This window comes from Hyperolius riggenbachi, chromosome 10 (assembly GCF_040937935.1).
Source record: "Hyperolius riggenbachi isolate aHypRig1 chromosome 10, aHypRig1.pri, whole genome shotgun sequence".
NCBI lineage: Eukaryota > Metazoa > Chordata > Amphibia > Anura > Hyperoliidae > Hyperolius > Hyperolius riggenbachi.
This window is the reverse complement of record NC_090655.1, coordinates 103,151,503-103,223,591: the sequence shown is the minus strand read 5'-3', so window position 1 is coordinate 103,223,591 and position 72,089 is coordinate 103,151,503. Positions and strand designations below refer to the sequence as shown.

Below are 72,089 nucleotides of genomic sequence, written 5' to 3'. Positions count from 1 at the left end.
AACGAACATTTAGCAGCCGAAGCTGACCAAACAACATTAAACGTATGGAGACATTTAAAAACATTTTAGCAGCACTGACTGGAACGAGAGAAGCTTGCTTTTCTCTCTACGCTTTCCACTACGCTCGTGCAGTCCCTTAGAAAAACGCACAGAGGAAAAAAAACCTTCCGACCGAGAAAACCGGCAGAGTACAGTAGCCCTTCATCCACTTTCCCAGCTGTAGCTATAAACTGTTATACACTGAATTAAACCTTCCAAGCGACCCAGAGACGTGGGCTGTGCCTTCCTGTCTACCCAGCTCACCGAAGAAAAAAAACCTACAGCACGCAGCTAACAAATGCTGCTAAAGACACACAGCGTGAAACCTGAACTGTCTCTTCACCTCACTTTTCTCCCTTTCTTTAACAGCCTCTCCCTCTCTCCTCTATTACTCGAAAGCCGCCCCCCCTCCTCTTCTGTGGGGCGCTCTACGCTAGACTAAAACACCACTGGCCTCCCTCCCAGCTGTCCTCACTGAACTGCTAGCTGCTACCAGCATAACACAGGAAGATAACACACAGCTGGGAAAAAAACCACTGTTAACATATAACAGACCCCAAACACTGCTACAAAATCAACATGTAATACCAAACACTTGCATTAGAATTAAACAAGTGAAAACACTATACTTGCCAGTGACTTGAGACGTTCTCCCAAAATGACCGTTCGTTACAGCATTGGTCAAGTTTTGCTCGCGAAGTTCTGGACCCCCCTCGGGCTACTGATTCCTTCGTTCAGCAGATCGTCACCACTACGGCACTTGCACCCAAGCCGCCGCCCGGGACAGCCCACGATCTGGATTTTGGCGTTAGGCAGGTGTACAATCACACCTATATTATTCAGTCCACGAACCTTCGCCACTGTAAGTACTCGAACGTCATTCCGTGCGCCCGGCTTCCTCGCAGCCTGGCAGCACCACTTATCTCTTCTCGATAAGTTTCCAGCGAGCGTCTCAGCGTCTCCTCCGCTTGTTACTGTGGAAGTCCTGGAAAACTAGATAACAGACTGACATCTGGCCCGGTCCTTGCCTGCCTTTTCTGCTAGACAGCGCTGGGTTCACGGCACCATTGTTATAAATCACCTATTTGCTTCGACACCAGCAACGTCTTATAGTTGCGTCTCATGGACTGTGAGATAACTTGACTCTCAACACAGCAAGCAGGAGATAGACTTTCCTCAGGCTTCTTCAATGTTTACGGAGTTTATTCAGGAAACAGAAATACAGATAGATACAGTTCATCATATCCTAGCCACGCCAATCTTCATGTTGCGTTACAAGCTTCTTGATTGAACTTCCTGCTGAAGTCAATCAGGTACCTTCTTCCTAAACTACGTTACACTAGACTACCTATGTACAGCATACATTATATCAGATTACATATAGAATGAAAATACTTAGAGGTTCCAGTCAGCATTGAGAGCTAGTGTGAAAGTAAGAAGCAGAGTGAGCTCTGAGTGCCCACCTGGGTTTTTATACCGACTAGGAAAGAGTTAAATGTGACATCATCTTCGCCATCCCCTAGACTATTGGTTGAGCCCCCTCGTGGTGTCATAATACCCACCTACTCGATTAATATTCAATGTCACCTTTCCTTTACTTACTGGAATTTGGTGTTTAGTAAAATATGGCTGATGTTTATTGTTCTAGTGGTGTACATGCACAGGTCAGGGAGACCTGTGGCCTTGTCCATAGAACAGCTTCTTGGTATGTTCTAGTTCTGCTGACAGAACTGCAGATTTTCTCTCTAACAGAAAATCCCCTTAAAGGGCAGGTCTGCTCCCCAAGCCTTTTTTGACTAACTCAGTCCAAATAACTGAGGCCTACTTAAATTATAACAGGGGGCACCTATCTAACCTATATTGGGGCAGCTACCTAATCTAACCTATACTGAGGGGCAGCTACCTATCTAACCTATCCTGGGGGGCACCTACCTAATCTAACCTATACTGGGGGGCACCTACCTAATCTAACCTATACTGGGGGGCACCTACCTAATCTAACCTATACTGGGGCACCTACCTAATCTAACCTATAGTGGGGGGCAGCTACCTAATCTAACCTATACTGGGGGCAGCTACCTATCTAACATATACTGGGGGGGCACCTACCTATCTAACCTATCCTGTTGGGCACCTACCAGGGGCGTAACTAGACATCACTGGGCCCCCCTGCAAAACTTTGGATGGGGCCCTCCCGCGAAACTTTGGATGGGGCCCCCCACCACCCTCGCTTTCTGCACAGGAAAACTGAGGACCAATGAGTTTTCCCCATGCAGATAAAAACACTTAGACTTAAAGAGACCCTGAAGCGAAAAAAAAATTATGATATTATGATTTGTATGTGTAGTACAGCTAAGAAATAAAACATTAGGATCAGATACATCAGTCTAATTGTTTCCAGTACAGGAAGAGTTAAGAAACTCCAGTTGTTATCTCTATACAAAAAAGCCATTAAGCTCTACGACTTTCAAAGTCGTGGAGAGGGCTGTGTTCTGACTTTTATTATCTCAACTGTTATTGAACTATTTACTTTTTCTCTGCCAGAGGAGAGGTCATTAGTTCACAGACTGCTCTGAAAGAATCATTTTGAATGCTGAGTGTTGTGTAATCTGCACATATTAGAGAATGATGCAATGTTAGAAAAAACACTATATACCTGAAAATAAAAATATGAGAATATTTTCTTTGCTGCTAATCTCCTAGTAATTATTCATAGTACACAACCAATTCATTATATCATATATTTTTTTTCGCTTCTGTGTCTCTTTAACCACTTGCCGACCGCCCACAGCCCATGGGCGGCGGCAAAGTGGACGCCTAAAGGAGCGCAATACGCCTTCAGGCGGCGCGTCCTTTAGGCATGCCGGGGGAGCGATCGCGTCATTGATGACGCGCGCTTCCCCCGGCAACTGGCTCCGCCCACCCGCCGTAACATCCCGCCGGCCGTACGGAAGCGCCGGCGGGATGTTAACCCCGCGATCGCCGCATACAAAGTGTATAATACACTTTGTAATGTATACAAAGTGTATTATACAGGCTGCCTCCTGCCCTGGTGGTCCCAGTGTCCGAGGGACCACCAGGGCAGGCTGCAGCCACCCTAGTCTGCACCCAAACACACTGATCTGCCCCCCCCGCCCACTGATCGCCCACAGCACCCCTCAGACCCCCCCCTGCCCACCCCCCAGACCCCTGTTTGCACCCAATCACCCCCCTAATAACCCATCAATCACTCCCTGTCACTATCTGTCAACGCTATTTTTTTTTTATATCCCCCCCTGCCCCCTGCCCCCTCCTGATCACCCCCCCACCCCTCAGATTCTCCCCAGGACCCCCCCCAGACCCCCCCCCCTGTGTACTGTATGCATCTATCCCCCCTGATAACCTGTCAATCACCCGTCAATCACCCATCAATCACCCATCAATCACCCCCTGTCACTGCCACCCAACAATCAGCCCCTAACCTGCCCCTTGCGGGCAATCTGATCACCCACCCACACCAATAGATCGCCCGCAGATCCGACATCAGATCACCTCCCAAATCCATTGTTTACATCTATTCTCTCCTCTAAACACCCACTAATTACCCATCAATCACCCATCAATCACCCCCTATCACCACCTGTCACTTTTACCTATCAGATCAGACCCTAATCTGCCCCTTGCGGGCACCCAATCACCCGCCAACACGCTCAGATTGCCCTCTGACCCCCCCTTATCAATTCGCCAGTGCATTAATTACATCTGTTCTTCCCTGTAATAACCCACTGATCACCTGTCAATCACCTGCCAATCACCTATCACCCATCAATCACCCCCTGTCACTGCCACCCATCAATCAGCCCCTAACCTGCCCCTTGCGGGCAATCTGATCTCCCACCCACACCATTAGATCGCCCGCAAACCCGCCGTCAGATTACCTCCCAAATGTATTGTTTACATCTGTTATCTTCTCTAAACACCCACTAATTACCCATCAATCACCCATCAATCACCCCCTATCACCACCTGTCACTGTTACCTATCAGATCAGACCCTAAGCTGCCCCTTGCGGGCACCCAATCACCCGCCCACACGCTCAGATTGCCCTCAGACCCCCCCCCCCCCCCGTATCAATTCACCAGTGCATTAATTACATCTGTCCTTCCATGTAATAACCCACTGATCACCTGTCAATCACCTGCCAATCACCTATCACCCATCAATCACCCCCTGTCACTGCCACCCAACAATCAGCCCCTAACCTGCCCCTTGCGGGCAAACTGATCACCCACCCACACCAATAGATCGCCCGCAGATCCGACATCAGATCACCTCCCAAATCCATTGTTTACATCTATTCTCTCCTCTAAACACCCACTAATTACCCATCAATCACCCATCAATCACCCCCTATCACCACCTGTCACTTTTACCTATCAGATCAGACCCTAATCTGCCCCTTGCGGGCACCCAATCACCCGCCAACACGCTCAGATTGCCCTCTGACCCCCCCTTATCAATTCGCCAGTGCATTAATTACATCTGTTCTTCCCTGTAATAACCCACTGATCACCTGCCAATCACCTATCACCCATCAATCACCCCCTGTCACTGCCACCCATCAATCAGCCCCTAACCTGCCGCTTGCGGGCAATCTGATCTCCCACCCACACCATTAGATCGCCCGCAAACCCGCTGTCAGATTACCTCCCAAATGTATTGTTTACATCTGTTATCTTCTCTAAACACCCACTAATTACCCATCAATCACCCATCAATCACCCCCTATCACCACCTGTCACTGTTACCTATCAGATCAGACCCTAAGCTGCCCCTTGCGGGCACCCAATCACCCGCCCACACGCTCAGATTGCCCTCAGACCCCCCCCCCCCCTTATCAATTCACCAGTGCATTAATTACATCTGTCCTTCCATGTAATAACCCACTGATCACCTGTCAATCACCTGCCAATCACCTATCACCCATCAATCACCCCCTGTCACTGCCACCCAACAATCAGCCCCTAACCTGCCCCTTGCGGGCAAACTGATCACCCACCCACACCAATAGATCGCCCGCAGATCCGACATCAGATCACCACCCAAGCGCAGTGTTTCCATCTATTCTCTCCTCTAAACACTCACTAATTACCCATCAATCACCCATCAATCACCCCCTATCACCACCTGTCACTGTTACCCATCAGATCAGACCCTAATCTGCCCCTTGCGGGCACCCAATCACCCGCCTACACGCTCAGATTGCCCTCAGACCCCCCCTTATCAATTCGCCAGGGCATTATTTACATCTGTCCTTCCCTGTAATAACCCACTGATCACCTGTCAATCACCTGTCAATCACCCATCAATCACCCCCTGTCACTGCCACCCATCAATCACCCCCTGTCACTGCCACCCATCAATCAGCCCCTAACCTGCCCCTTGCGGGCAAACTGAACACCCACCCACACCAATAGATCGCCCGCAGATCCGACGTCCGATCACCTCCCAAGTGCAGTGTTCACATCTGTTCTCTACCCTAAACACCCACTAATTACCCATCAATCACCCCCTGTCACTGCTACCTATCAGATTAGACCCCTATCTGCCCCTAGGGCACTCAATCACCCGCCCACACCCTCAGAATGCCCTCAGACCCCAGCCCTGATCACCTCGCCAGTGCATTGCTTGCATCTATTCCCCCCTCTAATCACACCTTGAGACACCCATCAATCACCTCCTGTCACCCCCTAGCACACCTACCCATCAGATCAGGCCCTAATTTGCCCCGTGTGGGCTCCTGATCACTCGGCCAAACCCTCAGATCCCCCTCAGACCCCCTTCCGATCACCTCCCCAGTGCATTGATTGCATCTATTTTCCCCTCTAACCACCCCCTGAGACACCCATCAATCACCTCCTGTCACCCCCCTAGCACTCCTATCCATCAGATCAGGCCCAATACAACCTGTCATCTAAAAGGCCACCCTGCTTATGACCGGTTCCACAAAATTCGCCCCCTCATAGACCACCTGTCATCAAAATTTGCAGATGCTTATACCCCTGAACAGTCATTCTGAGACATTTGGTTTCCAGACTACTCACGGTTTTGGGCCCGTAAAATGCCAGGGCGGTATAGGAACCCCACAAGTGACCCCATTTTAGAAAAAAAGACACCCCAAGGTATTCTGTTAGGTGTATGACGAGTTCATAGAAGATTTTATTTTTTGTCAAAAGTTAGCGGAAATTGATTTTTTATTGGTTTTTTTTCACAAAGTGTCATTTTCCGCTAACTTGTGACAAAAAATAAAATCTTCTATGAACTCGCCATACACCTAACGGAATACCTTGAAGTCTCTTCTTTCTAAAATGGGGTCACTTGTGGGGTTCCTATACTGCCCTGGCATTTTAGGGGCCCTAAACCGCGAGGAGTAGTCTAGAAAACAAATGCCTCAAAATGACCCGTGAATAGGACGTTGGGCCCCTTAGCGCACCTAGGCTGCAAAAAAGTGTCACACATGTGGTACCGCCGTACTCAGGAAAAGTAGTATAATGTGTTTTGGGGTGTATTTTTACACATACCCATGCTGGGTGGGAGAAATTTCTATGTAAATGGTCAATTGTGTGTAAAACAAATCAAACAATTGTCATTTACAGAGATATTTCTCCCACTTAGCATGGGTATGTGTAAAAATACACCCCAAAACACATTATACTACTTCTCCTGAGTACGGCGGTACCACATGTGTGGCACTTTTTTACACCCTAAGTACGCTAAGGGGCCCAAAGTCCAATGAGTACCTTTAGGATTTCACAGGTCATTTTGCGACATTTGGTTTCAAGACTACTCCTCACGGTTTAGGGCCCCTAAAATGCCAGGGCAGTATAGTAACCCCACAAATGACCCCATTCTAGAAAGAAGACACCCAAAGGTATTCCGTTAGGAGTATGGTGAGTTCATAGAAGATTTTATTTTTTGTCAAAAGTTAGCGGAAAATTGATTTTTATTGTTTTTTTCACAAAGTGTCATTTTCCACTAACTTGTGACAAAAAATAAAATCTTCTATGAACTCACCATACTCCTAACAGAATACCTTGGGGTGTCTTCTTTCTAAAATGGGGTCATTTGTGGGGTTCCTATACTGAACTGGCATTTTAGGGGCCCTAAACCGTGAGGAGTAGTCTGGAAATCAAATTTCGCAAAATGACCTGTGAAATCCTAAAGGTACTCATTGGACTTTGGGCCCTTTAGCGCAGTTAGGGTGCAAAAAAGTGCCACACATGTGGTATTGCCATACTCGGGAGAAGTAGTACAATGTGTTTTGGGGTGTATTTTTACACATACCCATGCTGGGTGGGAGAAATACCTCTGTAAATGACAATCTTTTGATTTTTTTTACACACAATTGTCCATTTACAGAGTTATTTCTCCCACCCAGCATGGGTATGTGTAAAAATACACCCCAAAACACATTGTACTACTTCTCCCGAGTACGGCGATACCACATGTGTGGCACTTTTTTGCACCCTAACTGCGCTAAAGGGCCCAAAGTCCAATGAGTACCTTTAGGATTTCACAGGTCATTTTGCGGAATTTGATTTCCAGACTACTCCTCACGGTTTAGGGCCCCTAAAATGCCAGGGCAGTATAGGAACCCCACAAATGACCCCATTTTAGAAAGAAGACACCTCAAGGTATTCCGTTAGGAGTATGGTGAGTTCATAGAAGATTTTATTTTTTGTCACAAGTTAGTGGAAAATGACACTTTGTGAAAAAAACAATAAAAATCAATTTTCCGCAAACTTTTGACAAAAAATAAAATCTTCTATGAACTCACCATACTCCTAACGGAATACCTTGGGGTGTCTTCTTTCTAAAATGGGGTCATTTGTGGGGTTCCTATACTGCCCTGGCATTTTAGGGGCCCTAAACCGTGAGGAGTAGTCTGGAAATCAAATTCCGCAAAATGACTTGTGAAATCCTAAAGGTACTCATTGGACTTTGGGCCCTTTAGCGCAGTTAGGGTGCAAAAAAGTGCCACACATGTGGTATCGCCGTACTCGGGAGAAGTAGTACAATGTGTTTTGGGGTGTATTTTTACACATACCCATGCTGGGTGGGAGAAATAACTCTGTAAATGGACAATTGTGTGTAAAAAAAATTAACAAATTGTCATTTACAGAGATATTTCTCCCACCCAGCATGGGTATGTGTAAAAATACACCCCAAAACACATTCTACTACTTCTCTTGAGTACGGCAATACCACATGTGTGGCACTTTTTTGCAGCCTAACTGCGCTAAGGGGCCCAAAGTCCAATGAGCACTTTTAGGCTTTACAGGGGTGCTTACAAATTAGCACCCCCCAAAATGCGAGGACAGTAAACACACCCCACAAATGACCCCATTTTGGAAAGTAGACACTTCAAGGTATTCAGAGAGGGGCATGGTGAGTCCGTGGCAGATTTCATTTTTTTTTTGTCGCAAGTTAGAAGAAATGGATTCTTTTTTTTTTTCTTTTTTTTGTCACAAAGTGTCATTTTCCGCTTACTTGTGACAAAAAATAATATCTTCTATGAACTCACTATGCCTCTCAGTGAATACTTTGGGATGTCTTCTTTCCAAAATGGGGTCATTTGGGGGGTATTTATACTATCCTGGAATTCTAGCCCCTCATGAAACATGACAGGGGGTCAGAAAAGTCAGAGATGCTTGAAAATGGGAAAATTCACTTTTTGCACCATAGTTTGTAAACGCTATAACTTTTACCCAAACCAATAAATATACACTGAATGGGGTTTTTTTTATCAAAAACATGTTTGTCCACATTTTTCGCGCTGCATGTATACAGAAATTTTACTTTATTTGAAAATTGTCAGCACAGAAAGTTAAAAAAATCATTTTTTTGCCAAAATTCATGTCTTTTTTGATGAATATAGTAAAAAGTAAAAATCGCAGGAGCAATCAAATAGCACCAAAAGAAAGCTTTATTAGTGACAAGAAAAGGAGCCAAAATTCATTTAGGTGGTAGGTTGTATGAGCGAGCAATAAACCGTGAAAGCTGCAGTGGTCTGAGTGGAAAAAAAGTGCCTGGTCCTTAAGGGTTAGAAAGACTGTAGTCCTCAAGTGGTTAAAGGGGAACTGAAGAGAGAGGTATATGGAGGCTGCCATGTTTATTTCCTTTTAAGCAATACCAGTTGCCCGGCAGCCCTGCTGATCCTCTGCATCTAATACTATTAGCCATAGCCGCTGAACAAGCATGCAGCAGATCAGGTGTTTCAGACTTCAAAGTCAGATCTGACAAGACTAGCTGCCTGCTTGTTTACTGGTGTTATTCAGATACTACTGCAGAGAAAAAGACCAGCAGGGCTGCCAGGCAACTGGTATTGCTTAAAAGGAAATAAACATGGCAGTCTCCATATACCTCTCTCTTCAGCTCCCCTTTAAAGGAAATGTCTGGCAATCTATGCTACCCCAAGACCTACTTACCCAGGGCTTCCTCCTGCCCCTTACAGCCGACATGTCCCTCATTGCAGCTTTGCTCCCAGTACATACATACACACACAGCTGTATTATTTTACTACATGAGAGCACATGCTATATGGAGGAACAACAATGACATGCTGAACATAAGATATAGTATCAATGTAACTTTGACAAAACATTCAGAATGTCACTGATTGATACTGTTATTACGGGATCTTATGAGACAACAAGCTCTCAATGAGGCAGTGACAGTCAGACATCAATCTCCACTCCATTGCATTGTAAAAGTATTCAGAGGCCATAAAGTCATTAGCCAGTGTGATAAGAATCTAGGAATCATTTTGCTGAAAAGGGAAAGTCTACAAACAAAGGAGTCACATTTTGAAAAAAAGTTGTCTTTGTCAAGTCTTTAGAACTTTGCAGCAGTGAGTTTTACGAACCCTAGGGAGCAGGGACAGTGTACAAATTCCAAAGTGTGTGAGTCCTTATCTGTGTGGTGGACACATCCAGTCAATATAACAATAGTGTGAGAGCAGAATACAATTTTTTTTCTCCATGCCCTTAGCTGTCAGTCTCTCAAACTTTTCCCCCCACGGGCCCCCTGTGGCGTCTGGGCCCACCTGCGGAGGCATCCTTTGCAGGGTCTATTGTTACGCCCCTGGCACCTACCTATCTAACCTATACTGGGGGGCACCTACCTATCTAACCTATACTGGGGGGCACCTACCTAATCTAACCTATACTGAGGGGCAGCTACCTAATCTAACCTATACTGGGGGGCAGCTACCTAATCTAACCTATACTGAGGGGGCAGCTACCTAATCTAACCTATACTGAGGGGGCAGCTACCTAATCTAACCTATACTGAGGGGGCAGCTACCTAATCTAACCTATACTTGGGGGGCACCTACCTATCCTGGGGGGCACCTACCTATCTAACCTATCCTGGGGGTCCCTACCTAATCTAACCCATACTGAGGGGGCAGCTACCTAATCTAACCTATACTGAGGGGGCAGCTACCTAATCTAACCTATACTGAGGGGGAAGCTACCTAATCTAACCTATACTGGGGCAGCTACCTATCCTGGGGGGCACCTACCTAATCTAACCTATACTGGGGGGCACCTACCTAATCTAACCTATACTGGGGGGGGGGGCACCTACCTAATCTAACCTATACTGGGGGGCAGCTACCTAATCTAACCTATACTGGGGGGCAGCTACCTAATCTAACCTATACTGGGGGGGGCACTTACCTAATCTAACCTATACTGGGGGGGCAGCTACCTAATCTAACCTATACTGGGGGGCAGCTACCTAATCTAACCTATACTGGGGGGGCACTTACCTAATCTAACCTATACTGGGGGGGGGGCAGCTACCTAATCTAACCTATACTGGGGGGCAGCTACCTAATCTAACCTATACTGGGGGGGCAGCTACCTAATCTAACCTATACTGGGGGGGCACCTACCTATCTAACCTATACTGGGGGGGCACCTACCTATCTAAACTATCCTGGGGGGCACCTACCTATCTAACCTATACTGGGGGGAACCTACCTATCTAACCTATACTGGGGGGCACCTACCTATCTAACCTATACTAGGGGGGCACCTACCTAATCTAACCTATACTGAGGGGCAGCTACCTAATCTAACCTATACTGGGGGGCACCTACCTATCTAACCTATACTGGGGGGCAGCTACCTATCTAACCTTTACTGGGGGGCACCTACCTAACCTATACTGGGGGGCACCTACCTAATCTAACCTATACTGGGGGGCAGCTACCTAATCTAACCTATACTGAGGGGGCACCTACCTATCTAACCTATCCTGGGGGGCCCCTACCTAATCTAACCCATACTGAGGGGGCAGCTACCTAATCTAACCTATACTGAGGGGCCAGCTACCTAATCTAACCTATACTGAGGGGGAAGCTACCTAATCTAACCTATACTGGGGCAGCTACCTATCCTGGGGGGCACCTACCTAATCTAACCTCTACTGGGGGGCACCTACCTAATCTAACCTATACTTGGGGGCACCTACCTAATCTAACCTATACTGGGGGGGCACCTACCTAATCTAACCTATACTGGGGGGCAGCTACCTAATCTAACCTATACTGGGGGGCAGCTACCTAATCTAACCTATACTGGGGGGCAGCTACCTAATCTAACCTATACTGGGGGGGGGGCACTTACCTAATCTAACCTATACTGGGGGGGCAGCTACCTAATCTAACCTATACTGGGGGGCAGCTACCTAATCTAACCTATACTGGGGGGGAACCTACCTATCTAACCTATACTGGGGGGGCACCTACCTATCTAACCTATACTGGGGGGCACCTACCTATCTAACCTATACTAGGGGGGCGCCTACCTAATCTAACCTATACTGAGGGGCAGCTACCTAATCTAACCTATACTGGGGGGCACATACCTATCTAACCTATACTGGGGGGCAGCTACCTATCTAACCTTTACTGGGGGGCACCTACCTAACCTATACTGGGGGGCACCTACCTATCTAACCTATAGTGGGAGCATTAACTTATCTAACCTGTATTGGGGGCACCTACCTACTTAGCTAGCCTATACAGGTGACAACTATACTGGCTACCTATATTGGAGGCACCTACATAACTAACCTGTACTGGGGGCACCTACCTATCTAACTTATACCGGGGATGCCTGCCTATCTAACCTATACTGGGGGCAACTCTACTGGCTACCTGTACTGGAGGCACCTACCTGGCTAACCTATACCGGGGGCTACTATACTGGCTCACCTATGCCTGGCTACCTATACTGGGGGGACCTATTGCTGGCTACCTATACTGAGGTACCTATTCTGGGGGAATCTATACTGAGTGCAACTAGACCTGGCTAACCTATACTGCGGGCACCCATACCTTGCTTCGGGGAGGGGGGGGGCAATTTTTACACCCTCGCCCTGGGTGCATTTTAGCCTAGAAACTGCACTGTGTGGCGTGATGACGCTTCCTCTTTTCACCTCTGAATTAGCATCTTGTCATGTGACCTGCAAACTAGAGGTGTTAAGGGGATTAAAAAAATATATATAACACTAGTGACCTAAGCCCTTTTGAAAAGGGTCTCGAGGACCGTCACCAAGGCACACGCCGTGTGCGTGCACACACGCCTCGTCTCACACACACACACGCCGGCCCGCCCTACGGCCTGTCCCAACGGTTGTCAGTGCTTGACATGCACAGTAGCGCAAAAGCACTGACACACGGACAGATGCAGGAACACTTGTACTTCATATACTGTATATACTAGCAAACCTAGGCCCGTTTAAAAACGGGCTCTAGGTCTGTGTTTTCCCGCCACACGAGCGCCCGCCACGCATGTCTGTCGCACGAGCAACCGGCCACCCATTCACCCGCCGCACACCCAGCCGCCCGCTCGGCTCCCTGGCCATGCCCCCCCTCCTGTGAGGCTGGCTCCATGCTGCGCACATGCGCAGTAGCAAAAAGCACGGACCAGCTACACAGAGAAAGCACACGCAGGGACACAGGGGTTTTATTATAGAGGATAGATACTGTATTGCCTATTTAATAATTTCATGAGACAGAAGCTTTATCACTGGTGGTCCCTTGATTTCTCTGAATACAAAAGTAGGTAGATCAGCGCATCACCAGGCCGCCTCTGATTGGTATACTTACAGAGATGCGCCAAGGCCCCCATGAGACAACAAATGCACCTTGCACTAAAAACAGAAGCTGTGCATGTACATTAACATTAAATGCAAAACTATTAGATGGGAGCAGATAGCCGAAAAAAAATGTACAGTTTATGTTAACAGCGAACAATGGACAGCGCTACTTAAGACAGACTGCATTCAAATCACTACCAACACGAAGTGTGCAAGGACTACTTGTAGACAAAGGGCTCTATTCACAATAAGCAGTTCGGTAAAATCATTTTGGACTGTAAAATACCTCCTGCGGTTTTTTACACTTTTTTTTCCAAATTCACAAAAGTTTTCCCCCATAAAGCAGAAGTTTAGTAACAAACATGCCTCAATTCACTAAGCCCTGGTCTGTAAGTGTCACAGCAGGCAGGGAGATGTGTGTGTGACTTGGAGGTTTTCCGAACTGTGCATACAGTCATTCCTTTAGATGTGCTGCAGCCACCAGGGGGAGCTCTTCTATGTGCTAAAATACAAATATGCACATCTAAAGGGATGCAGGGATGCCAGCAGAATTATTATTATTTATTGTATTTATAAAGCGCCAACATATTACGCAGCGCTGGACATTAATTTAGGTTACAGACAATATTTAGGGGTGACAAACAGCAATATGACATTACAGGAATACAAGAAAACCAGATCACACAGCACAGTATGAGTACAAGGTAATGCTTAGTCAGTCACTGGAGGGGAGCATGGAGATTAGGCGAGTTAGGTTCCCTCAAATGCATAGCATGGGTGCACAGTAATGAAGGTGCATGATCAGGTAGGACACAAAAGGAGGAGGACCCTGCCCAAAGGCTTACAATCTAGAGGGAGAGGTAGGGACACGAGAGGTAGGAAACCAAAGCTCGGCTGTGAGTTTAGAGCAATTGTGAGGGGTGGTAGGCTAGAGTGAAAAGGTGAGTTTTGAGGGCCTTCTTGAAGGTGTTGAAGGAGGGGGCTGCCCTAATGGGTGGAGGTAGGGAGTTCCATAGTGTTGAAGCGGCTCTTGAGAAATCTTGGAGGCGTGCATGGGACTGGGTGATGCGGGGGACGGTCAGGCGAAGTTCATTGGAGGAGCGGAGTGAGCGGCTTGGTGTGTATCTCTGAGTAAGATCAGAAATGTTATGTAGGTTGGACAGGTTTTGTGGACGGATTTGTAGGTCAGACACAATATCTTGAATCTGATTCTGGACTGGATAGGAAGCCAGTGGAGGGATTCACAGAGGGGAGCCGCCCTGGTGGAGCGATGGGAGGAGTGGATAAATCTGGCTGCCGCATTCATGATGGACTGCAGTGGGGCTATTCGGGTCATAGGGAGACCAGACAGAAAGGCATTGCAGTAGTCGAGGCGGGAAATTATGAGAGCATGGATGAGGAGTTTGGTGGTGGCAGGGGTCAGGAAAGGGCGAATCTTACAGATGTTACGAAGGTGGAAGTTGCAGGACTTTGTGAGGTTTTGGATGTGGGGAGTGAAGCAGAGTGCAGAGTCCAGGGTGACACCCAGACAGCGGGCTTGAGAGGTAGGGCGAATGGTAGTGTGGTTAACAGTGACCTGCACATCTGGGAGGTCCAGGTATGACCGGGGTGGGAAGATCATAAATTCCGTTTTGTCTAGATTAAGTTTCAGGAACCTAGTGGACATCCAGGAGGAGATGGCAGATAGGCAGGAGGAGACCTTGTCCATGGTAGTGGTGGATATGTCAAAGGTGTGGAGGTAGATTTGGGTTTCAGGAACCTAGTGGACATCCAGGAGGAGATGGCAGATAGGCAGGAGGAGACCTTGTCCATGGTAGTGGTGGATATGTCAGGGGTGTGGAGGTAGATTTGGGTGTCATCTGCATACAGATGATAGTTAAAACCCATGGAGGAGATAACCTTGCCAATGGAGGATGTGTATAGGGAGAACAGTAGGGGGCCAAGGACCAAGCCTTGGGGGACTCCCATTGAGAGGTGGTTGGGGGTGGACGAGGACTCATTGAAGGAGGTCGTGAAGGAGCGGTTGGAGAGGAAGGATGAAAGCCAGGTCAGGGCGAGATCGTGAATGCCCATGGATTGGAGGGACTGGAGGAGTAGGGGATGATCTACTGTATCAAAAGCTGCTGAAAGGTCAAGGAGGAGGAGAATGGTGTATTTACCTTCAGCTTTAGCTAAGGCAAGGTCATTGACCACTTTGGTGAGAGCCGTTTCGATTGAGTGGGCAGGCTGAAATCCAGATTGCAGTGGGTCTAGTAGCGAGTTGGCATTGAGGTACTAGGTCAGGCATTTGTGAACTAGACGCTCAAGGAGTTTTGAGGCGAAGGGGAGGAGGGAGATTGGGCGGTAGTTGGAGGGTAGCGAGGGGTCGAGGGAGGGTTTCTTGAGCAGGGGCAGTACTGTGGCCTGCTTGAAGTCTGAGGGGAAGGTGCCTGTGGATAGGGAGAGGTTAAACAGGGTAGTGAGGACTGGGGCCAGATCCGTGAAGTGAGGCTGAAGTAGATCAGAAGGGATAGGGTCAAGGCGGGAGGTAGTGGTATGGGAAGTCTGCAGTAGGTGGTTGACTTCCTCAGTGGTTGTAGGAGTGAAGGAGGTGAGGGGAGGATAGGGTGGAGGAGGAGTTGGTTGTGAGCGGGTGGGAGGTGAAGATTGAAGATTGGATATTTCCTGACGGATGGAGACTATTTTGTTGGTGAAGTGGGTGGCTAAATCTGTGGCAGAGAGGGAGGAAACAGAAGGTGGGGGGGTGGGTTTAAGCAGGGAGTTGAAGGTGCCAAAAAGACGCCGGGGATTGGAAGCTTGTGCTCCGATGAGCTTGGTAAAGTATTCCTGCTTCGCATGAGCAAGGGCAGTGTGGAACTGCAGCAGGTTAGTCTTGTACTGTAAGAAATCCTGGTTTAGTAGAGTTTTCCTCCATTTTCGTTCCGTGGCACGTGTTTCCCTCTGGAGGTTGTGAGTATGGGTAGTGCGCCAGGGCTGGGGGTTAGGGGGTCGTTTGCAGCGGAATATTGGTGGAGCAGATTTCTCTAGGGCTGATGAGAGCATTTGGTGATACTGAGCTGCAGCAAGATTAGGACAGGTTAGGGTGGGGAGAGTGGAGGAGAGGCCATGGAGGGAGTCAGCAAGGACGCCAGGGTTGAGCTTGCGTAGGTCTCGCTGCAATCGACCAGGTGGGTGGGCGGGTAGTTTGGAGGTGACTTCGGTGAAGAGGTTGAAGGTGGGACAATAATGGGTGGAAATGGTGCGATGTCGAGGTCTGCAATGGTGGTGGATTTAGTGAATATAAGGTCGAGAGTGTGACGTGCAGTGTGAGTGGGGGCGTTGGTGTGTTGTACTAGGCCATGTGAGTTGGCTATGGTGAGTAGCCGGGTCACAACAGAGTTCTTGGGTTCATTGATGGATATATTGAAATCCCCGAGGATGATGGTGGGGAGGTCAGAGGAGAGAATATGTGGGAGCCAGTAGGCAAGGTTGTCGAGAAATTGTCATGTGGAGCCCGGAGGGCAGTATAAGACTGCAACAATGGCTGGGAGGGGATTGTAGAGGCGGATAGTGTGGGCCTCAAATGATGTGAATTGTAGGGAGGAAGGTGGAGTGAGAACACGGAATGTGCAGGATGGGGAGAGGAGCAGACTTACCCCTCCCCCTGGCCTGTTGACTGGTCTGGGGGTGTGACTGAGGTGAAGCCCCCCGTATGAGAGGGCAGCCTCTGCGGCAGAGTCAGAGGGGGTGAGCCATGTCTCAGTGAGTGCGTGGAAGGTGAGGGATTTGGAGAGGAAGAGGTCGTGGACCGATGTAAGTTTATTGCGGACGGATCTGGCATTCCAGAGACCGCAGGGTAGGGGGAGCATGTGTTTGTGAGTGGCATGGATGGAAATAAGGTTGGGGCGAGGATGGATGTTGAGGTTATTTGTGGACAGAGAGCTGTGAAGCAGGTCAGCAGGGGATGCTTGTCTGGCAGCAGGCTGTGGCCCAGGGTTAGGTGATATATCACCAGCAGCAAGTAAGAGTAGGAGGGAGAGAGTGAGCAAATGTGAATGGGATTTAAATGTTTGTGAGGTTTTTGAGCTGCTGGAGGGAGAGAGATTTCAGGAGAGCTAACAGTTCATGAGAAGCTGAGTAAGGTGAGGAAAGCAGAGCAGGTGAAATGAATATGGAGTATGGTACACTGGGAGGATGTATATTGCAATGCAACTTGTAGATGATTGCAGAATGGTCAGCTTCTTCTGCATTGATACACTGAAAGACCCACCAACACCCCTGTCGCATCCAATCAGCGTGAGAAGCTGTGTGGCTCTCCCTATTGGCTGCCTGGCTCTCCCCAAAGGCTGTCTGTGAGGGCCTGTTTCCACTATCGCGAATTCGCATGTGCATCCCCATGCATATTCGCATGGGCTAAACAAGTGGATGGAACTGTTTCCACTTGTCAAGATTTGAGCGTTTTTCTGTGCAGAAAAAATCTGCACGGCAGAGCCATCAGAATTCGCATACCGCTATGCGATTCGCATACAATGTATTTAATAGGAAATTCGCATGCGGTTTTGGTATGCGAATTTTCATGCAAATTTCGCATACGATTTCGCATAGAAACAATGGAAAAGCACACAGGCACTGCCATGGTTAAATTCGCATACATAGTCATCCATGCGAAATCGTATGCGAATTTGCATGAAAATTTGCATACAACTGCATGCGAAATTCGCATCTGCATGCAAATTTTTTCCGCGGCGATTCCCACCGCACAAGTGGAAACGGGCCCTGAAGTTACCGAACAGAGACAGCATGGGAAGAGACAGTCATTGGCTGCTGAGGGCTGGAGAAAATTACCGATCACTTTTGCCCAGTAAATGACATGCAGAAATCTTTGTCAATTGACATTTCCCGAGGTAATTACCGCACAAGTCGGTAATTTACCTCACTTGTCGGGAACAGTGATTTTCTGTGCAGTGATGGGTTTAGTGAATTGTAACTTGGAAAGGTGATCGGTAGAATCAGCTGTTTTGAGCATTACCGAATGGGCTCTATTCACAATACGCAGTTCAGTAAAATCATTTTGGACAGTAAAATACCTCATGCGGTATTTTATAAGTTTTTCTTCCAAATTCACAAATGTTTTTTCCCATGAGGCAGAAGTTCTGTAATTTACTGAACAAACATGCAATTCACTAAGCCCTGGTCTGTAAGTTTCACTTACCAGCCTTCTAGCAGAGCAGCAGGCAGGCAGGGAGCTGTGTGTGACTCGGAAGTTTTCCATCCTGTGCATACTGTTATGCCTTTAGATGTGCTGCAGTCACCAGGGGGAGAGCTTCTGTGTGCTACAAAACAAATATGCACATCTAAAGGGATGCAGGGATGTCCATAGAGTTGTCTGCTTTTTCTACTTTGATACACTTAGGGCTCAGCCCCACTATAAATGCTGGCTGAGCGCTGAAAGACCCACTGGCATCCCTGTTGAATCAAATCACAGTGAGAAGCAGGCTGTGTGGCGCTCTCTCTATTGGCTGCCTGGCTCTCCCCAAAGGCTGTCTTATCAAATCCACCGCACAGAGACAGCATGGGGAGAGCCAGTTATTGGCTGCTGTGAGCACACTTTTGTCCGGTAAATGACATGCAGAAATCTTTGGGCTCTATTCATAAAAATTTTGTGGCGAAAAAACTCCTGGAGGGAAAATACCGCAGCGGTATTTTAGACTTCTGGGTGGGCATTCATAAAAATGTTGGCAGCTGCGATGCAAGTGCGGAGATCTCCCGCTGAAGGCTGGCGGTAAGCTGTCGGAAGGCATGCGGAAACACTCAGGCAGAGTCCCTCCGTGCACTGCTCTCTCTGGGAGGTCTGTCCCATTCACTTGTATGTAATCCGCAGGCTTTGAGGAAGCGGTATTTCCCATCCACATACCGCTTTCTCTAATCGTTATGAATGGCCATTTTGTTACTTATTTCTAGATAAATCTAGAAAAACACTGCAGAAGGCGGAAATTTCTCGCTCTGCTGGGGGATTGTAGATTTTCATGCCAGAACAGCTTTTATGAATGCCCACTTTGCTAAATGGTCGGGAAAGTCCGCTGTTTTGAGCGGAAAACTTGCGGTAACGGTTTATGAATAGAGCCCACTGTGAATTGACATTTCTTGATATTTTTGGAGGTAATTTCCGCACAAGTCGGTAATTTACCTCACTAGTTAGAAACACTGATTTTCTGTGTGGAGATAGGTTGAGGGCTCGTTTCCACTATTGCGGTGCAGAATCGCCTGGATTCCACCGCTGTTGAAATTTCATGAATTAGCATGCGGATGCGAATTTTTGCGCGTTTTTTGCCGCAAATTCGCATGCGAATTCGCATAGGTGAGGGTATATGCGAAATTAACCATGTCACTGCCTGTTTGAATTACATTGCTACCTATGCGAATTCGCATGCGAATTCGCATGAAAATTCGCATACCATAGCCGCATGCGAATTTCCTATTAAATACATTAGCGGCGAATCGCATGCATTCCACTCGCAGGCGAATTCGTTGGCTCTTTTGAGCGTTTTTTTACCGCTGAAAAAAACGCACCTCAACAACGCTACAGTGGAAACAGGCCCATCCACTTGCATTACATGTGCGAATCTGCATGCGTTGGACGCATGCAGATTCGCGATAGTGGAAACGAGCCCTCAGTGAATTGTAACTAAGGCCTCTTTTCTACAAACTGTTTCTAGGCAGTGACATGCCTCTCACAATTGCTCACTGCTGCCTGGTAACTGCTTGTCACTGCCTGGTAACTGCTCGCTGCTGCCTGGCAACTGCTTGCTGAGCACACAGCTCAACAGTTCGTGGAAAAGAGGCCTTAGGAAGGTGATCGATAAAATCAGCTGTTTTCAGCATTAACGAATGCGGTAATGCTTTGTGAATGGAGCCCAAAGTACACACCCTGCATTCAAATGAGATGCACCTGACTACCACTTTCAGCTAGCTGCTCCCACCTAATAGCTTTGCATTTAAAGGACAACTGAAGTGAAAGAGATGTGGAGGCTGCCATATTTATTTCATTTTAAGCAATATCAGTTGCCTAGCTAGCCTGCTGATCCTTTGCCTCTAATACTTTTAGCCAGAGACCCTGGACAAGAATGCAGCAGGTCAGGTGTTTCTGACATTATTGTCAGATCTGACAAGAATAGCTGCATGCTGGTTTCTGGTTATTCAGGATACTACTGCAGCCAAATAGACCAGCAGGGCTGCTGGGCAACTGGTATTGTTTAAAAGGAAATAAATATTGCAGCCTCCGTATACCTCTTTCTTCAGTTCCCCTTTAATGTTAATGTACATGCACAGCTTCTGTTTTGGGTACAAGGTGTGTTTGTTGTCTCGAGGGGGGCGCATCTCAGTAAGGCCTCTTTTCCACGAACAGTTGATAGGCAGTGAAATGCCTCTCAACCTCTCACAACTGCTTGCTGCTGCCTGGCAACTGCTCACTACTGCTTGGGAACTGCTCACTGCTGCCTGGCAACTGCTTGGTGAACACACTGTTCAACTAGCCATGGAAAAGAGGCCTAAGGCCTCCTTTCCAAGAACTGTTGATAGGCAGTGAAATGCCTCTCAAACGCTCTCCACTGCTCACTGCTGCCTGGTAACTGCTTCTTGCTGCATGATAACTGCTTACTTCTGCCTGGTAACTGCTTGCCGTGTACACAGCTCAACAGTTCGTGGAAAGGAGGCCTCAGTATACCAATCAGAGGTGGCCTGGTGATGCGCTGATCTACTTTCTTTTGTATTTTGCATTTCACTTCATGTTGAACCCAGGTTATGCATGGTTTTAATTTAGTTAGAGCTTGGGCCCCTCCCAGCCAAGGATGACCTCATTGTGGTGGGAGGGTCGAGTACTTGATCATTTGCATGCAAGCTATTATGGAAACTTAGGCCTCTTTTCCACGAACTGTTGATAGGCAGTGAAATGCCTCTTGAACTCTCACAACTGCTCACTGCTGCCTGGAAACTGCTTGTTGCTGCCTGATAACTGCTCGCTGCTGCCTGGTAACTGCTTGCTGAGCACACAGCTCAACAGTCCGTGGAAAGGAGGCCTAACATCCTCCAGTTGTAGTCAGGTGCATCTCATTTGAATACAGGGTGTGTACTTTGTCTACAAATAGTCCTTGCACACCTTGTGCTGGTAGTCATTTGAATGCAGGCTGTCCTTTATTTTTCTGGTCTATTGGAGTGGCTAAGTGGTAAAATGCAGGTTTATTGTCCAACATGTAGACCATTTAAGTATGGTGACCAGACGTCCCGCTTTTGGGGTCCGCTGTCCCGGGCAGCATTGTGTCCCGGGAAACGTCCCGCTTTTTGCCACGGGTCGTCCCGGCTGCAGGACTCTGGTCACCATTGGACTAATTCTGGTAGGCGTGGCCACCCAGCAGCTCAACTTTGCCCCCAGCTTGTTCCACACTCGCCCTTCAATCCGCGCTATCCGGCCGCATCAGCCATGTCCCTCAGGCAGTGTGCTGCCTTTCACCATGCCTGCCAGCTCCGCCCCTAGAGTGCTGCCCTTCCCACCTTGTAATCGGAGTGGCCGCCTGCTACTCACCCTCCGGCCACCACGAGGAAAGCAGCTACATGAGAAGAAGAAAAGGGTGAAAGCTCCCTGTCAGTGTCTTCTCCTCACCTAGTGTCACCCTCCACCACCCAGTCCTTGGGTATCATTCATAAAGCATTTCCGCATGCGGAAATTCTGAAAACAGCCGACTTTACTGAGCACTGAGCAAAATCTTCATTCATAAAGGCTCTTTCCGCATGAAAAGCTGACATTCCCAGACAGAGCGATAAATCACCGCCTTGTCACAAAACAAAAAATGTCAATTCATAAATAATCCCGCAAGCGGTATGAGGACGGGAAATACCGCTCCCATGGATGTGGCGATAACCAAGTTAAGTTAATGGAGACACAGACCTCCCAGGCAGTTGCAGTAGAGCGGAACACGGAGAAATGTATCAACTCGGCAGCTTCCTGTGTCTCTGCAAGCCTACCGCCATCCTAGTTCTGGAAATCTCCGCAGTGCTATCGCACCTGAACACTTTTTTATGAATGACCACCCAGAAGTCTAAAATACCGGCATCTGTGTTTTCCCGCATTGATTCACCTTACTGACAGCACTTTTATGAATGATAGCCCTTGTCACCCTCCCCACCTATTGTCACCCTCCCCCACCCAGTCCTTGTCACCCACCCCACCTATTGTCACCCTCCCGCACCCCAGGGGAGGACTGGGACCTTTTGGCCTGGGGGGAAAACACAAACTAGAGGCCCGTTTTCATGGCAGCCCCAGCCCAAATGACATCACACACGTGCCCCACGTGCTATATGTCGGTAGTCATGTGGAAAATACTGCAAGGACACTCGAGGGACAGTGTGACAGGTAAAGTATAAATGCACTGGCTCCGGGGGGCACATAATACATTTTTAGTTACAACGGTTAGGGTTTCTATCACTTACACAAGTCCTGCAAGCAGCCCTTCTGGAGTCTAGGGACTGTCTGCAAGCAGCCCTTCTGGAGTCTAGGGACTGTCTGCAAGCAGCCCTTCTGGAGTCTAGGGACTGTCGAAAACTTTTCAACCTAGACAACATCTTATGTAGCTGTGCACATGCAGTTAACAATGGTGAGAGACCTGACAGGTTTTTTTCCCACGGACCCTGCAGGCAAGCCTCTGCTCTGTATCATGCTGTGTATACTTACTAGCTTGCCCGTCCTGCAATTGCTCTGTAATTGGGCATTTATTTCCCTTATTCAGCCTAGTGTTTCACATTGCCTTATACAAAAACCTGAATTCACCAGGCACAGTGCCAGCCCTAAATCATTAAATGAGAGGCAGCCTGGGGGGAAATCTCCCCCCCGTCCCCCCTGGCCAGTCCTCCCCTGCCGCACCCAGTCCTTGTCACCCTCCCCACCTAGTGTCACCCTCCCCCACCCAGTCCTTGTCACCCTCCTCACCTAGTGTACGCTGACCAGACGTCCCGCTTTACCCGGGACAGGTCCCGGATTCGGGGTCCCCTGTCCCAGGCTGCATGAGGTCCCGGGAAACGTCCTGCTTTTAGCTGCTAATTGACGCCGCGCCAGTTCATAGCCCGCCCCGCTCCAGCAGCCTGCATAGTGTTCCGGCAGGCAGAGCGGGGCTACAGGAAGATGGCGTCCGAAGCCCTATACCGGAGACTATTTGTGTCTCCAGTACAGGGCTTCAGGCGCCATCTTCCCATAGCCCTGCTCTGCCTGACTGTCAGCGCGGGAGATTGGAGGAGGATCGACCGGGGAGCTGCACGCCAGAGGCTGGGAGAGAAGACTTCTGTCAGGTGAGTAAATTCTTTTTTTTTTTTTTTTTTTGCTGTGTCCGAAATTGCGTTTATTTTCTGCTGAAATGTGTCCCAAATTGCGTTTATTTTCTGCTGAAATGTGTCCCAAATTGCATTTGTTTTCTGCTGAAATGTGTCCCAAATTGCATTTGTTTTCTGCTGAAATGTGTCCCAAATTGCGTTTATTTTCTGCTGAAATGTGTCCCAAATTGCGTTTATTTTCTGCTGAAATGTGTCCCAGCTATGATTAAGGAGCCATGTAGAGCTCCGATACGCGTGAGCCTTTGTCTGTGTTTTTGCTGATGTGTTCAATAAAGTCGGAGAGATCTCTTTACCCTACAACGCTGTAGCGGGACATCCCTTTCTTTGTTGCTGCTGTTGGATGCTCTGAGTCCCAGGCTCCCGTTGGTTGCATTGGTGGTTGCAGCGATCCATACCACTTTCTTGTGTCCCAAATTGCGTTTATTTTCTGCTGAAATGTGGCCCAAATTGCGTTTATTTTCCGCTGAAATGTGGCCCAAATTGCATTTTTCTGCTGAAATGTGGCCCAAATTGCGTTTGTTTTCTGCTGAAATGTGGCCCAAATTGCGTTTGTTTTCTGCTGAAATGTGGTCCACATTGCGTCTGTTTTCTGCTGAAATGTTGCCCACATTGCGTTTGTTTTCTGGTGTCTGGGGTAACTGTTGCTGCATTTATTATTTAATGGTCATAGTTGGCTATATTTGCGCGTACATTTGAATTCGGCGCTGGTAGACTTGGGCATAGGATCCAGCTGTTATATGCAGGGCCGGATTTGTACTTTCCAGTGCCCTAGGCCTGCTGTCATCCACCGCCCCCCGCCACCACCACCACTACCAAAAAACATTCTGACCAACACTGACTATCGATCATTGGTTTGAATGGGCTCATTTCAGTTGTGCTGCTCTGCCTCCCATTCAGCCAAGAATCAGAGGATGCTCTGCCTGCTCAATAATTCCTGCAATTTGTGCTCCTGCCCGAATGTGCACAGCAGCCAATAGTGTTCTGGGAATGCATACTTGAGAAATGACGCTGATATATGTACTTGTCAAGAATGCATAACACCTTACTGGCGTTGGTTGCTGTGCACATCTGGGCAGGAGCAGAAAACTTGCGCAAGTCGCAAGTGGCCAGGGCATGCGCTGCTTCTTTGTCCTCTGTGCGACTGGCTGCAGTCAGAGCCACAAACAGGTGACAGGGAGCGTGAGTGGCCAGAGCATGCGCTGCTTCTTTGTCCTCTGTGAGACTGGCTGCAGTCAGAGCCACAAACAGGTGACAGGGAGCGTGAGTGGCCAGAGCATGCACTGCTTCTTTGTCCTCTGTGCGACTGGCTGCAGTCATAGCCACAAACAGGTGACAGGACAGCTCAATGGAGAGAAACAGAGAACAGGTAAGTAGCAAACATCCTGTCAATACCCACTTTGGATGTTTGAATGTAATTAGAGCGGACCTGAACTCAGAACTTCCTCTCTGCTTCAAAAGATACACAATAATATAACCTTTAAAAAACATTTCTTTGTTACAGCTGATACAAATCCTGCAATAAATCGGCAGTGTCTACTTCCTGCTTTCATGGAAGCAGACATATTGTTAACATCCTGTGCTTTCAAATTAGCTTAGATGTTGTGGCAGTCAGGGGACACAGGAGAGATCAAATTACAACGTCAGATTAGACACAGATGAGGGGGAATTACACAGGCTCTCTAAAAAAATACAAGGTAAATTTTTCTATGTTTTCCTTCTGTCCTGTGCAAGAGTTCAGCTCCACTTTAAAGCATCTGAATGATATTTATTTATATTTGAAAAATCTATGTATCTCTTTTGAATGTTGAAAGTACATATGGTGGTTTGCTCTAACACATTGACAGTATACAGGAAAAAAGTCTTAAAAAGGCTTATTCACAGAAATATTACTTTTTTTCTCTTAAGCCAATAAATGGTATCATCCTCATTCAAAACTCTCTGCTTTCGCTGTGGCTAAAATGGTACAATGCTTTACTGCTACAGGAAAGGAGAAGGATGCCAAACTATACAGACTAGCATAGAGGTAGTAACAGCTCAGGTGACAGTGACAGTTTAGCAATGAAAGTAAAGCAAACAGCATTTTTATTCCTCTCATAGATGGTAGGAACAGAAAATGAGTCAGGAAAGAGTTAACTGAGACCACTGCTGGCTAGGAAGAAAAAAAAACCCTAAAGTCATAAATTTAAGTAGACTAGAGATAAGAAAGTGTAATTTACAGCTGCTGGGGTCAGTGTCACAACTATAAAGGAGAAAGTGAAGAAATTAGCAGGGTTCACTGATGTCTTTGAATGCCTGCATTAAAACTCAGCGGAACTTAGTTCTTTCTGCTTTGTAATGTAAATCCCTGGTATTTCTCACATCAACTTGTATGATCATGATAAGAGGAATTGATCATCAGATGAGGTGACAGCAGATGTTGATTGAGAGAGAGACTTGCTGGAATTGGGGAACTCTGGAATTCAGCTATTAGTGCAGAGCAGGGCGCTGGCTGGCTGCGCTGCGGGACCAGAAGAGGTGATTAATTTTGACATATGACCTCTTCTCTCTCCAAGTCATGCCGCCCTTCTTATCTTATCTGATTTTATCGCCCTAGGCCGTGACCTTTGTGGCCTTTCCAGAAATCCGGCCCTGGTTATATGGCTGGTCCTGCTTCTGCACAAGTCCGGGCCGTTTTAATTACTATTCCCCCTCCAGGCCGCCATGGATAGTGGGGGAATGAAATAATTCGGCTTCCAGCGATTGCTGGAGGCCGAATTATTGTGTTTTTTAAGCAACTTCAGAAGACGGAGCCGACCTTCCTCACTGAGCGCCGCTATAGACTGATTCCCATTATAGTGTATGGCGGCGCTGGCTGCGCCCAAAGCTAGCAGCGCTGAAAAGCACTGCTCCGATATTTGCTGCTTTGGGGTTATGGTTACGCTCCGCCCATACAAAGTCATGGCCATGCCCATTTTTTGGCAAAACACCTCCCCCCCCCAGCATCTTGCAAAGATTTTTATCTGATGTGACTGTGTAGGCATGGCTCTCCTACTACATGGAAGAGGGTAAAATTGGTCTGTGATCTTTCATTTTCCAAAGACTTTTATCTGATGTGTGTACACACCTTTACAAACAGATGCAAATTTTAACGCGTTTCCGCATTAAAATCTGCATGCAAACGCGTACGAATTTGCATCCGCATTTAAAAAAAATTTCCGCAGCAGAATCGCACCGCACTAGTGGAAACTGGCCCTCAGCCAATATTCTTCTGCTGACCGTTACTAAATGTTTGTATGATTCTTACACTTTGGGCTCTATTCTCAATCACTTCCCGCATGCGGTAAAGGACATGCGGGAAGTTACCGACCAAAATAACGGCAAGTTCACATTCACAAAATTTCCCACATGTTTTTTCCGCATGCGGAAAAAGTGCGGAGAAAATGCGGTAAATGTGCGGGATTCATGCGGAAAAAGTTCCGCAAAAGTTGGTATTTTCCGCAAAAGAAAATCTATTCACAAAACAGTTCAGGCGCATCATTTTGTTGTTATTTACCTTTTTTTATTACCTACAAGTATTAGGTGATATATTCTGCATCCCATTGATTTTAATGAAGTCTGGAGGCTTAAGGGCTGTGCTTGCTGGACTTTGATTTTTTTTTTCTTAACTATCTTTCATGCAACCTTTTTACCGCATGTTTACCGCACATTTAATGGCTGTTTACGCATGTTTTTTACCGCATGTGGAAAACATGCGGAAAATTTTAGTGAATGTGGAAAAAATGCGGAGTTTACCGCTGGCGGAAATTTTGCGGTAATTTTGCCTCTTTGTGAATAGAGCCCTTTCACAAAAAGGCATGCAGTAACAGATTTTTTTACCGCAAAATTACCGCCAGCGGTAATCTCCGCATTTTTTCTGCATTCACTAAAATTTTCGCATGTTTTCCGTATGCAGTAAAAAAGACGCGGAAACAGCCATTAAACGTGCAGTAAAAAGGTTGCATGAAAAATAGTTTAAAAAAAAATTTCAAAGTCCAGCAAGCACAGCACTTAAGCCTCCAGACGTCATTAAAATCAATGGGATGCGAAATATATCACCTACTACTTGTAGGTGATAAAAAATCGGTAATTAACCCTGAAATAATGCGTCTGAAATGTTTTATGAATGTGGATTTTTTGGCGGAAAATACTGACTTTTGCGGAACTTTTTCCGCATTACTACCCAGGGGCGGACTGGCCAGGAGGGAAGGGGGGCAATCTCCCCCCAGGCCCCCTTTCATTCAGTGATTTAGGGCCCATACAGTGTCTGGGGTATTCAGGTTTGTTGTTATAAGGCAATGTGAAACACTTTGCTAGCTGATAAAAGTTTAATTAGAGGGCAGGCAAGCTGGTAAATATACACAGCATGATGCAGTGCTTGCCTGGAGGGTCCGTGGGCAAACATCTGTCTTGTTTCTCCCAATTGTTCTAATGACTGCATGTGTGGACAAGGCTTTAAACAAGTTGAAAAGTTTTTGACAGTCCCTAGACTCCAGGAGGGCTGCTTTCTGACTTTTGTGTAAGAGACTGGCAGGGACAGGAGTCATATTATAGGCAAGTAGCCTCTGTGTGATGTGAGACTGCGATACAGCTCTGCTCTATCTCAGGCTATTCTCAGTCTCTCTCCACTCCTCCTCTCTCTGAGCTAGTGCACGCCAAAATCACAATAGCAATCGCTAGCAATTTGCAAGTGCGATTTTGTGAAGCGATTTTTCAGAGCGATTTTTGAATGAATCGCTCCAAAAGATGCTACATGCAGTGTGTTTGCGATTTTTAAAAAAATCACAATGCTGCTATGAGAACACCGTCATAGGGTAACATTAGCCAAGCGCTTTTCCCATCACTGTCGATTTGAAAATTGCTCAGAAGCCCTCTTGGTTGGCACCAGCCCTCTTCTCATTCACCTTTGTTTCCCTCTTCCCCTAGTGCTGGCTGGCTGTGTCTTCTTCTTATACAGGAAAGCTAAATAAAAGTGCAATCCTGGTGAGGCAAATTATTGATATTATTATTATTTAGTATTTATATAGCGCCACCATCTTCCGCAGCGCTGTACAGAACATATTGACTTGTCACTTAACTATCTTCTTCCTTCTCTTTCAGCTTTTCTCTCCTCACCGTTTCTCCCCTTCTCTGTATAAGGTCTCAGACACGCTATAAGCGCTTTTCTGAGCGATTTTACCGCGATCATGATTTTACCATGATTTTAATGTAAGTCAATTGAAGCCCTTTTTAAAAAAGCTCTCAAAGTTCTGATGGCTAATAAGTGCTCAAAAAGTCTGAGCCCCTAGTATTTGTATGCTGCGGGTAAGTTGGGCGCCAGGAGCGCCGAATGATGGCTCTTCCTGCTGCCACTAAACTCCCTGGCGGTGTTAAATACTATTCCCCCTCCGAGTCGTTGCAACTCTGAGCAGTGGCGTACCTACCGTCAAGCGGCAGGGGCGGCCCGCACCGGGTGTCTTCATAGTAGGGGGTGACACCCGGAGTCCTGTGTTGCCGCCCCTGCCGCTGCCCTGTGTTCCCAAATTTTACACCCGCCGCTGCCGCCGCCCGCTGCCCCCCCGCGGCCGTCCCCGCTGACAACCCCCCTTTTCCCCCCTCCCCCGGCCGTCCCCGCTGACACCCGCCCGGCCGTCAGCGCTGTCAGGCAGGAGCAGCCCAGCTTCAGACCTCCGACCAGCCGGCGACTACTATGCGGGCGCTAGGACCTAGCGGACACCGCACTGATATGCGGAAGTGACATCACTTCCGCATATACAGCGTGGTGTTCACCGAGATCGGTGTGCCCGCTCTAACTGGTCGCCGGCTGATACTGAGGTCTGAAGTTGGGCTGCTGGTGAGTGAAGGGCACCTGTCGCTATCTAACCTGAGGGGTCCCTGTCACTATCTAACCTGGGGGTCCCTGTCACTATCTAACCTGGGGGTCCCTGTCACTATCTAACCTGGGGGGCACCTGTCGCTATCTAACCTGGGGGGTCGCTGTCACTATCTAACCCTGGGGGGGTCCCTGTCACTATCTAACCTGGGGGGGTCCCTGTCACTATCTAACCTGGGGGGTCCCTGTCACTATCTAACCTGGGGGGGTCCCTGTCACTATCTAACCTGGGGGGTCCCTGTCGCTATCTAACCTGGGGGGTCGCTGTCACTAACCTGGGGGGTCGCTGTCACTAACCTGGGGGGTCGCTGTCACTATCTAACCTGGGGGGTCGCTGTCACTATCTAACCTGGGGGGTCCCTGTCGCTATCTAATCTGGGGGGTCGCTGCCACTATCTAACCTGGGGGTCGCTGTCACTATCTAACCTGGGGGTCGCTGTCACTATCTAACCTGGGGGTCGCTGTCACTATCTAACCTGGGGGTCGCTGTCACTATCTAACCTGGGGGACACCTGTCGCTATCTAACCTGGGGAGTCGCTGTCACTATCTAACCTGGGGGGTCCCTGTCACTATCTAACCTGGGGGACACCTGTCGCTATCTAACCTGGGGAGTCGCTGTCACTATCTAATCTGGGGGGTCGCTGTCACTATCTAACCTGGGGGTCACTATGTAACTGGGGGTCGCTGTCACTATCTAACCTGGGGGGTCGCTGTCACTATCTAACCTGGGGGGTCGCTGTCACTATCTAACCTGGGGGTCGCTGTCACTATCTAACCTGGGGGTCGCTGTCACTATCTAACCTGGAGGTCGCTGTCACTATCTAACCTGGAGGTCGCTGTCACTATCTAACCTGGAGGTCGCTGTCACTATCTAACCTGGGGGGTCCCTGTCACTATCTAACCTGGGGGGGTCCCTGTCACTATCTAACCTGGGGGGTCCCTGTCGCTATCTAACCTGGGGGGTCCCTGTCGCTATCTAACCTGGGGGGTCCCTGTCGCTATCTAACCTGGGGGGTCGCTGTCACTAACCTGGGGGGTCGCTGTCACTATCTAACCTGGGGGGTCGCTGTCACTATCTAACCTGGGGGGTCCCTGTCACTATCTAACCTGGAGGTCGCTGTCACTATCTAACCTGGAGGTCGCTGTCACTATCTAACCTGGGGGGTCGCTGTCACTATCTAACCTGGGGGTCGCTGTCACTATCTAACCTGGGGGTCGCTGTCACTATCTAACCTGGGGGACACCTGTCGCTATCTAACCTGGGGAGTCGCTGTCACTATCTAACCTGGGGGGTCCCTGTCACTATCTAACCTGGGGGGGCCCTGTCACCATCTAACCTGGGGGGGTCCCTGTCACTATCTAACCTGGGGGGCACCTGTCGCTATCTAATCTGGGGGGTCGCTGTCACTATCTAACCTGGGGGTCACTATGTAACTGTGGGTCGCTGTCACTATCTAACCTGGGGGGTCGCTGTCACTATCTAACCTGGGGGGTCGCTGTCACTATCTAACCTGGGGGGTCGCTGTCACTATCTAACCTGGGGGGTCGCTGTCACTATCTAAACTGGGGGTCCCTGTCACTATCTAAACTGGGGGTCCCTGTCACTATCTAAACTGGGGGTCCCTGTCACTATCTAAACTGGGGGTCCCTGTCACTATCTAAACTGGGGGTCCCTGTCACTATCCAAACTGGGGGTTCATGTCACTACACACACTGGGGGTCGCCAGTCACTAACTGAACTGGGAGCTCCCGTCACTACTTGAACTGGGGGGCACCTGTCACTACCTTAACTGGGGGGCTCCTGTCACTACCTAAACTGGGGGGCACTTGACACTACATACACTGGGGGCTCCTGTCACTTCCTAAACTGGGGGTACCTATCACTAACTGAACTGGGGGGCTCCTGTAACTACCTAAACTGGGGGGCTCCTGTCACAACCTAAACTGGGGGGCTCCTGGCACTACCTAAATTAGGGGGCACCTCTCACTACCTAAACTATCTAGGCCAGCCAGCCCAACATAACCACCAGCCAACCAGCCCAGAATAACTGGCAAAAAGGCCACAGCATCACCACCAGTCAGGCTAGCATTTATTTCAACCAGCCAGCCCAGCCACAGCATCACCGCCAGCCAGCCCAGCCACAGCATCACCACCAGTCAGGCCACAGCATCACTGCCAGGCCTTTCAGCCCACACATCATCCCCAATCCAGACAAAAATAGTATTGCCAGCCAGGCACAGCAGCCAGTAGAGGAGAATTCAGAAGCCAGGTGAGAGGTGTCTACCATATTAAGGGGGCATTCTGCCCATTTATGTGAAATGCTGTCTATTTATGTGCCTCATGACTGCTAAATTTGTCTTGTTGGGGGACTCATGGTTACTGGATTTGTCTTGTTGGTGGCCTCATGATTGCTGAATTTGTCTTGTTGGGGGCCTCATGATTTGTTGGGGGCCTCAAGATTGCTGAATTTGTCTTGCTGGGGGCCTCATGATTGCTGAATTTGACTTGTTGGGGGCCTCAAGACTGCTGAATTTGTCTTGTTGGGGGCCTCATGATTTGTTGGGGGCCTCAAGATTGCTTAATTTGTCTTGTTGGGGGCCTCATGATTGCTAACTGCGAGACTATGGGAAAAGCTGAATCATCATTATATGAGACAATAGCATTAAACCTACTTTTTTTTAGCTTTTTAAAACCGAAAATAAAACTGGGGGGTTCTAAAAAAAAAATACATTTTCAGGAGTAGGATGGATGAAATTGTTTATCTTCACAGTTTATTTTCAACTTGGATTTTCCATAATGTTCATGTATGAGTTCAAATGTTTGTATTTAGTTTAAATTGCTGTTGGCACTTTGCGATAGATAAGTGACTTTTCGCCACCACTGTCCTAATCTAATGTCCCACCATTACTAAGTTCATGTAAACTTGTCTCCACCCGTGACCACACCCACATTTTGATCTATGACCACACACATTCTTCGCGCAACGTAGCCCCAATTACGGGGGGGGGGTGACTGTGGATAATCAGCACCCTAGGTACGCCACTGACTCTGAGGGAGGTGTAATTTGGGGTACGGCTATCACCGGAGCCCCGAATTTCCCTTACGCGCCCCGCGCAGCATATTATTGCTGCTATGGGGCTCCTAGTTTGGGTAACCGGTGCTGAGCGCCGTGCACCAAAACCACCTGCTTTGCCTTCTCTCTCCAATCTTGTTATTAGAAACCATAATCTAAAGCTGGCCATCCATGCATCAATTGTTACGGACAGATTCTTTCACTATGATCGACTCATAATGGCTTTTCCACCTGTCAGTACTGAGTATGGATGTGGCCTATAGGGTTTCATACTATAGTGAAGTGGGTTGTGGGCAGGCAGTGATTCACTGCCACTGACCACCAATAAAAAGCAGGAAAGCAAGGCATGGATTTTGGGGGGGGAGTGAAAACAGTGATGAAAGGAGGGATACCGGAAAGTCATTGAGAATAGAGCCCTTTGTCTCAGGAAGCGAGTTGAAATTTCCACAAAGAGGACACAAAGGCTATCATTCATAAAGCATTACCGCATGCGGTAATGCTGAAAACAGCCGACTTTCCCGAGCACTTAGCAAAGTGTCCATTCATAAAAGCTGATTCCACATTTTAAAAGCTACAATTACTGACCTGGGAGATAAATTACTGCCTTGTGCAGTGAACACCTCCAGCAGATGTTGTAAAATGTAATTAAATGTTAAGTCATAAAGATTAGAGCAGGCGGTATTGACATAGAGAAATACCATCTACTTTGAAGAGGTGATAAGCCAGCAGATAAGAACAAAGTGAATGGGGACAGATCTCCCCCAGGCAGCAGCAGTAAGAGCAGAACAAACAAGGCTTTCCAGAAAACCCCAGGCTGGGACAGCTGCTGCAGACTCTCTCATTGGGAAAGATTAGTTAGGCTCGTGTAGGCTTCTTAGCTTGCTCCTTGCTGATTCTTATTGCTAAAATAGCACCTCACAACAGCTCTTTTGAGAGCTAATCTTGTTCTTGTGATCTCTTTTTTTTTCATTGTAATACCCAGTACTGCATATACCTACCTACCTGTTGTTCACAGTGCATCCACCTACCTACGTTAGTTGAGCACATGCAGTGTAACTATGCCTGTCCACTACCTGTCTGTGTGTGACAGGTGCACATTGTAATACCCATCACTGCATATACCTGCCTGTTGTGTTCAGTGCACCCACCTACCTACCTAGTGTGACATACCACTCCGTGCATACCTGGTGACTGCACATTGTATTAGTCAAGCCAGTGCATACCTTTCACTTCATCCCCCCCCCCCCCCCCCCCGATATGGACACAACTGACAAAACAGGCAGAGGTAGAGGCAGACCCAGAGGAAGGCCACCCGACAGGTCTGTGCGAGGTCGTGTTGATGTGATTTCGTGCGGCCCTCGACCAAGGTACAGTGCTCAGAAGAAGGCACGTTCCATCAACTCCCAAGATTGTCAGGACGTGGTTGACTGTTCAACACAGAACACCTCATCTTCCGCAGCCACCAGTTCTACTACCAGCACCACATCTGTTGCATTTGACACTTCGCAGGAGTTAATTGGCGGGAATTAACTGATTCACAGCCATTATTGTTACAACCAGATGAAAGTGCTAAGCAAGTTACACCACCTCATATGTCTGAGTTAGGCGGCGACACTATGGACGTAACGTGTGAAGATGATGAAGTACCTGCTGTTGGTGCAGTTTTGGAGGTGTCTGAGGCAAGCGAAGCTGGGCAGGATGATTATGATGATGATGATATGGATCCCACGTATGTTCCCAATAGAGGAGATGAACAAGGGAACAGTTCAGAGGGGGAGTCAGAGAGGAGTAGGAGGAGACGAGTTACTGAAAGAAGCAGGGGGAGCTCGTTGTCAGAAACAGCTGGTGGCAGTGTCCGGCGCCATGTATCGCCACCTATGTACAGCCAGCCAACATGCCCTTCAACGTCAGCTGCTGATGCCACCATAGTGCCATCACCCCACGGGATTTCAGCGGTTTGGACATTTTTTAATGTGTCTGCCTCAGATTGGAGCAATGCCATCTGTTGTGTCTGCCTCCAAAAATTGAGCCGTGGAAAGGCCCACACTCACGTAGGGACAAGTGCCTTACGAAGGCACATGGAGAAAAGGCACAAACTGCAATGGGAAGAGCACCTGAGCAAAAGCAGCACACAAAAGAAAAGCCACCTGTCAGGAACCAGCCCCGCAGCACGCCTGCAGATACGGTTCCCGACTGCAGGTTTAACCAGATCGAGAGGGGAAGCAGCCTTAGTCGAGCTGACACAAGGCTGTGACCCCTCAGAACACTTCTCACTGCCACCACTAGCTGCTGCTAGACACTTTATGATTCCCACTCTGCTGTTGTGATCTGCACGCAGTCCGCGTTTTCGTATTTGGGTCAGCTTTGCGCTTAGGCCAAACACAGGAAGCCCGCACACAATACAATCGTACAGTAGCAAGGCACAATAAGGTACTGAACTTATAACGCAAGTTACACTACAGACTCTCTCTAGGCTATCAGCGTTGGCTTAGTACAGCAGAATTCAAACTTATTAAATAAATATTTAACATTCCAAAAAGTGGAACAGTGCAGACAAGAATATATACAAAAAGATTTACAAAACAAAGTAAAAATCACAAAGATAAAAGTTACAAAGATACACAAGACAGTTTGCAGAAAATAAAATGGGATAAACGTTACCAGCATATAGATCTGAGTGTTGTTGCGAGGAGAATGCGGTGCTATCTCCAAAGAACTACCAGTTGTGACTATCCTAGCTGATGTTTTATAGCTAAATTTGTGGCCCGGGGCCACTCAAATGTCCAGATCCAGGAATAATCCAATTTCCTCAGGTGTGACAGCCCATCCTTGCTGGCTATGACATGCCACTTCAAAGCTTTTCCTGTTTATACACATAGACTTAAAAACACTTCACACACTTCCAGCAGGCTGTCATATGTAAACGTCAAACGTTCCTGTGTTAGCTTCCAACTATAAACACACATGAGAGAAATTGGGGTGAATATTAACGCTAACACTATCATTGTAAGGCTTGGTGGTGTATTCTCCACAGTCAGCATGCAACGTATGAGCTGACGTGAAGGAGGTACACACACTAGCACAAGGAAACAGGCGATCCCTAGTATAGTGGAGGGGAGAACTGACTCCAATAGGAGATTGTGGCGCACAGAGCCGGTGCAGATCAAACAGCCACAAACAATACTTTTGCTATAACGTCTCAGCGCAAAGTAGTGCTGAGCGCATAAACCAGAACTGAGGAGATCAGGACAGGTAGACAGAATGAACGCTTGCTTGCTAGCCGCTACTTAGTGACAGCAAGCATCCACAGCAAGACAGACTGGAATGAGGCAGCCAATGCGTTTGCAGCGATGGCGTGCCTCACAAAGACAGGACAGGATAGTCAGGAAATAGCAGGATCAAGATAGATGAACGTAACAGACAAATATACAATAAGTATGTTTTCCTAGCGTATTACAATTACAGCTATCAATGAAACTATTTGTAACGTCTGACTAACATATGTATATATCGGCAATGAACCGATATATGACATAAGCAGGAACACTGACTAGGACTGGAGCAATATAGGGAACAGGACTCAGAAGGATTCGCTATCTCTTCGCAGAGATGAACGCAATCCACAAACAGAACCAGGAGCAGGAAACCTAACTCAGCACGGGTGATCACGATACGCGCAACCTACCAAAACGTGCTGGAAAGCTGACTAACTGAACACAGGATATAAACAGTTCGTGTACGTATACATCAGCGACACTGATGTATCAACGTAACACGAATACAAGAAAAATAATAAACGTGCTGGTATGCATATATATTGGCAATGAACCAATATATGATGCAAAGAGCAGCAAAGTATCTTTAGAACAAGAAACACGATCGGGGGCTGAAGCAACAGCAAGACAGGCTTAAACTGAAGCTATGATAACCCGAGGAGTCCTGCAGGAAGCAGATCTTTATACTGAGGTCATCCAATGGGAGCAGACATGCAGATTCCCACACAGGTGAATGATAATCAGTCACAAGCTGACAGCAGGGAAAGGCAGACAAAGCTATGCAGCTTGCATGGAAAGAGATCAGAACTGCCTGAGCTGCAGCACTACTACTTCCAGCAAAACCTGCTGCAGCAGCGATCATGACAATCATGTATAGATTGAGTACTTAGTAAACTGTTAGTCTTGGACTTCTATATCTGACTGACCAGAAACTGTCCAATTGTGGACTGTAATGGTCATGTAATGAATAGTGACACGTCAGCTGCGGTGGATAGCAGTACCACCGCAGCTGCTTCTGGTTCTATGCCTGCCAGTCTCCCTGCGCCTCGCCTCCGCTTCTTAAGCCTCTCGGCTTCACTTGCAACTTGTCTGCTGTCGTGAATACTTTGTGTTAGCGCTCAGACCTTACTCAGTTCCCTAGTGTGTTAGAACCAACAGGAGCTGGGAATTCACACTAAGTTAGAATCGACTTGATAGCTTAATATTGTTAATTACTGTTATTATCTGTGTATGACTCTGGCTAATTCTGACCAACCTCACTCTCAGTGATTCTGTACCTCTGCCTTTCTGATCCTGTTGCCAAACCTAGCCTGATTACCGTTCTGTCTCTGTCTCCTGATTTTGTACCTCTGCCCATCTGACCTAGTTGCCAACTTTGCCTGATACTCGTTTCTGCCTCTGTCTGTCCATTCTGTACCTGAACTGTCTGCCTGTTGCCGATCTGATCTGTCTGACCATTCTACTCTCACCAGGATCTCTGGTGAGAGGTACAGTACGGGTAGTGCCCACCAGCTCCTCTGGTGAGGTAGTGCAAATACTGCCAGTACTACTGTTACACCAATCACCACACTTAGTGTATTAAATTGTGATTAGGTTACATCACTTCTTAGTGGTATATTAGCATTGCTTAGCTAACACATCAGTATCTATATATCTGTATTATTGGTGATTCTGCAGATCATCATATAATCAGGTATATATCTGTATTATAGGTGATACTGCAGATCACCTGATATTCAGAAACTCTGTTCTTGCTAACACCAATCGTTACAGAACAGCAGACCAATAATGTCTATGGATGCACTGTGCAGCCAGGTTGAACTGTTAACCACGGCCGTTAACGGCCTAACCAACACGGTTAACGCTCAACAGACACAGATCAACCAGTTATCTGAAGTGGTACGGACCCTTCAGGCAACTAATGCACCAGTGCCATCCCCTGTGGTTATGGAACCTAGAATACCTCTCCCTGAAAGGTTTCCAGGGCATAGGTCGGATTTTCAGAATTTTAGGAACCGTTGCCTGTCCTATTTTGAGTTACGACCTACATCTTTAGGGTCAGAAAGCCAGAGAGTGACATCTATCAAAACTCTGTTATCCGGGGATTCGCAGACATGGGCTTACAGTCTTCCCACTGGTCATGAGGCCCTGACCTCTGTACAGCAATTTTTTTAAAACCATGGCAATTATATATGACGATCCCGATATCGCGGTGACCGCAGAAAGGAAACTTAAAACCCTCAGGCAGGGGCATAACACTGTCGAGGCATACGCTGCTGAATTTAGAAGATGGGCTGTGTCGGCTAGGTGGGGACAGTTTGGTTTACTAGACTGTTTTTTGACAGGGTTATCGGATGCAGTGGCGGATCTTATGTTAAGTAGAGATGTCACGAACCTCTGATTTTCGGTTCGCGAACCCTGTTCGCGAACCTCCGCGAAAGGTTCGGTTCGCAAAAAAGTTTGCGAACCGCAATAGACTTCAATGGGGAGGCGAACTTTGAAAATGTAAAAAATTTCTACCGGCTGGAATAATGATTGAAAACATGTTTCAAGGGCTGTACTACCTGGAGGCACACAGGATTGAGTAAAATACACATCAAAAGTCCCAGGGAAAAATCTAGATTTCCCATAAACCCCTATTTTAAGGTCAATTTTCAATTACACTCCACCCTCCACCCTCCTCCTCCCTCCACCCTCCTCCCTCCTACCTATTCTCTCCTCCCTCCTCCCTTCTACCGGAGGGAGGAGGGTCTCATCTGCCAAGGAATTATACTATTTCAAAAACCAGTTTACATACCATAGCTGGGAATCGAACCTGGGTCTCACTGTGTGGTGGCCAAGCACCATAAGCACTGTACCACAACAGTAGTAACTGAAGCTGGCCTAGCATTTACTATTTATGCTCAATGCAATAGAAACATTAGGTTGCTTAAAGGGAACCTTAACTGAGAGTGATATGGATGTTGCCTGTAAACAATACCAGTTGCCTGGCAGTCCAGCTGATCTCTGTGACTGCAATAGTGGCTGAATCACACCCTGAAACAAGCATGCAGCTAATCCAGTCTGACTTCAGTCAGAGCACCTGATCTGCATGCTTGTTCAGGGGCTGTGGCTAAAAGTATTAGAGACACAGGATCAGCAGGCGATTCAGGCAACTGGTATTATTTTAAAAGGAAAAATCCATATCCTTCACCGTTTATGTTCGTGACATCTCTACTTAAGGTCAATTTTCAATTACACTCCACCCTCCACCCTCCTCCTCCCTCCACCCTCCACCCTCCTCCCTCCTACCTATTCCCTCCTCCCTCCTCCCTTCTACCGGAGGGAGGAGGGTCTCATCTGCCAAGGAATTATACTATTTCAAAAACCAGTTTACATACCATAGCTGGGAATCGAACCTGGGTCTTACTGTGTGGTGGGCAAGCACCATAAGCACTGTACCACAACAGTAGTAACTGAAGCTGGCCTAGCATTTACTATTTATGCTCAATGCAATAGAAACATTAGGTTGCTTAAAGGGAACCTTAACTGAGAGTGATATGGATGTTGCCTGTAAACAATACCAGTTGCCTGGCAGTCCAGCTGATCTCTGTGACTGCAATAGTGGCTGAATCACACCCTGAAACAAGCATGCAGCTAATCCAGTCTGACTTCAGTCAGAGCACCTGATCTGCATACTTGTTCAGGGGCTGTGGCTAAAAGTATTAGAGACACAGGATCAGCAGGCGATTCAGGCAACCGGACCCGGGTTCAATTCCCAGCCAATGTGAGTTGGCTTTTATGCTACAAATCCTTAAAGGGAACCTAAACGGTGAAGGATATGGATGTTTCCTTTTAAAATAATACCAGTTGCCTGAATCGCCTGCTGATCCTGTGTCTCTAATACTTTTAGCCACAGCCCCTGAACAAGCATGCAGATCAGGTGCTCTGACTGAAGTCAGACTGGATTAGCTGCATGCTTGTTTCAGGGTGTGATTCAGCCACTATTGCAGTCACAGAGATCAGCTGGACTGCCAGGCAACTGGTATTGTTTACAGGAAAAACCCATATCACTCTCAGTTAAGGTTCCCTTTAAGCAACCTAATGTTTCTATTGCATTGAGCTTAAATAGTAAATGCTAGGCCAGCTTCAGTTACTACTGTTGTGGCACAACAGTTATGGTGCTTGCCCACCACACAGTGAGACCCAGGTTCGATTCCTAGCTATGGTATGTAAACTGGTTTTTGAAATAGTATAATTCCCTGGCAGACGAGACCCTCCTCCCTCCGGTAGGAGGGAATAGGTAGAAGGGTAGGAGGGAGGAGGGTGGAGGGAGGAGGGTGGAGGGAGGAGGGTGGAGGGTAGCAGCTGTCCCTTAACTAATTAGTGTAGGCAGACAAGTGAGTGAAATGGCATAAGGACCTTGCTTGGAGGAGGGAGGGAGGGAGGGCCTCCATCAGTGAGAGCAGTGTGTTTGGCAATAATGTGCCTGCTGACTGTGATGTAGAGGTTCAAAGTTTTTTGCTCAATAGAGCATTATGGGGCGAATCGAACCTCCGCAAAAGTTTGCCTGCTGCAAGCGAACGCGAACCCCCAAAGTTCGCCTGGAACCGTTCGTTGGCGAACAGTTCGCTACATCTCTAATGTTAAGTCATCCTGAGCATAAAACCACTGACGATCTCATTGGCGGTTAAGATAGATCGCCAGGTCCGTTATTAGAGACAAACCCGAGGTAGACTCTCAGGGAGATCTATGCCTGTTGCTAGTTCCTCACTGTCTCCTTCTCTTCCCCGGGATGAGCCGATGCAGATCGGACATTCTAAATTGTCGGAGGTAGAGAGGAGTCGGAGACTAACTGAGGGACTTTGTTTGTACTGTGCAGAGAAGGGCCATGTGGTACAGAATTGCCGCACGAAGGCGGAAAAACTCTGCCGCCTAGGTGTAGCTAGAGGTACTACCCTAGGCAAGCCTGTCTTACCTCTAAAAGAAAATCGTCTGCTGCTCCCGTGTTCTATTACCTGGGAGAATCGAGTCTTATCTACCCAGGCGTTCATAGACTCGGGCTCCGCAGCCAATTTCATAGACTCTGACTTTGCTATGAAATTGGGAGTTCCCATTGTTTCCCTAGACAGACAGATTTTTGTAACTGCAGTGGATGACTCTCCACTTCAGGGGAAACAACCTCTGTCACAGATTCCTGTATTATTATGCCAAGTGGGGGTACTTCATAAGGAACAAATACAGTTCTTTGTGCTCAAAATGGCTACTTCTACAGTGATTCTTGGTATGCCATGGCTACAACAACATTCCTCTCAGATTGAGTGGAGTTCTGGTCAGCTATTAGGCTGGTCGTCTCACTGTCATCATCATTGTCTGGAGAAAGTTGCTGTTTGTGCCACCAAGGTTCAGATGGAAGGGTTGCCCGCACATTATGATTTCCTTGACGTCTTTTGTCCCAAAGCTGCAGATAAACTTCCACCGCATAGAAGTTTTGACTGTCCTATTGAGTGCAGGTCAGGTTGTATGCCCCCTACAGGCCATTGGTATAACTTGTCTGGCCCTGAGAAACTTGCTATGCAGGAGTACATTAAAGAAAATTTGGCTAAAGGGTTCATCCGTCCTTCACAGTCTCCGGCCGGAGCGGGTTTCTTTTTTGTGCAAAAGAAGGACGGTGGGCTTCAGCCATGTATTGATTACAGAGGGTTAAACAGAATTACTGTAAAGAATCGTTATCCACTCCCTCTGATAGATGATTTGTTTTCCCAGGTTACTAATGCCAGTATCTTCTCCAAACTTGATCTCAGAGGGGCATACAACCTGGTCCGCATAAGAGAGGGTGACGAATGGAAGACAGCATTCAACACGCCCGACGGGCACTACGAATATTTGGTTATGCCCTTCGGGTTATGTAACGCTCCAGCCGTCTTCCAAGAGTTGATCAATGAGGTCTTCCGGGAGGTTTTAGGGCGGTTTGTCCTCGTTTACTTGGATGACATACTCATTTTTTCACCCACTTTAGCTGAACACAGGGAACATGTGAAGTATGTGTTAAGAAAACTGAGACAGAACTCTCTATATGCAAAACTAGAGAAATGCCTCTTTGAAGTTTCTGAAGTTCCCTTCTTGGGTTATGTCATTTCTATTGCTGGTCTCACCATGGACCCCAGTAAAGTATCTGCTGTACTGTAGTGGCCACAACCTTTGGGGTTGAAGGCACTCCAGAGGTTCCTTGAATTCGCCAACTACTATAGGAAGTTTATTAAAGGATTTTCCTCTGTGGTGTCACCCCTCACAGAACTTAATAAAAAGGCGGCAGACACTTACAATTGGTCGGCGGAAGCACATGCTGCTTTTGCAACATTGAAGGAATTGTTCTGTTCAGCTCCCATTTTGCGGCATGTTGATGTCAGTCTTCCCTTTATCGTGGAGGTGGATGCGTCTGAAGTAGGGGTTGGGGCTGTGCTGTCTCAACACTCAGGTCTTCAGGGCAGATTGCATCCGTGCGCTTTTTTTTCTCGGAAATTCTCTCCAGCCGAGAGAAATTACGATATTGGGAACTGCGAGCTCTTGGCGGTCAAACTCGCGTTTGAGGAATGGCGCCATTGGCTCGAAGGAGCAGAGCATATGATCACGGTCTATACTGACCATAAGAATTTAGAATATATCGAGGGGGCCAGGAGACTTAGTCCCCGACAAGCCCGTTGGTCCTTGTTTTTCTCGAGGTTCAGGTTTGTCATTACTTACAAACCAGGAAGTAAAAACATCAAGGCAGACGCTCTGTCTAGATGTTTTGAGCCTGAGACAGTACAACCACCAGCCCCGGAGAATATCCTGCCCAAGAAAATTGTCATAGCAGCCACTGACACATGGGAGGATTGGTTGTCTGCATTGGGTCCTTATTAAAGTAATATTCCAGAAGGGAAACCAGATGGGGTACTGTTCGTCCCTATGCATTTCCGGTTGCAGATTTTACAGTTGTTTCATGCACATAAGAATGCAGGACATCCTGGAGTGGCTAGAACGCAGGACTTGCTCGCTAGGTGTGTGTGGTGGCCGTCCCTAGTAACAGATTGTAAGGAGTTTGTCCGAGATTTTTCGGTTTGTGCCAGGAACAAACCGTTCAGACAGGCTCCGGTGGGCACACTTCAGTCTTTGCCGGTGCCTAAGCAACCGTGGACCCATTTGTCCATGGATTTCGTGGGTGAACTTCCTAGATCGGAGGGTAAAATTGTCATCTGGGTGATAGTTGACAGATTCAGCAAAATGGCTCACTTTATTCCATTGGACCACCCACCCACAGACCAATGGGAAAACCGAGAGAGTCAATCAGTCACTTGAGCAGTTCCTCAGGTGCTATGTGGCTGATGCTCAGTTGGAATGGGCAAAATTCCTGCCATATGCGGAATTCGCCCATAATCTGAAGAGTGCCTCTTCTGGTTTCTCCACCTTCCAGGTGGTCTCAGGGAGATCGCCTAAGTTCTCTCCGTTACCTGTGGTGTCCTCTTCTCTCCCTGCTATGGAAGATTGGCAGAGATCTTTCAGGGACATCTGGGCTATGGTGAAAAGAAATTTGGAAAAGGCTTTTGTGACCCAGAAAAGACATGCTGATAAGAAGCGGTCTGCAGAATGGGAATTTGTTCCTGGGGATATGGTGTGGGTTTCTACACGGCACTTAGCGTTGAAACAGCCCTCAGCCAAGCTAGGCCCTAGGTTTATAGGCCCATATCCGGTATCCAAGAAAGTTAACAATGTGACCTATGTGATCGCTCTGCCTTCCAGTATGAGATGTGGGAAGTCTTTTCATGTGTCTCTTTTGAAGCCTGCAGTGCATGTGGATTCCTCTCCCCCCCCCCCCCCCCCCCTGTAGTGATTGATGGAGAACCCGAGTATGAGATTGAGCAGATATTAGATTCTCGTAGGGTGCGCAACTCTATTCAGTATCTGGTTCACTGGAAGGGGTATGGGCCTGAGGAGAGATCTTGGGTGCCACAGCTCATCGCATGCATGCTGAGGAATTAGGCAAAGTTTTCATGAACTACACCCTGAGAAGCCGTGTGGTACGTGTCTGGAGTCCACGCCTCAAGGGGGGGTACTGTAATGAATAGTGACATGTCAGCTGCGGTGGACAGCAGTCATTGCTGGGTCCCTGCCTGCTGGTTTTTCCGCATCCCGGGCATCTAGTACGCCAAGGACGCGTGTCTCTGCTGTGCTCAGGGGCACATTAGCGCGTGCGCGTGCTCACCGTCAGGATCTTTATGCCAGGAGGAGGCGCGTCAGCTGACCGGCTGGTTGGCTGACGTCAGAGGGCACGCTCGCCGCTCCTGATTGGCCGAGGCTGGTGGGCATGCCTTGGGGGTCTCCTCCGCTTCTTAAGCCTCTCGGCTTCACTTGCAACTTGTCTGCTGTCGTGAATACTTTGTGTTAGCGCTCAGATCTTAGTCAGTTCCCTAGTGTGTTAGAACCAGCAGGAGCAGGGAATTCACACTAAGTTAGAATCGACTTGATAGCTTAATATTGTTAATTACTGTTATTATCTGTGTATGACTCTGGCTAGTTCTGACCAATCTCACTCTCAGTGATTCTGTACCTCTGCCTATCTGATCCTGTTGCCAAACCTAGCCTGATTACCGTTCTGTCTCTGTCTCCTGATTTTGTACCTCTGCCCATCTGACCTTGTTGCCAACTTTGCCTGATACTCATTTCTGCCTCTGTCTGTCCATTCTGTACCTGTCCTGTCTGTTGCCGATCTGAGCTGTCTGACCATTCTACTCTCACCAGGGACCCCCTGTCTCTGGTGAGAGGTACAGTACGGGTAGTGCCCACCAGCTCCTCTGGTGAGGTAGTGCAAATACTGCCAGTACTACTGTTACACCAATCACCACACTTAGTGTATTAAAGTGTGATTAGGTTACGTCACTTCTTAGTGGTATATTAGCATTGCTTAGCTAACACTTCAGTATCTATATATCTGTATTATTGGTGATTCTGAAGATCATCATATAATCAAGTATATATCTGTATTATAGGTGATACTGCAGATCACCTGATAATCAGAAACTCTGTTCTTACTAACACCAATCGTTACAGGTCAATAGTACTCCAAACACATGGTCAATAGTACTCCAAACACTTATATAAACGTTTATCGTTTTTGCCCCCACCGTTTGTTAGATGGTGATGGTGTTGTTAGCCCGATTTTATGAATTTCTGACAAATAAAAGTTATATTTTATGGTAATATATTGCCAATATCCTTTAAGGGGCCAATAGGGATAAGTGGCTCCCAGTGTTTTGCGTTAGCTTCCAACTGTCCAGACTCATTTATTCTGGATTGTATATTGGCTTGTTTACATATACACAAAGTTCAAAGCAATGCAAGATCCAGGACAGAACAGAGGGTTGTTAGCTAATTACCTGTATCCAGAGGAACCAAATGCAAATGTAGTTTCATTGTCATACAAACAATCACATTAGCAGCTTCTTTGAGCCAGGTGACAATAGTACACATCTGAGACAGTATTTCACAGCAGATCAAAGTCCATTTAGCAGTGTAACGATTGGTGTCAGCACGCAGAGAGAATCTGATTATTGGTGATCTGCAGAATCACCAAGAATACAGATATATACCCGATTATGGGTGATCTGCAAAATCACCAATAATACAAGTATAACTAACCTCTGGACACCTATAAAGTGTGAGTGTTTGGGTGCGAAAGTAGCTTTAATAGTTTGACCAGACCTCACCAGAGGGGCTGGTGAGGTACTAACAGTACACAGCGTGCACTAGCGTACAAGTTCCAGAAAGCTGGAGAGTACAATAACAAAGAGGCTGAATCACCCAGGAAGTGGGTGATTCGGATAGTACTGCTAGCACGAGAACACCCGAGGGGCAGGTGACCCGGACTGGACAGCAGCTTAGGATATACAATAACACTCTACTGACAGATACCCTAGGAACAGGTAATTGGGGCTTATTTACAGCCTAACAGAACGGTTCCACCAGAGAAGCTGGTGTAACTGGTACCTCACCAGTGGCGAGGGCCCACTGATGAGTAGAATCGTCAGGCAGGCAAGGTTTGGCAACAGAGAGGTAAGTATATACAAAATCGTGAGACAGGAGAGTAATCAGCAATCAGGCAGAGGTTCAGCAACAGGAAGGTATGTATCGGTATAGAATCGTGAGGCAAGAGAGTAATCGGTAATCAGGCAGAGGTTCAGCAACAGGTAGACAGAAGGGCAGAAGTACAGGATCAGAAAGCAGATTCAAAGTCAGAGGGCTAGCCAGAGTCGTACACAGGTGATCAATACAATAATAATCCTAATCTGGGTGTGAAATCCTTGGCATCAACACCCCGGATCTAATCTAGACAAGATAACAAATAACAAGAGAATAAATCCTAACTTGGTGTGAAATCCGTAGCATCAACACCAGGGAACTACCTAAGGTCTGCGCGCTCACACGCAAGTATTCATGACAACAGACAGGGAAGGAGTGAAGCCCGTAGGCTTAAGAAGCAGAGGAGACCCCACTGGCACGCCCACTCCTCTGAGCCAATAAGGAGCGGCGAAGGTCTCCTCTGACGTCAGCCGACCAGCAGGTCAGCTGACGGGCTTCCTCCCCGCATAAAGGTCCCGTCTGTGCGCACGCCCGCGCACTACGGAAATCCCCTGCATGGAAGGCTCCGTCCTCGGCGTTCTAGACGCCGCGCGGACGGATCGCCGCCTGGAGGCAGTTGCGGCGGCAGAGCTGCCCGCCGCAGCTGCTTCTACCATAACAAGCAGTTCCTGCTCTACTGTTCACAAGAGTTCACCTTCAGATGCAAATGTACTATTTCCAGGCGACGCTACAATATTTCATAGCCCCACACATGTGAAGTAGACAAACAAGATGGAGGCTACCTTAGATACTAATAAAAAAAAACGGTACCCATGTTCTGCATATTACCGTAGATATCGTCATTGTCATGGAATAGTCGTGAGAAACGCAGGTGAATCTGGAAGATTCGCCGTCGATTTTCTGATCGCTTCCTGGTTAGACTTGGGCAGCGATCAGAAAATGACATTCCTTCATTTAAAAGCGTTTTTTCTTTCCCTTGTACCAACTGGCAGGAAGCCTGGTGCCTGTGAGTTGTTAATTAGCCAGAGGTGTAAAACTCAGTTTGTCCATGCTGATCTCACACTCAGATGTTAATTAACAAACCAGAAGTCTTTTCAGAGCCAAGGGAGCTAGCCCAGCATGAAGGCAGACTTGGCGGAGCCATTCAGCCAGAGTAGGAAAGCATGGAGTTATGATCTTTAGCATGTTTTAGGAGTACCATTCATAGGAGAGATGTGAAAGTTATCTCATTCTGCTGGTCCGGATCTTGTGAATATTTTGATATTAAATTGGGGCCACTGACATAACCAGAAATCGAGGTATTCCACTATTTCGTAACCGGGCATGGAAACGCGCCCAAGTTTGTTATCATATGAACTGGCATATTCTGAGGAATATGAATCTGTGATGGTCATGTGTGTGCGGAAAGTGTAAGCCGAGATATGACAAATGTCGTATTTGGTGGGCATGGGAAACCCACCCAGGAGATTAACCTCCCCTGTCCAACCCCTGGGCTGGACCTGAGACTCCACCCAAAGATGTACATTATTCAAAAGTGTCTGCGAGGGACTCCTCCCTCAGTCCTCCAAATTCCACCTTCACGAGAGCACGCTGCTAGCCAGAGGACCATGTGGTTAGTGGCCATCTTGTCTGAACTGAACAAAGGAACTTTGCTCTTGAACTGAAACCAGGAACTTTACAAGTTTTCCCAGAATGGACATATTTCCACGAACTAAGTATTTTCTCCTTTTTTATTTTCATACTGGCTATTAATGTTTCTATAATTGTTGATTTTAATAATTTTCTGTATATATTAATTATTTATATTGCATTTTAATAAAACGACGCAAACGTCATTTTGTTGATCCAGCTACCCTGCTATTCAGCCACATAGAAACTGTACCCGGGCTTCTGAAGAGTTGCTACTATTGTCGCTAGCTAGACAGAATAGTGTGTTTAACCGTTTTTATTTGCAGGTCTAGACTTAGCCAGTCAGTGGGCTCCTCTGTCCGATGGTAACAGAGGTGCTGGCAGTTATACCCTGAAATAGTGTGTAATTTGTAATTACCGTAACTCACAGGCTCCCTTCTAGTCGGTCTGCTGCCAAAATTCCAGCGGTTTCTGCGCACCAATTGCGACCACAGCTTGCATGGTCTGTGTGTTGAAACCGATTGGAAGGCATTTTGCGGTCCGGCCACGAGGGGTCCTGTGACAGTCATCACCACATATATCCTCACACCACCCTCCTTCTCCTCTTCCTCCTTCAGGTGCAGCATCTTCAGCCGCTTTCTCCCTTGCACCTTCACAGCCACCCTCCTCCACTCCGTCTCTGCCCTTGAGCCATTCCTGCTCCTCTGCCCACAGCAGCCAGGTGTCCGTGAAGGAAATCTTTGAGCGGAAGAAGCCAGTTTCTGCCAGTCAGTCACCCCCTTCCCGGCGTCTGACAGCTGGCGTGGCAGAACTGTCAGCTCGCCAGCTGTTACCATACAAGCTGGTGGACTCTGAGGCCTTCCATAAATTTGTGGCCATTGGGACACCGCAGTGGAAGATACCAGGCCGCAATTATTTCAATAAAAAGGCGATACCCAAACTGTACTGTGAAGTTGAGAGGCAAGTGGTGTCATCTCTGGCACACAGTGTTGGGTCAAGGGTCCACCTGACCACAGATGCCTGGTCTGCCAAGCATGGTCAGGGCCGCTACATTACATACATAGCCCATTGGGTCAACCTGGTGACCGATGGCAAGCAGGGAGTACACGGCTGTGCAGCGGACCAACTTGTGACACCTCCACGGCTTGCAGGCAGGCCTCCTGCCACCTCCTCTCCTCCTGCTTCATCCTCTTCGCTGTCGTCCTCCTCCTTGGCTGAGTGGCAGTTCAACTCTACTGGTGCTGCGATCTCCTCTCCAGCTACACAGCCCCAGCTCCCCAGGGCCTATGCTGCATGCCAGGTACGATGGTGTCACGCCATCTTAGACATGTCTTGCCTCAAAGCGGAGAGTCACACTGGACCAGCTCTCCTGGCTGCTCTTAACAAACAGGTGGATCAGTGGCTGACCAGCTGGAGATCGGCAACGTGGTGAGTGACAACAGCAGCAATCTCCTTTCCGCTTTGAATTTGGGAAAGCTGACACATGTACCCTGCATGGCACATGTGCTGAATCTAGTCACTCAAAGATTTGTGTCAAAGTACCCAGGCTTAGAGGACGTCCTAAAGCAGGCCAGGAAGTTGTGTGGGCATTTCCAGCGGTCTTACACGGCCATGGCACTCTTTGCGGACATTCAGCGGAGAAACAACTTGCCGGTGAGACGCTTGATATGTGATAGCCCGACTCACTGGAATTCGACCCTGGTCATGTTCTCTCACCTGCTAGAACAGGAGAAAGCTGTCACCCAGTACCTCTACAATTTCAGTAGGACACAATCTGGGGAGATGAGGATGTTCTGGCCCCCAAACTGGACACTGATGCGAAATGCAAGCAGGCTCATGCGGCCGTTTGAGGAGGTGACCAACCTGGGGAGTCGCAGTGAAGGCACCATCGGTGACTTGATCCTGCACCGGGTGGATCAAGCTGTGGAGGAGCGTGAAGAGGAACAGTTGTGGGAGCAATTTACATCAGAATCAGATGTTTCCTCAACACCTGCGGCAGTACAGAGGGGGGAGGAGGAGGAGGAAGAGTCATGTGGGGAAGAGGAGTCAGACTCGGATGATGAGGAAGGTATTTCATTGGATGAGGCGGCGGCAGAAGAACAACCGCAACAGGCGTCGCAGGGGGCTTGTGCTGCTCAACATTCCCGTGGTATTGTTCGTGGCTGGGGGAGGAGGAGGACTTACCTGACATCACTGAGGAAGAGCAAGAGGAGATGGATAGTACGTCTGCATCCAACTTTGTGCAGATGTCGTCTTTCATGCTGTCCAGCCTGTTGAGGGACCCCCGTATAAAAAAACTCAAGGTGAATGACCTGTACTGGGTGGCCACGCTACTAGACCCTTGGTATAGGCACAAAGTGGCGGAGATGTTACCAACTCACCAGAAGGCAGAAATAATGCAGCACATGCAGAACAAGCTGTCAACCAGTGATGCTCGGATACCCCTTTTTATTATTCGAGTTTGGTCGAATTCGAATAGTAAATTATTCGAGTTCGGTCGAATATTCGAGTCGAATATTTTTTACTATTCGATTCGACCTCGGAATTCGAGCTCACTATTCGAGTCGGTATTCGAGCTCATTATTCGAGCTGACTATTCGAATTGGCCTTAAATAGCTTCCAACACTTGTTTTGGGGGTGAATGATGCAAAAAACATCTTTTTTTCCAAGTAACAACAGCAAGTGATTATGTGGGGATGTTCCTTTAAAAAAAAAAAAAGGTGGAAAGAGAAGTTGTGTCCAAAATTCTGTTTAGTACTGTATATACTTATTCTTCTTCTTCTTCTTTATCTTCTATATCTTCTTCTTCTTCTTCATCTTCATCTTCTTCTTCATCTTCTTTTTCTATATCTTCTTTTTCTATATCTTCTTCTTCTTCTTCTTCTTCTTCTTCTTCTTTTTCTTCTATATCTTCTTCTTCTTCTTCTTCTTTTTCTTCTATATCATCTTCTTCTTCTTCTTCTTCTTCTTCTTCTTCTTCTTCTTCTTCTTCTTCTTCTTCTTCTTCTTTTTCTATATCTTCTTCTTTTTCTATATCTTCTTCTTCTTTTTCTATATCTTCTTCTTCTTTTTCTATATCTTCTTCTTCTTTTTCTATATCTTCTTCTTCTTCTTCTTCTTCTTCTTCTTCTTCTTCTTCTTTTTCTTCTTTTTCTATATCTTCATCTTCTTCTTCTTTTTCTATATCTTCATCTTCTTCTTCTTCTTCTTCTTTTTCTATATCTTCATCTTCTTCTTCTTCTTCTTTTTCTATATCATCTTCTTCTTCTTCTTCTTCTTCTTTTTCTATATCTTCTTCTTCTTCTTCTTCTTCTTCTTCTTTTTCTATATCTTCTTCTTCTTCTTCTTCTTCTATATCTTCTTCTTCTTCTTCTTCTTCTTCTTCTTCTTCTTCTTCTTCTTTTTCTATATCTTCTTCTTCTTCTTCTATATCTTCTTCTGCTTCTTCTTCTTCTTCTTCTTCTTCTTCTTCTTTTTCTATATCTTCTTCTTCTTCTTCTTCTTTTTCTATATCTTCTTCTTCTTCTTCTTCTTCTTTTTCTATATCATCTTCTTCTTCTTCTTCTTCTTCTTTTTCTATTTCTTCTTTTTCTATTTCTTCTTCTTTTTCTATTTCTTCTTCTTTTTCTATTTCTTCTTCTTTTTCTATTTCTTCTTCTTTTTCTATTTCTTCTTCTTTTTCTATATCTTCTTCTTTTTCTATATCTTCTTCTTCTTTTTCTATTTCTTCTTCTTCTTTTTCTATTTCTTCTTTTTCTATTTCTTCTTCTTTTTCTATTTCTTCTTCTTTTTCTATATCTTCTTCTTTTTCTATATCTTCTTTTTCTATTTCTTCTTCTTTTTCTATTTCTTCTTCTTTTTCTATATCTTCTTCTTTTTCTATATCTTCTTCTTCTTCGTCTTCGTCTTCGTCTTCTTCGTCTTCTTCGTCTTCTTCTTCGTCTTCTTCGTCTTCTTCTTCGTCTTCTTCTTCGTCTTCTTCTTCGTTCTCTTTTATATATATATTTTTTTAAAGAAATGCAGCTATTTTTGAGCGTAATAAATAGCTGGTGGCGCATGGTGGAAGCGCCATTGTATGTGCTCCCTGGCAGTGGAAACACACAGACAGCAGGAGGTAAATTCAGCAGCAGCAGCAGGAGGAGGATGATGATGATTGTGTGGCAGCAGGCAGTCAATGAGGCAGGCAGCGAGACATAATATCAAGAAATCCAAATAACCCCTGCGCTTCAATCCTGGTCTCAAACAGTCATCCAAAACAACCTCTGCGATCTTTATGTTCACAATGCCTGGCTCCGCTCCAAACAGCTCTGGGGTGTGTGCAACTTCAAAACAAAAACAGGGAGCGCTCCATAGTGCATTAACATAAAAACTTGTTTATTGCGCATTAAAAGTTATACTTACAATGTGCTAGTATAAAATTCGCCTATCAGCGGTAAGCCCTTCCGCTTAGATCCCCGGCAGCTATGGCGCTCACGCTGTGGCCAGCAGCGCGGTCCTGGTGTAATCGGTAGCTCGTCTCTCGGGGGGTGGGCGTGGCTTAGTCCGAACGTGCTTGCTGCGTCATTACGCGTTTCGGCGCTCTGCGCCTTCGTCAGATGACGCTGCAAGCTGAAGCACGTCCTTTATTAGGCTGCCTCTCACCGTAGTCATAGCAACAGTTACTGCGGCGATGGGGAGACTCGCCCTAGTGCAGATAGCAGTTGCAACGGTGATAGAAAGATTTATCTGGGGCGAACAGAGAGTGGGTAGATTACTATAATTAAGCAACCCACTAAGCAACACATATGATTGAAGTCAGGACCGCTCTGTTGGCCCCTAGCAGCGCGTTAGAATTTTTTACCCATCATTTCCGTGGCAGGCGGAAATACATGATAAATAGCAATTATAACATTCTTAATGATAAGAACACATAGATTATATGTCAGATATATAAAAATATATAAATATCAGATGTATAAATATTCATAATAAAAATATGTTATACGACTTAATTACATATACTAAACATTAGAGGAAGATTCAATAAAAAGGAAATTAGATGCAGAGATTAAATGAATGCTTAAATATATTTCTGCTCTCTCCTATATAGAGGTGAGTTCGTTCCCCCATTGTATTAGGACTATGACTTTTTTTCACTGTGGACTATTTTTAGTCACATCAGACCTTACTGCAGCAAAAGCAGTTGGTATATCAGAAAGTTCATTTACAAAATGGGGAAAGAAAGGGGGGGGGGGTTTAGATAGGGAGGGAAGGGGAAGGGGGGACGGGTGGGGGAAGGGGAACATAGGAAAAGAGGGGGGGGGGGAGGTTATTTTGGAAAAGAAAAGGGAAAATTATTTTTAGCAATGGTTAGTAAATTGCGGCAATGTAGCTGCCGTTATGCTGATATAAATTGCGTGATAGCCATGCAAGAGCTTATTATATTTCTATCTATAGTGTACTCACCACCCTCACGTGCTAAATACGACTATTGTTAGACACTTTGAGAGCTGTGTAGGAAAAAAGGGGGGGGGATAAAACATAAGGCAGTTAATTGTATATTCAGACTCTATGCCTAAAATTATAAATACGTAGAGATCTCTAATGCTTCATTTAGGCCTTTGGGAGTCAGGGTGTCCATCTTAAAAATCCAATACGTTTCTCTTTCGCAAAGTTTCCTATACCTTTCTCCCTGATGCAGTTTTTTGGGCATAGTTTCTAGGCCCATAATGGTGAGGGTATCAATTTCACTACCATGATATTCTTTAAAATGTTTCGGGACGCTGTGTTTCTCTATCCCATCTAAAATATTGCGCTTGTGCTCGCCAAACCTTTGGCGGAGCGGCCTAGTAGTTCTGCCAACATAATATTTTGGGCAATCACAGGAGAGGAGGTAAACTACATGATCGCTCCCGCAATTTATGAAATCCTTAATCTTTACGGTTTGCTGATTCCCATCTATTGCTTCCTTTGTTCTATGTCTTATAAAGGGACAACAACCACACCTCTTAACGTTACATCTAAAATTGCCAACGACAGAAGGAAACATGTTTTTTATTTGTGCGGTGTTGTCTTTGATATTGCTAGGGGCAATACAATTCTTAATAGATTTGGACTTTCTAAAAATGACTCCAGGTTGCTCGGGCAGAGCACTTTTGAGCAAGGGATCCTGTTTCAAGATTGGCCAGCTTTGTAAAATAATATTCCTGACTCTTCTGGATTCTTCAGTGTATGGAGTAATGAAAGAGATTTCTGGTTTATTGTTTCTGGACATATTTTGGTCTTTATTTTCTAGGGGTCTCACTTTAAATTCATCAAACACCTTCTGAACCAGATGTTCCTGATATCCCTTCTCTATAAATTTTTTGGATAATATTTCCCCCTGCTCTACATAATCTTTGTCCGAGGTGCAATTGCGCCTCAGTCTACAATATTGACTCCTAGGAATGTTCTGGATCCATTTGCGGTTATGACAACTTGATGCATGAAGGAAGGAGTTGCCAGATGTAGGCTTAAAATGTGTCCTGGAGCAAATTACTCCTTTATCGTCAGAAAACAACTCAAGATCTAAGAAAACCAAACTTTCATCTGAAACAACATGTGTAAAAGTTAAACCAAAATTGTTGTTATTACAATACTCGACAAATTTAGCAAGTGGACCCGGACCCCCTTCCCAGATGATTAAAATGTCATCTATGAACCGAGTATAACATACAAGGTTTCTGGAAAAGGGGTTGGAGGCCCATATCTGCTGGCTCTCCCAGTATGCCATATAGAGGTTGGCAAAACTGGGAGCGAACCCCGCTCCCATGGACGTACCGCAAGTCTGTAGATATAATTGATCCATAAAACTGAAATAGTTATGTGTCAAAGCAAACTCCAGTAAATCTAAAATAAATTGGGCTTGGGTTATGGGTACGGAACCATCTTGTACTAGAAAATATTGGACTGCTTCTAATCCCCTTTCATGGGGTATACATGTATAAAGTGAGGCGACATCGAGTGAAACCCAAAGATACTCTTTATCCCACCTATATTTTTGCAGTATATCTAATACATGCATTGAGTCGCGAGTGTAAGCCTCTGTTTGCAATACAATGGGCTGTAGAAAGTGGTCAATGTAAGATGATATGTTGGCAACCAACCCCTCCATCCCTGCAACAATTGGTCTCCCCGGGGGGGTCACTGGGTTTTTATGGATCTTTGGAATGTGATAGAAGTAAGGGATGGAGGGGTGGGTGGGTACGAGGAACCGCTTTTCTGGTTCATCAATTATTCCATTATAATAGGCCTTATCAACCAAAACACGCAACTCTTTTATAAAGTCTGGGGTTGGATCGATTTTGAGAACTTGATAGGTATTTCTATCAGACAACATTCTTAGACCTTCTTCTTTATAATTTGCGTGATCCATTAATATAATGCCCCCCCCCCCTTTATCTGCCTGTCGGATGACCACTTGCTTGTTATCCATAAAGTTTTTTAGAACCTCTCTCTCATTTTTATTCAAATTGTGATAATTATTAGAAGGTTCTTTGCATAATTGTTTAAACTGTTCTAGTACAATTTGATAATATGTATTTATATATTGCCCTTTGGAATGTGTGGGATAAAACACAGATTTAGGTCTGAAATTTGTGTGTTGTATTTTGGAATCCGGGATATATTGTAACCAGTCGGTCTCCCCATCCTCCATAATTTCAAACACTCTAGCATCGGGTGTATAATCAGAATCCAGGGGCTCAAAGTCCAGATTATTCGCCATGTCGTCCATGCAATTATCATTATTTTTCGATTTCTTTAGGGCAAAGAACCTCTTTAATGTCAGTGTTCTAATGAACCTATGTAGATCTTTATAGAGTTGGAATACGTTGGATCTGGCAGTTGGGGCAAAATTTAGCCCTTTTTCTAGTAGGGATTTTTCACTGCTACTCAAATTATGTGAGGACAGGTTAAAGATTTTTATCGTGGAACTGTCAGCACCTGATCTACCTCGTTTTTCTTTTCTTTCTTTGATCGCTCGCCCTCCTCTATTGCCCCTTCGACGTCGTCTAGCCCCCTTTTTCTCTGAGTCCCAGGTGTCTGGGTGGTCGTTACCCCTAAAAAATGGTCCTGTTTGGGATCTCGTTGCCCTCCCTCCAAACTAGTGGTTCTCACTAGGAGTCCCCCTCCAGTTTCCTCATGTTGCCTTATCTCTTCTGGAGTTAACAAGTCTATGGTCCATTGTGGAATTTCACTAATCTCCTTTTTTCTTTTAACTTTCTCTGGTGATTGTTGTTTTGTGGCAATATTTTGTTTAGGAATGGCACCTTCACGTATCCATTTTTCTTTATCTCTATATTGTTGGACATATCTTGGGGAGTCCTTATGACTTGACTGAGTCCTATCAATGTGATGTCTAAAGCTCTCCTTATGCAGGAAGCTATTGTGGGCTCTAAACTTCTCCTCCCTATGTGGGGTTGGTTTAGAGTATATAAATGGTTTAGCTCCTTTATACGGGGTACTCCTCACTATCTCGCGCCTGTTCTTAGGATTAGGTTGGCGGTTTCTTATCTCCCGAGAATTTTGCATTTTTTGGGAATATGTTTGGTTTCCAATTTTGTATGCCCGCTTACGTGAATTTTTCAAAGGGGTATTGGATTGATGTGGTGACCGACTGGTTTGCTCAAGTTTTGCTGGATTAACAGGTTTGAATGGTTTTGGCAAATGGTTCTTATAATAAAAGTCAGTGTTAAGGGGTTTTACCCTAACACCATGGGTATCTGCCGATATTCCTTTAGGTTTTGTATCCCAATTAAAAACATTCCCTGTAGCGTAATCCATCTTGTCTCTTTCAAACTTTTTCAGTTTTCTAGAGACAAGGTCAGTTTCCATACCAATAACAGCAACATCTATCTTTTCTTTCCAATACACAAACTCTTTCAGGGTTTCAAACCTACTGAGATCTTGTTCAATTTTGGGAATTACCTCACGTACTCTAGCTAAATTACGCTCACGTTGCACCACAGCAATCTTCATCCATTTTTCAGTACATTCTATTGCTGCTTCTTTCCATATTAGGTGCAAATCTTTGTCTAAAAAGTCACAATCCTTTTTGTTTCTCATTCCTCTAGGTGCCAACTGTGTGGCTATATATTCTGAGAGGAATGAGGAATCAATCCATTGGGTACTTTCATATTTCCTCGCATCCTCGAGTTCTCTATATAATGACACCATCTTGCTTAATCGAGTGGCATAATCGTTATTATCAGTTGCAGTACATGCATGTAATGATTCTCTGGATGGATTAGTGGATATTTTGTCACTAATTAATTTCATATTTTTGTGAATATCAGTTTTTAATTTCTCCCATTTCGACTGCTGTATATCATTACCAGTCATGATGATGAACGTTGTAGACACAGTCTGAATTCCAGAAGATGCTGCAGGGCACTGACCCAAACTCAGTCCGAAAGTTCCAAGAAATCCAAATAACCCCTGCGCTTCAATCCTGGTCTCAAACAGTCATCCAAAACAACCTCTGCGATCTTTATGTTCACAATGCCTGGCTCCGCTCCAAACAGCTCTGGGGTGTGTGCAACTTCAAAACAAAAACAGGGAGCGCTCCATAGTGCATTAACATAAAAACTTGTTTATTGCGCATTAAAAGTTATACTTACAATGTGCTAGTATAAAATTCGCCTATCAGCGGTAAGCCCTTCCGCTTAGATCCCCGGCAGCTATGGCGCTCACGCTGTGGCCAGCAGCGCGGTCCTGGTGTAATCGGTAGCTCGTCTCTCGGGGGGTGGGCGTGGCTTAGTCCGAACGTGCTTGCTGCGTCATTACGCGTTTCGGCGCTCTGCGCCTTCGTCAGATGACGCTGCAAGCTGAAGCACGTCCTTTATTAGGCTGCCTCTCACCGTAGTCATAGCAACAGTTACTGCGGCGATGGGGAGACTCGCCCTAGTGCAGATAGCAGTTGCAACGGTGATAGAAAGATTTATCTGGGGCGAACAGAGAGTGGGTAGATTACTATAATTAAGCAACCCACTAAGCAACACATATGATTGAAGTCAGGACCGCTCTGTTGGCCCCTAGCAGCGCGTTAGAATTTTTTACCCATCATTTCCGTTGCAGGCGGAAATACATGATAAATAGCAATTATAACATTCTTAATGATAAGAACACATAGATTATATGTCAGATATATAAAAATATATAAATCAGCTTACCGCTGATAGGCGAATTTTATACTAGCACATTGTAAGTATAACTTTTAATGCGCAATAAACAAGTTTTTATGTTAATGTTTTTATGTTAATGCACTATGGAGCGCTCCCTGTTTTTGTTTTGAAGCGAGACATAATAGGCTGTGGTACCTAGCGGTGGTACCAGGCCGTAAATACACAGCATGAGGTTCCAGACAGCGGTCGTGAAGCCCACATCATGTCCAATACACAACTGGGATAACACAGTTTTCAACCCGGACACCTCTAGAAATAATATCACAAAGTATTAATAAAAAGTATGTATATTTTTTTTTCCGTCTTTTTAAAGAAATGCAGCTATTTTTGAGCGTAATAAATAGCTGGTGGCGCATGGTGGAAGCGCCATTGTATGTGCTCCCTGGCAGTGGAAACACACAGACAGCAGGAGGTAAATTCAGCAGCAGCAGGAGGAGGAGGATGATTGTGTGGCAGCAGGCAGTCAATGAGGCAGGCAGCGAGACATAATAGGCTGTGGTATCAGGCCATAAATACACAACAGGAGGTCCCAGACAGCGGTCGTGCAGCCCACATCGTGTCCAATACACAACTGGGACAACACAGTTTTCAACCCGGGCACCTCAGAAAAATTAAACCTTTTTTTTTTAATGTTTTTTTTTTTTTTTTAACAGCAAATTACACAGATATAGCTATTGTTGGACGTAATAGCTGGTGGCAGAGTGGCAGCAGAAGGTAAATCTGTGTACCCTGGCAGTGGGAAACACAGACAGACAGCAGAAGGGCAGTACACAGCAGCCCACTGTAGGTGTAAAATGTGTGGCTACAGGCCACATAATAGTCAAACTGAACCAGGCTGGCTTAGTAGTGAGCAGGAGCCAAGAGTAGTGTTGGGCGAACAGTGTTCGCCACTGTTCGGGTTCTGCAGAACAGCACCCTGTTCGGGTGATGTTCGAGTTCGACCGAACACCTGATGGTGTTCGGCCAAACCGTTCGGCCATATGGCCGAACTAAGAGCGCATGGCCGAACGTTCCCCGAACGTTCGGCTAGCGCTGTGATTGGCCGAACGGGTCACGTGGTTCGGGTAAATAAATACCCGATCCACGTCATTTCTCCGCCGTTTGTCTATGGGTTTAGCTTTGGGTAGGCAGGCAGGGTAGTTCTCTCTCCAGCCAGGCTAGCCAGGGTCCCCCCAGTCGTTGTGTCGCTGCTGGGAACAGTAGTACACCGCTCACCCACACTATATAGCATTGTGTTTACTGCCACTCTGTGTACACCGCTCACCCACCACTGTATAGCATTGTGTTTACTGCCACTCTGTGTCTCTGCTGGGAACAGTAGTACACCGCTCACCCGCCACTGTATAGCATTGTGCTCTGTGTCGCTGCTGGGAATAGTAGTACACCGCTCACCCACTACTGTATAGCATTGTGCTCTGTGTCGCTGCTGGGAATAGTAGTACACCGCTCACCCACCACTGTATAGCATTGTGCTCTGTGTCGCTGCTGGGAATAGTAGTACACCGCTCACCCACCACTGTATAGCATTGTGCTCTGTGTCGCTGCTGGGAATAGTAGTACACCGCTCACCCACCACTGTATAGCATTGTGCTCTGTGTCGCTGCTGGGAATAGTAGTACACCGCTCACCCACCACTGTATAGCATTGTGCTCTGTGTCGCTGCTGGGAACAGTAGTACACCGCTCACCCACCACTGTATAGCATTGTGCTCTGTGTCGCTGCTGGGAACAGTAGTACACCGCTCACCCACCACTGTATAGCATTGTGCTCTGTGTCGCTGCTGGGAATAGTAGTACACCGCTCACCCACCACTGTATAGCATTGTGCTCTGTGTCGCTGCTGGGAACAGTAGTACACCGCTCACCCACCACTGTATAGCATTGTGCTCTGTGTCGCTGCTGGGAACAGTAGTACACCGCTCACCCACCACTGTATAGCATTGTGCTTTGTGTCATTGCTGGGAACAGTAGTACACCGCTCACCCACCACTGTATAGCATTGTGCTCTGTGTCGCTGCTGGGAACAGTAGTACACCGCTCACCCACCACTGTATAGCATTGTGCTCTGTGTCGCTGCTGGGAACAGTAGTACACCGCTCACCCACCACTGTATAGCATTGTGCTCTGTGTCGCTGCTGGGAATAGTAGTACACCGCTCACCCACCACTGTATAGCATTGTGCTCTGTGTCGCTGCTGGGAATAGTAGTACACCGCTCACCCACCACTGTATAGCATTGTGCTCTGTGTCGCTGCTGGGAATAGTAGTACACCGCTCACCCACCACTGTATAGCATTGTGCTCTGTGTCGCTGCTGGGAACGGTAGTACACCGCTCACCCACCACTGTATAGCATTGTGCTCTGTGTCGCTGCTGGGAATAGTAGTACACCGCTCACCCAACACTGTATAGAATTGTGCTCTGTGTCGCTGCTGGGAATAGTAGTACACCGCTCACCCACCACTATATAGCATTTCTGTACTGCCACTGTACTGCTGCCAGTCAGCGTGTACTTTAAGGATAAGTGAAATGAAGAAGAAATCCTGTGAAAGAGGGAGGGGCAAGGGAAGAGGTGTTTCCCCTTACGGTTCACGTACAGGCCACAGTGGAGCACCGAAGAAAACCCACTCAATACCGCCCATCTTGTCCAGGAAATCAACCCTCACAAATACAAAAGAACAGGACCAGATAATTAATTGGATGGACCTCTCAAGCGTCCAGCAGTGGGTTAAGCAGCACCAGCACATCACGCACGAGGTCCGAGTCCTCAGCCAGTTACAAGGAGCCAGTGGGCACAAAGCTGACACAACCGGCAGCGACACCACGCACACAACTGCCAAATAACCAGTCCGAAGAATTTCCTCAGGACACAATGGGGTATTCGCAGGAGCTATTCCCAGCCCAACAAACTTCCACCTTTCAAAGGTCAATGGAACACCCAGAAATGTTGTGCCCGGATTCACAACCATTTACTGTGGGAAATGCACCGCGCACTGAAATGCAAGGCGAGTCCGAGGACTTTGAAACCCAAATCCCAGAGCAAGTTGGGCAGGAGAGGTTTCAATTGCAGGAGGTCGGCCGAGAAGATCTGGAAGACGACGTTGGAGTGAGCTGCACAGAGGTTGTTCTGGGGAGCTCTACTCCACGGCGGCGGCCCACAATCACATATGACGAGTTTGAGGAGATGGAAGAGGAGGGTTTGGACAATGTGGACACAGACCCAGATTTTGTATGTGAAGGAGAACATCGCCGTCGTAGCAGCACAGATGAGTCTGTTGAAGAACCCACTGCTGCACGAGTTCGCCTTGTGCCACAAGGTAGGCGGCGCGAAATTTCAGGCACCACAAGCGTGGAAGTTCAAGTGAGACGCAAAAGAGGCGCAAACAGAAATCGCCAGCAAGGCAGGTGCTCCAAAGTCTGGCCTTTATTTGAAGACTGCAGTGAGGATGGTACCATGGTGATTTGCAAGGTGTGCAAGACCCGCCTGAGCAATATTAACAACCTCTCCACCACCAGCATGACCCGCCACATGGTATCCAAACATCCCACTCTGTGGGCAAACGCGGCAGGACAGGGTACCAGCAACACTGCCTCCCTTGGGGTCACCAGACTCACCACCAGACCCTCCTCAGCAGCAGCAGTAGCCCAGCCATTGCGTGGTTCACAACAACATTCACAAACATCAGACGACGCTGACACTGTCACTTTCCGGAATAGTGCTCTTGAGGTCTCCCAGTCTTCATCAAACACAACAACCAACAGCCCTTCAGTGTGCAGCCCTACGGTTCAGTTGTCTGTCTCGGAAATGTTTGAGCGCAAGAGGAAATTGCCAGCAAATGACCCCCGGGCCGTGGCACTAACAGCCAGCATAGCCAAGCTTCTGGCCTGCGAAATGCTGCCATATCGAGTGGTGGAGACAAACAGCTTCAAGGGCATGATGTCAGTGGCCATCCCACGTTACGTGGTTCCCAGCCGCTACCACTTTGCGCACTCTGCAGTGCCTGAGTTGCATGAGCACGTGGTCAGCAAAATAACCCGAAGCTTGAAGAATGCCGTTGCCTGCAAGGTTCACCTCACCACTGACACCTGGACGAGTGCGTTCGGCCAGGGTCGATACATCTCCCTTACCGCACACTGGGTGAACCTTGTGGAGCCTGGTAGCGATTCCTCACCTGCTACGGCGCGGGTGTTGCCCACGCCGCAAACAGCTGCACCGCCGTCCCTCCCACTGGATAACAGCAGCACCTACCTCTCTGACTCCTTCTCCTCCAACGCATCTCAAAGCTGTACCTCATCCGGAAACGCTAACCCAGCAGCAGTAGGATCGTGGAAGCAGTGCAGCACAGCTGTTGGCATGCGTCAGCAAGCGTTGCTGAAGCTGATCTGCCTTGGGGATAAGCAGCACACAGGGGAGGAAATTTGGAGGGGAATAAAGGAACAGACGGATTTGTGGCTGGCACCGCTGGACCTGAAATCTCATTCGCGCTTTAAGGTTGGCTAAGCTGACACACATCCCTTGCCTGGCGCACGTGATGAACCTAGTAGTTCAGCGGTTCCTGAGGACATACCCAGGCGTGGCCGATCTTCTGTTGAAGGTGCGACGAGTGGCCAAACATTGTAGAAATTCCAGTACTGCTTTGGGGGCACTTGCCAAGATGCAGGAGCGCTTCAATCTCCCCCACCATCGCTTGCTGTGTGATGTCCCTACGCGCTGGAATTCTACGCTGCACATGCTAGCCCGCTTTTGCGAGCAGAAGAGTGCAGTGGTCCAGTACATGACGGCGCAGTACCGAGGCGCATCCGGACAGCTGCCAAGCTTCTGTGGATCCGTTTGGGCCAACATGTTGGACCTCTGCCAAGTCCTCCAAAATTTTGAGCAATCCACGTTGCTTGTGAGCAGTGACAACTCTTCAGTCAGCATTACCATACCACTGCTGTGTTTACTGAAGAAGTCAATGTTGAAAATCAAGGAAACAGCTGTCATGATGCAACTGGGGGAATCTGAAGGAGAAAACGATCAGCGTGATGATACCAACATCAGGCCATCTGCCTCAGGAAACGCTGGCCCCAGCAGCTATGACGAAGAAGAGGAGGAGGAACAGCTGGAGTTGGAGCAAGAATTTCATGCCACCACTGACGAGGGCCAGAGCGGTGCACGTTGGACTTACACAATTCAGCGCGAATGGTCAGCAGAAGCAGACCAGGAAGAAGGTGACGACTATGATGCATCACAACTATCACAACGCTCACAAGAGGATGATGAGGATTCTGGCAGGACTCTGGCACACATGGCTCAATTCATGCTAGACTGCATTGAACGCGACCCACGCATTGTGCGCATTCTGGACAACACCAATTACTGGGTTTATACCCTTCTGCATCCACGGTACAAACACAATTTCCAAAACTGCTTGAAGAAAGAGTCAGACAGGTCAAAATGGAAGAAAACCAGCAGGCCCTTGTGGAGACTTTAGAGAGGAGATTGACATCCTCCCCCTCCTCTAGCCAGTTGTACGCCGACAGACAGACTGACTTCCGCAAACCCAGGACGACCAGGAGGGCAGCAAACAACACAAGCCGCAGCTAGTGCCCAAAAGGTAATGGTATCGGCAGTGTCCTTGGAGTGGGAAAATTTTCTGACACCCATGCAGCAGCCCACAGAACAGCAAGCATGCAGATCCACCTCCAACACCGATCGCCTGGAGAAGATGGTCAAGGACTACATGTCAGATGGCGTAGCTGTGTTGAACAATCCATCTGCACCCTTTAACTATTGGGTATCGAAGCTAGACACCTGGCACGAACTGGCAATGTACGCAATAGAGGTGCTGGCTTGCCCGGCAGCCAGCGTTATGTCGGAACGCTGTTTCAGTGCTGCCGGAGGCATCGTCACAGATCGGCGTATCCGCCTCTCCACAGAAAATGCAGACCGTCTGACTCAAATTAAAATGAATCAATCCTGGATTGGAAACGACTACGCAACACTCCCGGACCCCAACCAAGTGACATGAACAATGAACATCTGTGATGGGTTAGCGTTGCCGGTCCCTGTTTATTGAACCTCTCATCTGTATTACATTTATGATGGCATGGTGACAAAATGCATTGCTATCCGCACGCTTCTTGTCCTCATGCAAGGCCTGAGTTGCGCCTGAAAGCGTGGCCTTCTCCTCCTGCGCCTCCTCCTGGTCCATCACGTGTGCTGCTGCTGGGTTAGCATTGCCGGTCCCTTTTTACGGAACCTCTTATCTGTATTACATTTATGACCGCATGGCGACAAAATGCATTGCTATCCGCACGCTTCTTGTCCTCATGCAAGGCCTGGGTTGCGCCTGAAAGCGTGGCCTTCTCCTCCTGCGCCTCCTCCTGTTCCATCACGTGTGCTGCTGCTGGGTTAGCGTTGCCGGTCCATTTTTATGGAACCTCTTATCTGTATTACATTTATGACTGCATGGCGACAAAATGCATTGCTATCCGCACGCTTCTTGTCCTCATGCAAGGCCTGGGTTGTTGTGTCTCAAAGCGTTGCCTTCTCCTCCTGCGCCGCCCTCCTCCTGTTCCATCACGTGTGCTGCTGCTGGGTTAGCATTACCGGTCCCTTTTCCTGGAACCTCTTATCTGTATTACATTTATGACTGCATGGCGACAAAAAGCATGTTACCTGTGCAAAGAAAAATGACATTTTCCGCATTTAAAAGACATTTTTCCTTTGAAACTTTACAATCAATTTTCTCAAAAACTATAAGCTCTTTTTCAAATATTTTTTTCCCTCTTGTACCCACTCCCAAGGTGCACATACCCTGCAAATTTGGGGTATGTAGCATGTAAGGAAGCTTTACAAAGCACGAAAATTCGGGTCTCCATTGACTTCCATTATGTTCGGAGTTCGGCCATGTTCGGCGAACGTTCGCGAACCCGAACATCCAGGTGTTCACCCAACACTAGCCAGGAGGTGGTAAAGGGTGGTAAGGCATATTAACGATGGTTCCGGCAGCCAGTTCATGTCCCCCTCTCGCCAACAACAGGGGCCAAGAACTCGCCTTCCACCCACGCCTGGTTAATCTTGAGAAATGTCAGTCTGTCCACAGACTTGTGAGACAGACGTGAGCGTTTCTCGGTGACCACGCCACCAGCTGCACTGAAGCAGCGCTCGCCGCTCGGACAGCACGCTGGAAGGGGGACAGGACAGCACTTCCAGGGCGTACTGCGCCAGCTCGCTCCAGATCTCCAGTCGCTTGACCCAATACTCCATGGGATCAACAGGGGCATCGCTGTCAAGCCCGCTGTAGGACCCCATGTAGTCAGCCACCATGCGGGTCAGGCGCTGGCTGTGACCGGAGGAGGATGCTGCTGCATGCACCTCCTCTCTAGTCACTGCTGGAGCCTCTACAGTCCTGTAGAGCTCGTTGCTGAGAGACAGCAGGTCTGTGGGGCGCTTGCTGCTGGATGCAGGCACCTGCTGCTGCCTCTGTGCTGGCTGGAGAGTGGGGGTGGAAGGCTGGGGGAAGGCTTCCTCCAAGTGCTCAACAAGGGCCTGCTGCAAGCTCCTTATTTGTTGCGCTGGGTCTCCTCCTGCAGGCGGCAGGAACTGGCTCAACTTCCCCTTGAGGCATGGGTCCAACATCATGCTGATCCAGATGTCCTCCCTCTGCTTCATCTGGATCACCCTGGGGCCCCTGCGCAGGCACGTCAGCATGTGCACTGCCATTGGGAAGAGGCGGGCCACGTGTGCTGGCACATCGACGGCAGTGCTGTCCTCATCCTTCTCCTCTGCCTCCTCATCCTCTCTCCACCCCCGCACCAACTCAGCTGCGCTGTACTGATCCCCCTCATCAGCAGCAAGGTCAGGGACCTCCATCAAGTCCTCCTCCTCCTCCCACTCAGAGGTGGACTGTGCAGCTGCATGCCGCTCCTGCTGGTCCAAGGCTGCCGCTCCCTGTTCCAGCAAAGCATCGAGGGCCCTGTTCAGCAGACAAACCAGGGGCACCCACTCGCAGACCATAGCATGGTCCCTGCTCACCATGTTGGTGGCCTGCAGAAAGGGAGCCAGCACTAAGAACACCTGCTGCATGTGCCTCCAGTCGTCATCGGGGAGGATGGATGGGATGTTGCTGGTCTTGTCCCTTTTCTGAGCGGCGGACACAGTGGCCAGGGCAAGGTACTGGTTGACAGCGTGCTTCTGTTCAACCAGACGCTCCAACATTGCCAGGGTGGAGTTCCAGCGAGTTGGAACGTCAAGGATCAGCCGATGGCGTGGCAGCTCCAGCTCCTTTTGCACGTCTTCCAGGCTCGCACAGGCTGCAGGCAAGCGCCGGAAATGATGCACAACATTCCTTGCCGTTTCCAGCAGTTCGCCCATCCCCTGGTAGGTGCGCAAGAACTTCTGCACCACCAGGTTCAACACGTGGGCAAGACAGGGGATGTGGGTCAGGTTTCCCCTGTCGATTGCGGCAACCAGATTGGCCCCATTGTCGGCCACCACCTCTCCGACTCTGAGGCCTCTGGGGGTCAGCCAAATCCTCTCCTGCTCCTGGAGTTTGTCCAACACATGGGTTGCCGTCAGTTTGGTCTTCCCAAGGCTGACCAACTGCAGCAGCGCTTGGCAGTGGCGGGCCTTCACGCTGCTGCTGAGGCGGGGGGTTTGGCCAGGTGTGCCGGAGGATGGCAGAGGATTGGAGGAACCTGCTGCAGTTCCCCTGACCCTGCGGGGTGGCACCACCCACTGTGTTGCTGCTGCTGCTGTGCCTGCTGCTGCTCTCCCATCCTCACCCCCTTTCACCAAGCTGACCCAGTGGACAGTGAAGGACAGGTAGCGGCCTGTCCCGAAGTGGCTGCTCCAGGAGTCCATGGTGACGTGGACCCTTTCACCAACCGTGTGCTCCAGCCCTCGCTCCACATTGGCCATCACAAAGCGGTGCAGTGCAGGCATGGCCTTGCAGGCAAAGAAGTGTCTGCTGGGGAGCTGCCAGTCTGGGGCTGCACAAGCAAGCAGCGCACGCATGTCGCTCCCCTCCTGCACGAGTGTGTACAGCAGGAGTTGGGAGCACATGGCCCGTGCCAGCAAGCCGTTCAGCTGCCGCACGCGACGGCTGCTGGGAGGCAGAGCCGTAACCACCCCCTGGAAGGACTCGCTCAAAAGGCTCTGGCGTTGCCTTTTGCTAGCACGGGAATCAGCAGACACAGCAGAGGAGGCCACTGAGGACTGGCTGCCAGAACAGGCCTCAGTGTCGGCGGCAGGAGTTGCAGAGGGGGGAGGAGCAGTGCGTTTCCGCACTCCCGCTGGTGGTGCTGGAGGAGCAGGAGGGCGGGTGGCTGCTGTTGCTGCTGCTGAAGGCTGTGCAGTGATGGGTGTGGTGCCACTGCCAGCACCAGATGCCTTTAGCCTCTGGAACTCCTCATGCTGGTGGTAATGTTTAGCAGCAAGATGGTTGATAAGAGAGCTGGTGCTGAACTTTAAGGGGTCTGCACCTCTGCTCAACTTCCGCTGACAGTGGTTGCAAGTGGCGTACTTGCTGTAAACTGTGGGCATGGTGAAAAATCGCCAGATTGGTGACAAGAAAAACCCCTACGGCCTGGAGCCGCTGCTGCCTGTCTCCCTGTGGTGGTTGGGGGGGGGGGGGGGGGGGCTTGGGTGCGGCTGGTGGTGGTACTGGCAGATGCTGCTGCTGCTGAGCCTGAGACACCAGCAGGCTGTGGGACCTGCCTACTGCTGCCAATGCTTGCAATAATGCGCCTCCATGCAAGGCCCACAAGCGCCTCCTCCTCCTCCTCAGAGCTGCTGATGATGACATCCCCAGGAGCTGGTGGCACCCAGTCTTTGTCTGTCACCCTGTCATCATCATCATCATCCTCCCCCTTCTGAAACATGTCCTGCTGGGATGATGACCCCCCCAAACTCCTCTCCTGATGCATGGATGGGCTGCTTGACTGTCGCCACAGTCTTGCTGTCCAATCCCTCCTCCCCCAAAGTGCCCATCAGCATCTCCTCCTCAAAATCGCCAACAACAGCAGACAATACCCTGATGGTGCCTGGGGTAAAAATACTGCTGAGTGACAGGTCGCCAACTTGTGACGGTGAACTGGCCTCCTCCTCCTCCCCAGGCCCTGCTGGGCGGCTGCTGCGAACAGGGGTGGTGGTGGTGGTGAGGGTGGAGGCCTCGGATGCAGAGCTGATGGCGGGCTGCTCATCCTCCGTCATCAGTTGCATCACAGTGGCTGCATCCTTTTCCTCAATGGGACGTTTCCGACCCGGCTGGAGGAAAATAGGAGCAGGTACTACATGCTGCTGTGTCTCTGCAGCGTGAGTTGCAGATGCTCCTGCTGGGCGCCCAAGGCGTCCACGGCCAGTGGCTATAGGCGGAATGTTAGCCACTGACGCAGCTGCTGCTGCTGCGGAACTGTGCATGGTGGCGCGGCTTGCTACAATGCTGCTCCCTCTCCTCCTGATTCCCTTGCTGCCCTTCCCCTTGCCCAAACCGCGCTGGCTGCCACTTCCAGACATCTTAGATGTTTTGGGCGTAAACAAAAAAGTTTTTTAAAAGGGCGGGTGAAAAAGTGGGGTACTTAAATGGAGTGGGTTGGTGGGTGAGGTGACACTAATCACTAAGTGACTAGATCGCTAAGTGATTACTAGTACAGTACAAATACAAAATACAATAATCAGTAATCAGTAAGTGTGAACAGTGAGTGTGTCCCCTAGTACACTAACTAGAAAATACAATAATCAGTAGTAATCAGATTCAGTAGAAGGAAATACAGTGTGTGTACACTACAGACAGTGCACGCACACACACACGCAGGAGCTAGCCTATGAACAGTGAGTGTCCCTAGTACAGTACAACTAGAAAATACAATAATCAGTAGTAATCACTAATCAGATGATTCAGTAGAAGGGAATAGAGTGTGTGTACACTACAGACAGTGCACGCACGCACACACACACGCAGGAGCTAGCCTATGAACAGTGACTGAGTGTCCCTAGTACAGTAAGTACAACTAGAAAATACAATAATCAGATTCAGTATGTAACGATCGGTGGGCGCAGAGAGTATCTGATTACCGGTGATCTGCAGTATCACCGGAAATACAGATATATACCAGATTATAAGTGAACTGCAGTCTCACCGATAATCCGATATACAAACTAACCTCTGATCACCCGAGTAGAGTGTAGTGTTTGGTGTAACTGTAACACTAAGAGGACAAGGCCTCAATGCAGTAAGGAGTACTGCACAGATTCCTTCCGCAGACCTGAGCTCTCCAAGACGGGAGGAGTCAGACTGACAGTAGGAAAGGATATCTGAAAGTGACCCTCAGGAGGAAGGATCGCTAACAGAGCGAGGAACCGCCTCTAACGGTAAGGCCGGTTCTCGAGGTCGGACAAGCCAGGTCGTACACACACGGACAGATAAAGTACAGGATCAGGAGGCAAAGGCAGAGTCAAAGTACAGGCAGGGTTCAGCAACGGGGTATCAGAAATATCGGGGTACAAAATCAGGAGGCAGAGTCAAGGAACGAGCCGGGGTTCGGCAACAGAGTATCAGAAATATCGAGGTGCAAGATCAGAGTTCAGGAGGATAGTCAAGGCAGGCAAACGTCATAACAGATAATCACAATCAAACTAGTACTTTAGCTATCAACAGAATCTAGCTTAGTGTAGGATTACAGCTCCAGCTGGTCCCGGCACACTAACGGATCTGACTACGGATCTGGGTGCTCCCACATATGTGAACGCAACGCCAGACAAGGAGCAAGTGAACAACCAGCAGTATATATACTCTAGGACCTTTCCAGGACCTCCCTAATTGCTGGTCCAATGGGAGCAGTGGAATTTGTCAGCTGACCCAGCTGGTCAGCCGACACCCTTCTAACTGCTATTTAAACTCTGCCTCTGTGCTCGCGCGCGTGTAAGTCTGAATCTTGGTGGACTATCAGTCCCAGCCACACCAGTACTGTTTTGCAATGTATCTAATGCGGGGGTCGCCTCTGATGTGGATTCCGCCGTTACCAATGCGGATTCCGCCGCACTGCCCATGCGGCATGCTGCGTTTTTTCCGCGTTGTGACGCCATGCTGGACGCGGAAACAGCCGCCTCACCTCGAGAGACGGCGGCTTTTCCGCGTTTCCTCACACAGTACTAATCAGATGATTCAATCAGTAGAAGGGAATACTGTGTACTGTGTACACTACAGACAGTGCACGCACACACACACGCAGGAGCTATGAACAGTGACAGTGAGTGTCCTAGTACAGTATAACTACAAAATACAATAATCACTCAGTCAGTAGTAAAGGACAAGACAGGGTAGAATACACAGCAGAAACACTGGTATAGATGAGAAATAAACTAACAGAGGACAGGAGGACAGCTGCCCACACAGGCAAGGCCCTGAGGCCTAAAGCTGTGTAAGCTTGCCTGCAGCAGCAGCTGTCTCTATGTAACACACAAGCTACTAACTAAAATACAATCTCTATCTAGCTAACAACAATATAGGTGTGTATAGGAGGTGTATGTGAGCAAAAACGCTAGGTGATTGACCACAATAGAGCACTTGCTAAGCCAAAGCACAAAGGAGCAGCTCTCTCTCTGTACAAGTCTCAAGCAAGGACAGAAAAACCTAACATGGCGGCCGCTATTTATAGGGTAGGGGCTGGCCAGGGTCCCCCTCTGTGATTGGCTGCCGTCAGAGGGCCTGGGAGCCCTCTGATTGGCTTTAAGGACATCAGTCTGGGCTATGACGCTATTCGAGCTCGGTATTCGAGCTCGAATAGCGCTGTTGCTCGAATAGCGCGAATAGTGAGTGGGCTATACGAGTTCACTCGAATAGCCCATTCGAATAGCTGCAGCTATTCGGAGCTCGAATACCGAGCTCGAATAGCTGAAAAAGAGCTCGAATATTCGAGCTCTGCTGAGCACCCCTGCTGTCAACTATGCTTTACAATGCGTTTAAAGGTGATGTCACAGCACAACGCAATGAAGGTACCACTGCCAGTAATCCTCCTCCCATGTCCGCGCAGGCAAGGACAGGACACTCCAGCGATCTCATGGTGATGTCGGACATGCGGACATTCTTTAGTCCAACGCCTTGACTTAGCGCTTCCGGATCCACCCTCCACCAACGCCTGGACCGGCAGCTAGCCGACTACCTGGCCTTAACTGGGGATGTAGACACTGTGAGCAGCGATGAACCCTTGGACTATTAGGTGCGCAGGCTTGACCTGTGGCCAGAGCTGTCCCGATTTGCCATCCAACTTCTGTCTTGCCCTGCCTCTAGCGTCCTGTCAGAAAGGACTTTCAGCGCAGCTGGAGGCATTGTCACTGAGAAGAAAAGTCGCCTAAGTCACAAAAGTGTTCAGTACGGAAGCATCTCTCACCCTTTTACCTAAACCAGGCGCAGATCATTCCAACCCGTCTGGATTTCGTCCAATATCAATACTCAATAATGATATAAAAATTTTTTCCAAAATTCTGGCAGTGAGGCTGGGTTCCAATGTGGGGCAACTAATTGGGTTCAATCAAACGGGATTTATTCCAGGGAGACAGGGAGCAGATAATGTGAGATTAGCAGTTAACATTATCCAAGACGCCGAGCTTAACAATAATAGACTCCTGATGCTGGGCTTAGACATAAGCAAAGCATTTGACTCGGTCGGTTGGGAATATTTATCCATGGTGTTGGATGCGTTTGGGTTTCATGGTCCCTTTCTCACAGCAACCCTTTCCTTATATGACAGCCCTTCAACTATAATTCGAATACCAGGCGCCTCATCCTCTAGTATAGGCCTAAAATGTGGCACGAGGCAAGGTTGCCCCATGTCGCCTCTTCTTTTTGCTTTAGCCCTGGAGCCATTGGCAGTGGCAATACGTCAGCATCCGGACATATCAGGCTATGGGCCAGACGATTGCAAAATAGTTCTCTATGCAGATGATGCTTTACTATTCTTAACCCGACTTGTCACTACTCTTCCTAATTTATTTGAGCTCCTAAATTTATTTGCTTCCTTCTCAGGACTCTATGTGAATTCCTCTAAATCCATTGCAATGCCAATTAATCTTCTCCCACACACAATTAAGCTACTGGAAGCGAATTTTGACTTTAAGTGGAATATGAACTCCTTCAAATATCTTGGTGTCAATTTAACGCCACAGTTCCGTAACTTATTTGCAGCCAATTTCCCACCTCTTTTCCAGGGTTTAAATAATATGCTTAAAAGTTGGTCACAGTATAAAGTTTCATGGTTAGGGCGCTGCTTGGCCTGTAAAATGATTCTGCTTCCTAAACTACTTTATTTATTTCGTATGTTACCCTTTACAATTCCCAAAAAAGTGCTAAGCCCTATTCAATCCCAAATCAATAAGTTCATTTGGAATTCTAAGCCGGC

At 47.7% G+C, this 72,089-nt stretch overlaps 1 protein-coding gene across 1 annotated transcript; it reads left to right on the top strand.

Moving 5' to 3' along the window:
- Positions 1–41,655: 41,655 nt before the first annotated feature.
- LOC137536708 (uncharacterized) lies at positions 41,656–50,981 on the top strand (the record flags this gene model as incomplete). The annotated part of the gene is made up of 4 exons (XM_068258935.1): positions 41,656–41,934; positions 43,217–43,414; positions 50,256–50,515; positions 50,606–50,981. Coding segments are annotated over exons 1-4 (1,113 nt in total), but the record flags the coding sequence as incomplete, so codon positions are not given.
- Positions 50,982–72,089: the final 21,108 nt, after the last annotated feature.